Source organism: Furipterus horrens, unplaced genomic scaffold, assembly GCF_987537825.1.
Source record: "Furipterus horrens unplaced genomic scaffold, mFurHor1.1.pri manual_scaffold_4, whole genome shotgun sequence".
In the NCBI taxonomy this organism is placed as follows: domain Eukaryota; kingdom Metazoa; phylum Chordata; class Mammalia; order Chiroptera; family Furipteridae; genus Furipterus; species Furipterus horrens.
The window spans coordinates 56,969,726-57,041,814 of NW_028327174.1; the positions used below are offsets into that span (position 1 = coordinate 56,969,726).

Sequence of the window (72,089 nt, forward strand, 5' to 3'; positions counted from 1 at the left end):
GTTTAAGTAAGAGTACCTGGTTTCTCCGCACCCCTGCCAACACTGGGCATTATCGGTTTTAATTTTTGAATCTGATAGGTGAAAAATGGTGTCTCATTGTCTTAATTATGAGTAAGCCTGAATGAATTTTCACAGGGTTACTGGCCTTTTGCCTTTTTCCTCTGTTTTTATTCTTCATTTTTCTAGTGGGTAGTTTGCGCTTTCTTAATAGATTTTCCTAATTGATTTGTATGGTTTCTGAGTGTTAAGGAAATTTGCCTCTGTTCTGTCATTATGTGTGGCTCATGCTGTATGTAGACCCCTTAACCGCAGCCCATTGATGATGTGGTTCGGGAAACCTTGCCCTCTTTCTCCCCTGAACGCTTGGCCATATTGAGCAATAAAGTAAAGAGCTATCATTGGAAACTTTGTGGGGGCTATATGGGACCAGCGCAGTCCTGTGAAAGTAGGGGTGACTGAGGTGGGGAGCCCCTCTGACTGCATGTACACTGTGGGCATACATCTGTGGTTAAAGTATATATGAAAATGGAACTGGGGCGGAGTTTCGAGGTGAGGCGATGGGGATGTGGCCTGCATTCTTATTTCTGAAGTTGAATGTTACTAATAGTTGAATGTGTAAGTGTGAGGTGTCTTGGGTAGCTTGCCTGCTCTTTGCTGGTGGTGTGAGAAGGGGAATTGAATGGTTCCGAGTGTCCAGTATGTGCCAGGTACAGAGCCCCGAGGGGAGGCATTATTATGTGGGGAAATGGGAGCTCAAGAAAGCTGACTGGCCCCAGGTCACACAACGATAAGTGGCCAAGCTGGAACTCAGCTCATTCCCCCAGCCCAGCTCTTAGCAGTATACTAATTGTTCTACTATGATTAAGCTCAATTTGGGGAGGACGTGGCTTTTCTAAAGAGATTTATCAGGAGAACCATCTAAAGAGAGTAAAATTAGGACACATTTTAAATAGATTGCCTTATCAACAGTGAAATTTCACATTTCTATGTTTTAATGTTAGTATTTGGCTTAAGTATTCCTTCCAGGAGAACAAAGGTAAATGAACAGTAATTGTAATTGGACTCCATTGAAAAAGAGCAAGAGTGTTAATAAGTCCTATTCACTCCTAAAGGAATGTTCAACATAGAAACCAGCCAGGATTCCATTTTTCCCCTTCTTACATTTGGTAGAATTTGGATGACACTAAACTTCCTCTTCACTCATTTTTTAAATTCAACAACTGTTTCTGAAATTCACTCTTGGTGACATTTGCTAAGGGCTGAGGGTGGTGGACAGAACAGACCCAGGTCCTGTCCTCATGGAGCATACAGTCTAGTGGAATAGATAATCAATAAACAAGCAAACAAACAAATAAAATACTTAATGACTGTCATAAATGCTGTGAAGGTTATATATAGGTGCTGTGACAGAATAATATGGGGTCTGACTTTAGATGGAGGGAGTCGGGGAATGTCACATGCATTTTGTGGGTGATGGGGACTAACATTCATATTTTTGGTTAAAAATACCTCTTCTAATCAGCCTTCCTCTAAACAGTTTTTTTAAGCACGAAAGAAGCAGCACCAGTCTATGATGAAAAGCAGGGCATAAAATTATTTCTTCTGGGGGCTACGAAATTAAAATAATGAGGCCCCTTGGTCAGCCTCTCCTGCTCAGTTCTGAATGAGAGTACCACACACTCTTTTCATACTTTCTGGGTGTGAATCTGATTTTTAATGGAGATTTCTTTTTTTTTTCTTTTAAAATTATTGTTCTTTTACAGTTGTCCAAGATTTCTTATTTAAGGTAAATAACTACCACACATCTTTAATGGGAGGATCTGAATGCATTTAAGGAGAATGTAAATACAGAGGTCTGTCCAGAACTAATGTGAACAGTCCTCTCCTGAGTCTACTGCCTTTCGAGGTAAAGCAAGTTTGCAATATTTGCTTTCTGCCTCCTGCCCCACTCCCCTCCCTTCACGCCAGGCCACCAGCGTCCCAGGAGCAGGACACGACTTACGTATTTTCCTGCCCCCCCCCCCCAAATTCTCTGAAGGAGTTTCTTTAGTTCGCAAACATCTCATATTTTGATATGTTGGAGGCATGATGAGAGTGCCAGGCTTTCAGGAATATAATTTGATGATCATGGTTAGGAATCACCACCTATCTCTCAGGACTTTTGGGGAGACTTTTAGGTAGTTTGCTTTCAGTTATGTTATATTTGTTATTTTCTTAAACAAAACGCATTAACACACTTCACTTTTAAAAACTATTTATTTAGTTTTTAAAAAGATTTCATTTATGCATTCCTAGAAAGAGGGGAAGGGAAGGAGAAAGGGAGAAAAACATGGATAGAAACAATCAGTTGCCTCTCACACGCCCCCAACTGGAGATCTGGCCCACAACCCAGGCCTGTGCCCTGACTGGGAATCAAAACCGTGACCTTTAGGCTCACAGGCCAGCACTCAATCCACTGATCCACACCAGCCAGGGCCACCATTAACACACTTTAAAAATTGACGCGATAATTCTTTGAATTCATCTAAGCCCTCAGTCCACATTCAAATTTCTGGTTCTTCGGGCTTGAAGTTTTTAGTGTTGCTTCACTTTCTTCCACATTTCCTCTTCGTCAGAAAGTACCATATAGCTCCAGACAATTTCCAGGTATTTGTGTGGTCACCTGTGAGAGATTTCGCTTTCCAGGGAGAGGAAATAAAGGGAAGGAAACTGGGTCTGAACTTCATCTGATCTAAATTAAATCCTTGCCTCGTTAAACTGGTGTTTGGGAGCCATCTGGTGGCCAGACGGTTTTTTTAAAAAAAACCATACACTGGATCTCCGTATTGCCCTCTGGTGGCAAGAGGTGGTGTAACAGCCTAGGAATCCTTTCCCTGCCTTGTTTAGGATTACAGAAATAAAGATACAGATCAGGAAGGGAGTTAACAGTTAACATTTACTTAACACCCAAAAAGCAGATAGGGCTCAGAGATGAGCCAGGAGAGTACCAACACTGGTAGGGCATCTGCAGCTGCATGTTGCCTGCAGGATATTTAAGAAAACCCCAAGTATGAAAATTCAAATTAACAATTTTGTGTGGAGTGGGGTGTGAATATATGACATAGTCTCAATTATTATTTTTAACCTTTATCCTGTGCCTGAATCACAGAATGTCAGAGTTGGAAAAGATCTGAAAATTAGTGAACAAAATTGAATTTTTACTTTTAGCCTCCATACTAAATGATGTCAGGGACCTAAGATGACTTAGATATGTAAAGCCTTGTTCTCAAGGAGTTAAAAGTGTAGAGATAAAGACAGATAAACGAACAAATAAATGCCACGCATGTGCAATAACAGTGGAAGAGTGGACCTGCTGTGAGGACAGAGATGCGGAATGGCCACGTCTACCTGGAGGTCAGCGAAGGCTTGAAAGAGAGGAGGTAGCACCTGATCCATGTCTTGCAGAACAGGGACTTTTCCAGGTAGGCTGGGGAGCGTGGAGATAGAAGCGGGAGGCTCAGGCAGTTGGAAAGCACACACAGAGAGGCGGGACGTTGCCCTGGGTGTCCAGGTATTGCAAATATGGCTGTAGCACATGGTGTGAGGTGCATAGCAGATGATCTATAGATCCTTGCTGAATAAATGAATGAATAACTGATGATGGTGGGAGTTGTGAGAGAGGAGGGTAAAGAGGTTAAGCAGGAGGCAAATCATACCAATAAGCAATAAGAACATTATGCCTGAAGGTTTTAAGCAGTGGAGTTACAGAATCAGATTTATGTTTTAAGAATCATTTTGGTAGCAGTGAGAAGAAGGCAGAGAACTAATTAACAGGCTACTATAAAGATTCAGTGAACGATGACAAAGGCCTTAAACAGTGAAAATGGGAACATTGAGGAAGGAGTGGATTTGAGTACTATTTGTTATTTTTATTTTTAATTTTCCAATTTTATTGATATACAATTGACATACTACTTTGTATTAGTGTGAAATTTACAACATAATGACTTGACATATGTGTATATTGTGAAGGGATTACCACAGTAAGTTTTGATAGGATCCATCACATCTCATTGTTACAAATTTTTTTCTTGAGATAAGAACTTCTAAGATCTACTTTTTTAGCAATGTTTGAAAATACAACACAGTATTGTTAACTAGTTACCATGATGTACATTATATACACAGAACTTACTTATCTTATGGAAGTTTGGGTCTTGTGATCACTTTCACCCAACTCCCTCCACAACCTATCCTCTCACCTCTGTCGATTGTCAATCTGATCTCTGTTTCATGAGTTCAGTTTTTCTTAGATCTACATATAAGTGAGATCATATGGTATATTTCTTTCTCTGTCTATCTTATTTCACTTAGCATAATGCCCTTAAAGCCCAAAGGTCCATCTATGTTGTTACAAATTACAGGAGTGCCTTTTTATGGCCGCAAAACATATATATTAGTAATGAAATACATATATATCTTTTCTTTATCCATTCATTCATGCATTTGATTTTTTCCCATGTCTTGGTTATTGTGAATAATGTTGCAATGTACATTGGAGAGCAGATATCTATCTTTTTAAAGATCTTATTTATTTACTTTTAGAGAGAGGGGATGGGAGGGAGAAAAAGAGGGAGAGAAACATCAATGTGTGAGAGAAACATCAATTGGTTGCCTTGCACATGCCCTGAACTGGGGACCTGGCCCACAACCCAGGCATGTGCCCTGACTGGGAATCAAACCTGTGACCCTTTGCTTCACAGGTCAGCACTCAGTCCACTGAACCACACCAGCCAGGGTGCAGATATCTCTTTGAGATAGTGATTTTGTTTCCTTTGGATATATACTCAGGGGGGGAATTGCTGAATTGTATGTTAGTTCCATTTTTGGTATTTTTAGGAATCTTCATACTGTTTTCCATAGTGGCTGCACCACTCTACATTCCTATTGACAGTGCATAAGTGTTCTCTTTTTTTCAAATCCTCACCAACACTTACCTCTTGCCTTTTGGATGATGGCCATTCTAACAGGTGTGAGGTGGTATCTCATTGTGGTTTTGATTTACGTGTCTCTGATAATTAGTGATGTTGAGCACCTTTTCATGTACTTGTTGGCCATTTGTATGTCTTCCTTGAAAAAAATGTCTGTTTAGTTCCTCTGTCCAATTCTTAATTCATTTCTTTTGCTATTGAGTTGCATAAGTTCCTTATATATTTTGTATATTAACCTCTTAGATCTATGGTTTGCAAATATATTTTCTCATTATGTTGGTTGCCTTTTGTTCATGGTTTTCTTTGCAGAAGCTTTTTAGTTTGATGTTACTGCTTTTGTTACAAGAAAAATCATCGCCAAGACTGATGTCAAGGAGTTTACCCACTATGTTTTCTTCTTGGGGTTTTATGGCTTCAAGTTTTTAATTCATTTTGAATTGATATTAGTGTATGATACATGTGGCTGTCCACATAATTGTTTTCATAGTAATCTCTTATGGGCCTTTACTATTTAGGGTATAGAACTGGTAGAGGAAATGGGAGAGAGGGAAGGTTCTAGGGTGATTGTCACCCTGGGTTTTGGCTTGGAGTCTGGGTGTAGCAGATTTTCAGAGGACCGTAAAAACTGGTGTCTATGGAATTTCTAGGTGGATGTCAAAACAGGCATCTGGATATGTGGGCCTGGGTTTAGGATCACAAATCTGAATGAAAGAAACCCAGAGAGTGTGTGGAGGAGTGTGCAATTGGTGGAGGTTGCTGCAGATAATCTCTGGTGAGCAAAGAAGTGACAGGGAAGGGGCTGAAGAGAAGCTGGGGAAGAAGGCGAAGGGAAACTAGCAGAGGGAGATGCACAGAGGGTAAAGGAAGCGGCTGGCAAACTCTGGCTAGAGTCTGTTCTAGCAGTCAGAAAGCTGGGCTGGCTGTTTTGCGTGTGTGTGTGTTTTTTTAATAATGCTTGTGTTTTCTGGCCTGTGTGTTTATTTATTCAGTGCTCATCTTAGTCTTTAATAAAGTTTCTTCTTTCCAGAGCTAAGTCCCCAGAGTTTCTGTTCCATAATCAGAGGCTGGCTGCAGTTGTGCTGGAAGTGGGCTCCCCCGCTGCCAGGGCTCTCACTGAGTTGGCTAATGCACACTTCTGATGGCTTTTCCCCATCACCGTGGTTCATGCTCTCCTTCTTCATTCCCTTCTCCTGGGGCTCCCCAGTGCCTACCTCATAATTCTCTAGTCTGGCATCCAGGGCTCCTGAAATCTGATCTCAATTTCTCTTGCAGCTTTATCTCTCAGAAGTCCTGTACTCACTTCCACCAAGTCAGATGCTTAGACACATTGCAACACACTCCCTCCTCCTCTGGATTGCTATCAAAATTCTTTCCATCCTTTAGAGTCAGGACTGAACAATCCTTTATTCAACCTTCCCTGATTCTTCAAGTCCAAACTATTTTTTTCTTTTACTTTTCCAAACTTCTGTAGCACTGAACACATACTCTATTCTTTTGTAGTAATTCTGAATCCATTTTATTCCCTGCAAACCTGTTAAGGTAGAAAATTCTTATTTTCCTTGTTTTCTCCCAAGAATCTAACAAAATGTCCTGTACATATGCAGATGCTCAATGAACATGAGGAATAATTGACTATACAGAAATTCTTAGGGAGTAGCTTAAGTGGGGTGCTGAATGTTTGTGTACTCCCAAATTTATATCTTGATCTTAATACCTGATGTGATGGTATTAGTAGGTGGGACCTTTGGGAGGTTCTTATGCCATGATGGTGAAGCCCTCCTGAGTGGGATTAGTGCCCTTGTAAAAGTGGCTCCAGAGGAATCCCTAGCCCTGCCCACCATGTGAGGACACAGTGGGAAGGGGCTGGCTAGGAACCAGGAAAAAGGCTCTCATCAGATTCCAGAACTGTAAGCATTGAGTTGATGTTGTTAATATAAGCTACCTCGTCTGTGGTATTTTGTTATAGTAGTCCTAACAAACCAATACATGGAGGGAGCAGAAAAGTTATTTTTTCCAAGCTAGAAATAAAGGGTTGGAGCAGAAGCATCATATAAAGAGGTGTTGGGAGGAACAGTCCTCTGAGGGAGAGTTGGGGTGCTTGAAGGAAAGGACAAAAATCTGGGGACTACCAATGGATGAGACACCCAGGACTGGGCCCAAAGAGTGTTAACATATAGCTGTCTAAAGCTTGATGATGCCTGAGTTGTGACACACAAGTGTAAGAACTAATGCTATTCATGGAATCTTTCTGGCTTGAGCATAGTTTGTGTTCCACATCCCCATACACCACAGCATTTGAAAGTCTTGGGTGATATAAATTCAGTGCCTACTGCTGAGCAAGATGACAGGCACTTTTCATCCATTATTTCTGATCCTCAAAAATAACCTTTCAAGATAGATATTATTATGCACCTTTTACAGGGGAGGAATATGAAATTTAATATCCTGTTCAGGGGCACATAGCTAATAATTGATAGAAAATAGCATTTAAATTGACTTCTCTCCGTGGGAGTTGGGGTGGGGGTTGGAAGTGAAATCAGGGTGGGTTGAGACTGGGGGGTGAGATGAGGAACTGTGATGAGGTGAGCAGAGGCAGAGCTAGGTTTTGTGGGGCTGAAACTTTTACAATTTGAGGACCTTCTAAGGAAAGAAAAACATGCAAAATCAAGTACAAAATTGTCTATTTAGATATTTATTTAGAATGAGAAAATTGATGATTTGAAGATTCAGAAAACTTTCTTCTGATGTCTTTTTAGGTGATTTACTAGCATTGCTCATTCAGAAATGCTTTGATTTGCAACCTGGCTTCATCTCCCCTTCTGGACCCAATGCAACCCCCAGAGGTCTCTTAAATGAAGCGCCCTGAGGCTGAGGCTTCGCTGGCCTCACTGTGACTCACCCTGGGAGGTGACTAGGGTGTGGGGTGAGGGGTGGGGTAGAGATCAGAGATGAGACATAGGGACTGGGAGAAGGATGTAGATGGTACACATCACCTGATAATAAAACATAAATGAGGTGGGGAGACAGTGTGAGGAGAAACGATGTCTTGTTTTTCAGACCCTGTAAACAATAGCCGCCCATCAAAACAGCCATGTTAAAGTGTGATGTCCCCCTTACCACCATGGCAACTCCAGTAGATGAGCAGGTGTGGTGCTGAAGAGGCCTGCCATCCTGCCAAGGAGACAGTTTAAGGAAAGGGACACTGAAAGTTTGAGTTTTGAAAACAGTCTATCAGCAACAAAACAGTTCTAATGTTTTAGATTGCTTTATTGCAACCATGCATTGAAGAAACAGGCGTGTGTGTATGTATGTGTGTGTGTGTGTGTGTGTGTGTGAGAGAGAGAGAGAGAGAGAGAGAGAGAGAGAGAGAGAGAGAGAGAGAAATACTGTAAGCAATCCAGAGTTCAATCTCTGAATAACTTTTTTCTTCATATTTTTTTAGATTGGTTGCTAACTCTTGTTTTAAATAAATATAAAAATATCTTCTATTACTGATAAAGGCAATTATTCCCAATACCTTTAAAAATTTGATTATTTCTGGCCTTGGCTGGTGTGGTTCAGTGGATTGAGTGCCAGCCTGAGAACCAAAGGGTCACTGGTTCTATTCCCAGTCAGGGCGCATACCTGCGTTGCAGACCAAATCCCCAGTTGGGGGCGTGTGAGAGGCAACCAATTAATGTGTCTCTCACGCATTGATGTTTCTCTCCCTCTCTTTCTCCCTCCCGTCCCTGCTCTCTAAAACTAAATAAATAAAATCTTTAAAAAGAAAAGTCCTCAGGAGAGGATTAAAAAAAAAAATAAAAGAGAAACAAGAAGTCTACTTGAATGCTATCTCTTCCATAAAGTTCAGTAGTTCAGAAGGTAGTCTTCATGAAACAGACTTGGTTTGAAATCCTGGCTGTCCTTTACCTGCCATGTGATGTTAGACTATTTATCTAATCTCTGTAAGCCTCAGTTTCCATATCTGTAAAAGGAGAATAACATTCCCTTTTACAAATGGGTTGACCGTAGTCCCACTTGTTAAAAGTATTTCTATGTATTGTAGGAATCCTGTGTTGATTTATAGTTATTCATATTCATTATTCTAATATTCATTATGCTAATTATTCATGTTACTAGTTATTCATCACATATAAATACGCTATTATATATAATGGTTATTTTTTCACAATAGATGAGGCAGAGACTTAGTCTTACATGTGTTTATATTTTTCACCTTACTTAATAAGAATAAGAGTTTATAATTACTGAGTTAATGGATATGCATATAACCTTTCTGAGTTGTCCTGAAATTCTATAAAAACCAAAATACAATACTAACAGCTGAATCTCATATTATTTCCTTATGAGGACCTTGGGAGATATTTTTTTCTTAGGCTTCTATAGTAAAACTATACTTCTTTTAAGCAACTTAAAAAAAAACAACACCTTATACCATGTGAAACAGAACTATGTTTTCCCTTTGCTTTTGTTGCTAAGAACCTCAAGCCTAATTTGGGTGGTACACTTTAGCATACAAGACCTTCTGGAATTTTTTTTGGGGGGTATTAACATACTGCTGCATTCATTTTGTTTTCCAATTACCTTTTGTGTCTATATTCTCTTCCAATCATTTTCTTCTATTACAGTGTATATCTCTTCCTGAGCACACACAATCTTTTGTGGGATAGGTTGAGTATCAATAAATAATATACATCTGTAAAATACATTAAAAATAATTCTTAAAACTTGTTAAAGCACCTTATATATTTATTTATTTTTATCTCCTAATTCACAGAGAGCCATCATCTACTTCAAGGTCATCAAGAGAGCACTTCTCCAATTCCCCATCCCATTACAAACTCATTCACATCTTGTAAGAGAGCAATATTTTATATGTCCTTACAAAATATATTTATCATGTAGGATATAGATAAGCAAACAGCAGAATAGCTAAAAAAGCAAACAAAAATACTATCTGGTAAGAACCTACACTGATGCTTTTATAACCTACTTTTCTCTCTTAACTGCATTTTACATTATCTTTTCTTATCATTAAATAGTCTTCTACATCATCATTTTTAGTGGTTCAAAGCATCCCACTGATTGTGAATCAAGGTAGTCAATCACATTCCCTTCCTAGAAAACTTGAGAGTGCTCTTAAACTAATATGAGATTCTCTTATCTGAAACTGTTATCTATGTCTAAGAAGTATTCGTGTAATATATTTAACCTGTCTTTTGTTGGTGGAGAAGCTGAATTGAACTCCACCCAGTTTAATGCCTATGTGCAGTTTTGATTATTTCCTTTTGAGCATTTCCTAGAAGGATACTTGCTCAGGATTTTGATACATAGTTCTAACATGCCTGGGGGAGAAGGAAGATATACCAATTTCTAGTCCCACCTTCAATGCCTGTTTCACTGAACCCTTGTCCAGCACATATTTTCTTTCTAATCTTTGCCAAACTTAATAGGCACTGAATATGCCACTTATATTTATCACTAATGGGGCTGAACATACCTATTTATTGGCCATTTTAAAAATTGCTGTATTATTATAGTCCCAATTTCCCCCCATTGCTCTCCCCTGCCCAGCCTGTACCCCACCAGTCAATCCCCCCTGTTGTCCATGTTCATGGGTCATTTATACCTGTATCTTGACTAGACCCTTCCCCTTCTTTTCCCCTTTATCCCCTCTCACCCCTTCCCTCTGGTTGCTGTCAATCTGTTCCTTGTTTCCATGCCTCTGGTTCTATTTTGCTCACTTGTTTGTTTTGTTCATTAGGTTCCTCTTATAGATGAAATTGTATGGTGTTTGTCTTTTGCCACCTGGCTTATTTCACTAAGCATAATACTCTTCAGCACTATCCATGCTGTAGCGAAAGGTAGGAGTTCTTTCTTTCTTTCTGCTGCGTAGTATTCCATTGTGTAAATGTACCATAGTTTTTTTTATTCACTCATTTACTGATGGGCACTTAAGGCTGTTTCCAGCTCTTCACTATTGTAATAATGCTGCTATGAACATAGGGGTGCATAGGTTCTTTTGAATTGGTGTTTTAGGATTCTTTGGGTATAATTCCAGCAGTGGAATCGCTGGCTCAAAAGGTAGTTCCATGTTTAGTTTTTTGAGGAAATTCCATACTGTTTTCATAGTGGCCGCACCAGTCTGCATTCCCACCAACAGTGCACTAGGGTTCCCTTTTCTCCACATCCTCACATATTGGCTATTTTTATATGTACCTTTTGATATGTTTTTGTTAGTCTTTTGCCAATACGTAAGTTTTAAAATTACTAACACCCATACCCACCTTGGCATCCTCTTTCCTAGTTCTGACTCTTGTCAAAGTTTATTTATGTACTTGACCTATGCATCTCAACTCCTCCTATTTCTCTAGGAATTCATTCAGTTGTCTCCTTTCTTGCCAGTATCTGTAACCTCTGACTACCAGTTTTTTCTCTTGCACTAATAAACATCACTAAGTCTCTTCTCCTTAAAAGAAAAAGCCTCAAGTCTTTTCTTTCACTTGCCATTCCCCTCTGGCTACTGACCTTTCTCTTTTCTTTTACAGCTAAACTTCCTGAAAGAATTGCCTTCACATGGTGTGTCCACTTCATTTCTGTCTCTTCAACTTACTACAGATTTATATTAAGGTCTTCAATTCCTTCTTTGTTGCTAAGATTTCAATATCAGAATTATATTATATATACATATATATGTGAAAAAGCAGGCTACAAAATGATTTTCTCCAAATAAACTTAACTATGTAAAGAATATTTATGCAGAGAAAAAAACCCTGATAGATAACATATGAAAAATTTAAGTTACTTCTGGGTAGTTACATAATGAGTTTAAAAATCTTTTTCTTGCCCTGGCTGGTGTGGCTCAGTGGGTTGAACGCCAGCATGCGCACCAAAAGGTCGCTGACTGGATTCCTGGTTGGAGCACAATCCTGGGTTGTGGGCCAGGTCCTCGGTTGGGGGTGTGCAAGAGGCAACCGATTGATGTATTGCTTGCACATCCTTGTTTCTCTCCCTCCTTTTCTCTCTCTCTAAAAGTAAGTAAACAGAATTTAAAAAAAATGACATTAGAAAAATTTCCCCCACCATTTTAAAAGCAAGAATAATTTACTTTGATATTAGATCACATTACAATGTAAATTAGAAATTCTCAACTTAAACTTTCTGAAAGGAGGCAGAAAACTAGAGAAGTGAGAATAAGAAGCTAATGGGCCACACTTCATTTCGCTGCAAGGCTGAGTGGTACAAGACGGCGGGACCCAGATGCCCAGGGCAGGCGCTGCCGGGGACACGACTGGATAACCTCCGACTAGGGCAATCTCCTCTGAAAAGGGCCTTCATGTCTCTTCACTTATCCCAAATGACCTCTGAGCATTTCAGCCTATCCTGCTAACTACTCCAAAGCCCAGAGAACCGTCAATCGCCTCCAGTTGCCCCGGTAACAGTCAGTAGTTGTCCAACACCGTTTCCACACTCTTCCCAGAATGCTGCGCACCTCCTCTCATTCACTTCCGGGTTCGGAGGGCTGACTCCCCCGGGGATGGGTGCCTGTCATTCTTCTCGTTGGGGGTTTACTGGGCTGGGCGTGACACCTTCCTGCGGAGGACCGCGAGACTGTTTTTTCCTCAACATTCTAAGTGACAGGCAAGCCGAGTTATTGTTGGACTCGCTAAATGGATTAGATAGATATTAGCTATTAAAAAAATGAAAGGCGTAAAACACTTTCAAGTTATTTGCAATGTCATTTGTTGCTGTGATATATATTTAGAACTTTAAACAACTTTCTTCCTATAAAAAAGCATTTAGTTTTGCTTTAGAAAACGAAGGCAAGCACAAAAGACTGAAGCACGCAAATTTTACCCATCGGAAACAACCACTGTGAACACTGTGGAGCAGTCTTCCAGACCTTTCTATGCGTATAATACAACTTCAAAAAGGAATCACATTGTATGCACTGTTTGGTAACTTAAAAAACTTATGAACACATTTAATTGAGAAAAGACACTTCAACAACGTAGCTACATGTATTCCATTGTACCTCTTGTCGGACATTTAAACTTTTTATCTTTTTGGTTTTAATTAGCTCTGCAATCCAGAAATGAAAATCTTTGGAGCTAAATCTTTGCCCATGCTCTCATTTATTTGTGGTAATTATTTTTCTTTTTTAACGTAGTCATTTGGGTTTGCATTTCCCTATCTTTCTCCTAATGCCTTCCCATCCCACCCCTATGTGTTTATACTATTCAGCAGAGAAGTTACACACATGGCATCCGAAGCCTACTCTGTTTTTTTTGTGGTTATAAAGTTAATCCATGCTTATTGTAGAACACTGGGAAATTCAGAAGAATTTAATAAAAATATTTTAACACCTAGACAACTATTGATCATATTTTGGCATAAGTTTATTCTAGGTTTCTTTGTTGACTTCAGAATGAGTACTGAAAACATGTTTGCTAATTGGGTAGGGAAAAAAGTCATCTTTTAATTTGCATTTCTTTGCTTATTCATGTAACTGAATAATATTTCAAATAGTACTCCAAATGTTTATAGGCTGTGGTCCATTTCAGGCCTCCCTTGAATTTCCATACTAAACACTAACTTGTAATGGGTTTTTATATTTTCATAATATTTCAAATGAATGAATAATCCTACCATCCCATCCAATTTAGATATTAAGCATCTGTGACACATAAGGCACTGCTCATAATCTTCAGGGTCTCTTGAGCCTTTATTATTTAGATACATTTCTTACATAAACCATGTATATGATCCTCTTCAGCCTCAGCAATTCTCTTATTCTGTTTCTGTCACCATACCTGACTCATAGTAGGTGCTAAGTAAATGTGTGAACTGAACTGAATAATTTAATGTTAAAAGAGAAACTCAAATAAGTTAAAACCCGACAGGCTTTGATGAAAGTCATAACAGGTACAAAGTACTTTGTACATTGGGAGATCAGGAGAGATTAATTTTGATTATGGTATCTGGGAATGCCCTGTGGAGCTGGTAGATTTGATCAGGATCTGGATAAGGACTGAGGAAAGGGGCTTAAAGATGGAAGTATGAGTTAAGGCTTGGAGGTAGAGGTAAACAGGTTTGTGTTGTTATCACAGGGTTATTTGATGTGGCAAGAAAGTAGAGTTGGGTGAATGGGCCCAGATGAAGCGGAAAAATAGTTGGGTCTTAAAGTTTGAGGATTTTGATGTGATCAGTCGTTATAATTGTAGCGTTCCAATGTTTCTGAAAAATACTACTTTCAATATGGTTTGGGGCGTCAGGGGAGAGGTGGGACATACACTACAATAGCCTGCTGCTGGAAACGACAGGGAATGGGAAGACTACAGAAAGTTTCAGAGGGAGGAGACTTAGTAGCCACGAGGAGGCGGGGCTGCGACGCTTATGGGGACCCGGCAACACCACATCCAGGATACAGCCGGCAAGGGCAGACGCCCACGCTAGCTCCTCCCTTCTGAACGCCTGGCAGCGCCCCGGCCCTTGCTACCCCCACCCCACCCCGCCTCTCGCCCCGCCCCTCGCCCCTCGCCCCGCCCCTCGCCCTTCGCCCCGCCCCTCGCCGCTCGCTCCGCCCAGCGTCCCTCGCGGAGCTGAGGAGCCCCTCTGGCCCAACCTCTTCGGCCCCGCCCCGTGACAGTCGACCTGGCTCGCGTCAGGTCGGCCACGCGGAGGGAGGGCCTGGGCTGTGGGTTTGGCGAGAGGGTGGTTCCCTTTCCTCGTCTCACCCCCGGAGGCGCGAGGAAGCAGCGGCTAGGTCCTCGGATGGCATGGCAGGAGCTCCGGACGGGCGCGGGCCGGGCCCCGCGGCGGGAGAGCAGCTGCAGCAGCCACACGTCGCGTGCCAAGCCTTCCCCGAGCGGCTGGCTCAGGGGAAGCCGCAGCAGGGGTTCCTCTCCAGCTTCTTCACCAACAACCAGGCCTGCCAGCTCATGCTTCTGAAGACTCTGCAGACGAGTAGGAGCTGACCCCGAGGCTGAGGGTCGGCGGGTGATGGTCTGAGACCCGGCGGGCAGGGAAGGGCCTGGGCGCCACTTTTTTCGGGGGGCTCGGGGTTCAGTCCCAGGTGCGGCATGGGCCCGGTTTCTGCACCTCAGCGCAGAGACTAGGCAGATTCGGCATCACGGATGCAGGAGTCGGGGTCTGGGCCCCAGTTTCCTTATGAGAGGAGGCGCGGAGGCCCCTTTCAGCACTATTCCTGCCTGTGCAGTGAACAGGCAGTCAGATTAGTTTTCCCTTCTCTGTCACATTCACTGCTCTGACAGATAATCTAATTTCTTATGTAAGATATGCAGCAATATGGGGACTTTAGAGTCTGGGTGAAGCAGAGTTTTGAAGAGCTACCTTAATGAAGGCATACTTACTGCTGGCAGTGCAAAAACGACAGTTTTACCAACCTACCCTTCATTGGAAGTGGGTCTTAGCCTTCATACACGGATGGGCTTCAGAGTGTAGTAGCCCCTGAAATAGACTGCGGAATCGTGTGCCTAGGCACGAAGCGCAGTTTTCTGGGAAGAGAGTTTATAGCTTCATCATATCCTCAAGAGGTCCAAGACCTCAAAAGGGTTAGGAGCCGCTGCTGTGGGTTCAATAAGGCACATCTCCCTGCCGATCAATTTCTCTCTTCCCAGGGTCTTTGCACTAGAGATTTCTTGACTTTTTTTACATTGACACAGACTTCCTAAATTTACTTCAGATGTATTTTAAAACTCAAAGTCTTTAATGTACTTGTCCCAAAGCAAGGTTACTGCTTCATAGTTGGCCAGTCACAGTTCAAAAATGCCCTGGCTGGGTTACTGAGTTGGTTAGAGTGTCCTCCCGGTGTGCCAAGATTGCAGGTTAGATCTCAGGTCAGGGCACTTAGAAGAATCAACCAATGAATGCAGAAAGAAATGAAGCAACAAATTGATGTCTGTCTGTCTTTCTCCCTCTTCCTCTCTCTAAAATCAATGAAAAAACAAATTCAACCACCCAAAGATTTTTCAACCTTCCTGAGATTACCCGCCCATAGGGAATCAAGGGAAGCGGGAGGAAGAAGGGCAGTAGAGGGAATGATGACATGTTTTTACAATATGCATTGAATACCTCCTAGGTTCTGGTGTGGGAAAGTACCAAGAAGAGCAAAGACCTTCCTTGTCTTTAAGATGTTTCAGTGGAACACAGTGGAAAGGACCTGGGTTTCAGAGTTAGACATTTGTTCAGATTCTGGTCCCTCTCTGTTAGGTGTGGAAGAGTGATGTAACTCTCAGATCCCCTCTATTCCTATCTGCAAGAAAGAAAGGTGGCAGGGGCGGGGAGGGGGGGTGCGGAGGGTTAAAAATACCTCTTTTAGAGTTGTGAGGAATAGATTTTATGAATGTGAAGTGCCAGCATATCAGGAGCTGAATAAAGGGTAGCTTCTTGCAGTGGAAGAGCCAAACAATGGAGGGAAAAGTTGAGAAAGGATGTGAAGTGCTGAACGTGAGCCCCCATAGGAATTAACAGGCCTCAACCCTCCAGGGAGGGCTACTGGGAGAACCTGTTGGCGGTATTAAAGCATCACCCTGCAGCTTTGAAATTCTATACCCGAGGCAGCAGTGCTGGGAGAAACCAAGACTCATGGGAGACCTTTGTTTTCTTTTTCTTTAAAACACATTGATTCAAAATACTACAGGTCCTTTTTTAAGTATAAAACTACTGTGTTCCCTATAATTTTTTTTTTTCCAGTGAGAGGATTATAGATTTTTGAACCCCTTTCAGCTCTGTAAAAGTCTCCTAGTTGCTTCAGTAATAATGTACTTGATATGGTACCAGACATTTGATATACACTAAATGACACTTATCATTAATAATAATTATTTTACTGTTAACACTTATGAGGAGGCCGGTTAGTAAAACAGTGACCTAACCTAGCTTTATCATCCCAATTACTACTTTTTTTTTTTTTACTCTCCTGCTTTTGCTTTCAACACTAAAAAAGTAACCTTGATTTCTTCTTTTTTTTTTTTTTTTGCTTATGTCTTATAGTTAGTTGTGTATTTATAGTCTCAGACAAGATGCCTATGTGAAAAGTTATTACAGGCATTTGGGTTCATTGTACTTTCTTGTAATTGTCACAGGCGCATAGACTTTTAGAAGTGGAAGGGCCCTCAAGAGTCATAGGCCTTTCCACCCCCGTACAGCAAAACCTTTGTGCCATCACTGACCAGAGCATTTATAGACCTCTGCTGGAACAGGCTATCTGTTCTTTGAGGCTACACTGTTCTGTTGTTTCAAAAGCTTTGATTGTTGGAAAAATCCTTTCTCATACTGAGTTGAAATCTGCACCATGTAACTTCTACCCTTTGGTCTTTCTTCTTCCCTCTTAAGAAATATTAACTGAATCTATTCCCACATGGTCATTCCTTCAAGTACTTGAAGCTACTGTGGTCCTAGTTAAGTCTTCTTTCTCCTTTCCAAATTCACAAATCCTTTCTTGTTTCTTACTGAACATAGTCCTATACTATTCTCATTGCTTGCCCTCATGGAAGAGCTTCAGTTGGCAGGTCCCCTGTACAGCATGGAACTCAGAATGGGACACTGTGTTACCAGTGTGGTCTGACCAGGATAGACAACAGTGGGGCTACTTACTGCCTTGCTCTAAATCTGGATACTCTGCTGCTGTTTGTTTCTATGGATATGGTCCCAAATTCCCTCAGTCTTTGATTATTTAACTAAAAATGGCCTTTAAAAAACATACTTGATAATATCTAAGATGTTTGGTAGTATCCATCTAGGTATTTGTATCAGTGTTTCATTTCATTAAACACTGTTTTTATGTCAATTTAAGTTTGTCTTTCCTTTTTAATCAATTTTAATACAGTATTACTTCATTACGATTTGTGAATTGCTTTTTGATAATATCTTATACTGCTATTTGGATAATTTAATTGGCTATTTTTTTTCACTTAGTATACGTAATTGAATCACTATCGTTTTAGATCCATATGTCAAACTTCTGCTTGATGCCATGAAGCACTCAGGTTGGTAAGTAAATCTTTTTGAAGTGCTGTTCTATATTCTGGCTGCTAAAAATACAAACCTCCAAAACTGGAAGTACTTATATTTCACTTTAGGCTGCAAGGCCTTTTCCATGTGGTAGGTGGTAGTCATTGGCTGCATTCTCTGCCGACGAGCCTTATTCTTTTCAGACATCTGCTCTAACTCCAAATCTCTGGCTCTACCACTTCCACTTACCTTGGTTATTTAGTAAAGACAATACTTAAAATCCTTCTTGTAACTAATTGCCAAATCTGGCTTTTCCACTATGCTGGTGTCGACATTGTCCTTAATGGAGAAGAAATCTCAGCTTGTTATGTAGGAACTGTTCAGGTGTTGTTTAACTTTGAGGGGATTAGAGGAATTGACTTCTAAGGTCCATGTACCATTCTGGTCCAAGGGCAGGAATTCCATCATATTTCCAATGTGGTTTTAATTACTTGACCAAATGCTTTATGGAGTCATAAAGTTCATAGGATTTGAACTAGGGTAGATTTTAGAGACAATTTCCTTACTTTACAGTTGAAAAAACTGAGTCCTGAGGGTGTTAAGTTGCCTTCCCAGTGTTTCATATGTGTTAATGGTGGAGGGGATTTGAAATGGGTCTCCTGACCCAGGGCTGTTTCCCCAAGCCACATGCACACTGCTTCTGTACATTGTCTCTAATTCATTCTTGCCTTTTAGTGCTGTTAACAGAGAAAGACACTTTTCTTGTGAAGATTGTCATGGAAATGTCAGTGGAGGTTTTGATGCTTCAGTGTCTCAGGTAGGCATTTTTGCTAAGTTGTTTTCTTTCCTCCAATTCTCCTAATATTTGCTGAGGACTGTCTACATGCTGAGGATTCTATTTGGTAAGCTGTGTGGGACCGAAGAAATGAATTGCTTTTAAGGAACTTTCACCTTCATGGGGGAGGTAAGAGATGAACACAGGTGGGCATAGTTACCACAATGGAACAGTGAAATGATTGACTGAAAGACGCCAACAGGTTCAGCTAGAGGAATAAAGCCTCTTCAAGGCAAAGAAGACAAAGACTTGCCCAAACAGGGAAGCATGAGCAAAGGTGGCATGTTGGGAAAGAGCAAGGTATATTTGGAGAATGGCATGTTGTCTGATTTACTGGCAGACAGGAATGCATGGGAAATAGGGGAAATAGGATTGGAAAGAAGGGTAAGCCGTATGGTGGGAGGCTCTGAGTGCTAAGCTAGTTTCACCTTTACATCGTGAGAAATGATATATACCTTTGAAAGTTTTTGATTAGACAAGTGAGATTTCTCATCTGTGAAATATGGGTAATGGTTGTATCTATCTTATAGAATGGTTGTGAGGATTAAATGAGACATTTCTTGTAAAGTGCTTATCATAGAAATCATAGTAGCATTCGGTACATGTTATTACTAGCTTTACGTTGTTGGAGGGTTTTGTGATGATCTTGAAGGTGGTAGATAGATTACGTCATGTGATGAGGGTTGACAAAGTAACTTTCTGTCTTGAATATAACCCACATCTAACTGCACTTAATTGTTTCCTGATGGGGAATTTTATATGTATTTTGGTTATTTGTAGCTGTTTCACAGTAACCGTGGGAAAAGCAGTGTAGCGCAGGGGTGAGGGGGTCTGGGTTTTGGAGTCAGATAGACTTGAGTTCAAGTCCTAGTTCCCCTGCTCATTAGCTGTGGGGCTTTGACAAGTTATTTGCCTTATTCTCAGTTTCCTCATTTGTAAATTAGCAATCATAGTAGCTACAGCTCTCAAAATGGGTCTTGGTGAGTTCACCACCCCCTTGGAGTTAAACTGGACATTTTGAACCTTCATCTTCCTTCTCAGCAGTTTTGAACGCAGTGGACACTCTCTTTTTGATTTTTTAAATTAAAATTTGTATTGTGAAGTATCTCATTCATACAGAAAGTAAAAAATCTGTTTGTACACTTTTGGTCATAATAAAGAATGAATACCTGTGCAGCTGCCACCCAGATGTAAGAAATAGAGCATTGCCAGGACTTTGGAGGCTTGTGTCCCTCTTGGACCATATTGCCTCTCCTTCCTTATTCTGACTTTTGTGATAATCATTCTCTGCTTTCTGAATCACTTTACCCTCTATATATACAACCCAACAATGTGTTATTTAGTTGCCTGCTCTTAAAGTTTATTCATAGACTACTTTGAGTTATAGGTAATACTTTGTAGTTTTATGAAATCGTATGGTATATAATATTCTGTAACATTTCTTTTGTTCAGCATCGTGAAATTCCTCCATGTTGTTAAATTTAGTTTCACTGTTGGATAGTATTCCATCATGTGTCTATACTATAGTTTGCCCTATCTAATATTGATTCTTTCCAACTTTGTTATTTTGGACAGTGCTGCTGTGAATGTTTTTAAACTTTTCTCCTGGTCTGCACATGCAAAAGTTACTCCAAGAAATATGCCTAGGAGTGGATTTGCTGGGTCATATGTTATCCATACATTTGACTTGAGCAGGTAACACCAAACACTTTTCTTCCCATTGTATCTGGTGTATACACTTTTCTGGTTGCTCTTTTGCTAGCTCGCCTGTCAGCCCTTACATGTCGAAGTCCCTTAATCCTTGGTGTTAGATCCTCCTTTTTTTACTCTATACTCTACCAAGGGGATCTCATTTATTTTCCTAGGTCAGAGCTCTTTTGAGCTCCACATCCATACATCCAAGTGCCCACTTAATGCCCATACTTGAGTGTCTTTTAAAAAAAAAAATTTATTTATTGTTTTTTTCTATTACTGCTGTCCCACTTTCCCCTCATTGCTCACTCCTCCTACCCTGCCCACCCCTTCTCTCACAGTCCATCCCAACCCCGTTACCCTGTTGTCCATGTCTATGGGTCATTTATACTAGTTCCTTAACTAGACCCTTCTCCTTTTGTACCCCCTTCTTCCCTTCCCCGTCCCTTCTGGTCATTGTCAGTCTGCTCCTTGTTTACTTGTCTCTGGTTCTATTTTGCTCATTTGTTTGTGTTGTTCATTAGTGTCCTGTGTTAGGTGATATCATATGGTATTTGTCTTTTGCTGCCTGGCTTATTTCACTAAGCATAGTTCTCTCTAGTTCCATCCATGTTGTTGCAAATGGTAGGAGTTCCTTCTCTCTTTCTGCTGCTTAGTATTCCATTGTGTAAATGTACCACAGTTTTTTTACCCACTCATCTACTGATGGGCACTTAGGCTGTTTCCAGCTCTTGGCTATTGTGAATACTGCTATCAACATAGAGGTCCATAGGTTCTTTTGAATTGGTGTTTCAGGATTCTTTGTGTATAATCTTAGCAGTGGAATTGCTGGATCAAAATGCAGTTCCATTTTTAGTTTTTTGAAGAAATTCCATACTGTTTTCCATAGTGGCTGCACTAATCTGCATTCCCACCAACAGTGCACTAGGGTTCCCTTTTCTCCACATCCTCTCCAGTACTTGTTGTCTGTTGATTTATTGATGATGGCTATTCTGACTGGTGTGAGGTGGTATCTCATTGTGACTTTAATTTGCATCTCTCTGATGGCTATTGATTTGAGCATTCTTTCATATGCCTATGGACTCTCTGTATGTCCTCTTTGGTGAGGTGTTTTTTCAGGTTCTTTGCTCACTTTTAAATTGGATTGTCTGTCTTCTTGGTGTTGAGTCTTATAAGTTCTTTATATATTTTGGACATCAAACCCTTGTCTGAGGTATCATTGGCAAATATGTTTTCCCATATGGTGGTTTCCTTTTTCATGTTGCTGTTTTCTTTTGCTGAGCAGAAACTCTTTAGTTTGATGTAGTCCTATTTGTTTATTCTTTCCTTTATTTCCTTTGGTCTAGGAGATATATCAGTGAAAATATTGCTACATGGGATATCGGAGATTTTCCTGCTATGTTTTCCTCTAGGAGTTTTATGGTGTCATGGCTTACATTTAAGTTTTTGATCCATCTTGAGTTTATTCTGGTGTGTGGTGTAAGTTGGTGGTCTAGCTTCATTTTTTTCATATATCCCTGTCCAGTTCTCACAGCACCATTTGTTGAAGAGGCTATTTTCACTCCGTTTTATGTTCCTTCCCCCTATTGTCAAATATTAGTTGTCCATATAGACTTGGGCTTATTTCTTGGCTCTCTATTCTGTTCCATTGATCTCCATGTCTGTTCTTATGCCAGTACCAGACTGTTTTGATTACAGTAGCCTTGTATTATAGTTTGATATCAGGTGTTGTGATTCCTCCTGTTGTGTTCTTCTTCCTCAAGAATGCTGCAGCTATTAGGGGTCTTTTTTGGTTCCATATACATTTTTGAAGTATTTGCTCTAGGTCTGGGAAATATATACCCTTGGTATTTTAATAAGGATTGTGTTAAATCTATAAATTGCTTTGGGTAGTATGGACATTTTAATGATGTTGATCCTTCCCATCCATGAATGTGGTATATGCTTCCATTTATTTGTATCTTCCTTAATTTCTTTCTTCAGTGTTATGTAGTTTTGTGGGTAAAGGTCTTGTACCTCCTTGGTTAAATTTATTCCTAGGTACTTTATTTTTCTTGTTGCTATGGTAAATGGGATTTTTCTTTTAGTTTCTATCTCTGATGTTTTATTGTTGGTGTACAGAAATGCCTTCAATTTCTGAATATTGACTTTATACCCTGCTATTTTGCCGAATTCACTTATTAGGTTGAGTAGTTTTTTCGTGGAGTCTGTAGGGTTTTCTATGTACTCTATCATGTCGTCTGCAAATAATGACAGTTTTACTTCCTCTTTTCCAATTTGGATGCCTTTTATTTCTCTTTCTTGTCTGATTGCTGTGGCTAGAACTTTTAAGACTATGTTGAATAGGAGTGGAGGGAGTGGACATCCTTGTCTTGTTCCTGATCTCAGGGGGAATGCTTTCAGTTTTTGCCCATTGAGTATGATGTTGGCTTCAGGTTTCTGATATATGGCCTTTATTATGTTGAGGTATGCGCCCTCTATTCCCATTTTGCTGAGTGTTTTCTTCATAAATGGGTGTTGTACTTTATCAAATGATTTTCAGCATCTATGGATACAATCATGTGATTTTTGTCTTTCATTTTGTTTATATGGTGTGTTACATTTATTGATTTGTGAATATTAAACCATCCTTGCATCCCTGGGATGAATCCCACTTGATTGTGGTGTATGATCTTTTTAATGTGTTGCTGGATCTGGTTTGCCAATATTTTGTTGAGGATTTTAACATCTATGTTCATCAGCGATATTGGCCTGTAGTTTTCTTTTTTTGTTGTGTCTTGACCTGGTTTTGATATTAGTGTAATAATGGCTTCATAGAAAGAGTTTGGGAGTCTTCCCTCTTCTTGGATTTTCTGGAATAGTTTGAGAAGGATAGGAGTTAGTTCTTCCCTAAATGTTTTATAAAATTCACCTGTGAAGCCATCTGGTCCAGGGCTTTTGTGTGCCAGGAGTATTTTGAATCCTGCTTCAATTTCACTAGTTGTTATTGGTCTATTCAGGCTTTCTGATTCTTCTTGACTCAGTTTTGGAAGATTATATGTTTCCAGAAATTTGTCTATTTCATCCAGGTTGTCATATCTCTTGTCATATAGTTGTTTGCAGTAATTTCTTACAATCCTTTGTATTTCTGTGGTATCGGTTGTGATTTCTCCTCTTTCATTTCTGATTTTTTAAAAATTTGAGTTCTCTCTCTTTTTTTCTTGATGAGCCTGATTAAAGGCTTGTTGATTTTGTTTATTTTTTCAAAGACCCAACTCCTGGTTTTATTGATCTTTTGAATTGTTTGTTTAGTCTCTATGTCACTTAACTCTGATCTTGATTTCTTTCCTTCTTCTCGCTCAGGGCTTTGTTTGCTATTGTTCCTCTAGTTCTTGTAGCTGTTGGGTTAGATGTTTTATTTGAGATTCTTCTATCCTTTTTAGGTAAGCCTGTATTGCTATGAACTTCCCTCTCAGGACTGCCTTTGTTGTGTCCCATAGGTTTTAGGTTGTTGTGTGTTCATTATCATTTGTTTCCAGAAACTTTTTTTATTTTTTTTATTTTTATTTTTTATTTTTATTTTTTTAATGTGTTTTATTGATTATAATATTAATTTGTCCCAATTTCCCTTCCCTCTGCTCCCCTCCACCTGGTGGTCCCCCTCCCTCCAGTTGTCCCCCCCTTTTAGATCATGTCCATTAGTTGTGCATATAGTTCTTCCCAACCTCTGTCTATTCCATTCCCTCCTACCATGATCCTTAACTCCTATATCATCTCCCTCCCTCTCCCCATTCCGCCCTCTGTTGACCTTTCCCCAATATGTTCCCCGTACCTATAGTTCTTTTTCCACTCTCATTGCCTGTTTAGTTTGCCTTTGTTTCAATTCCCTAGCTTCTGTTGTTTCTTGTGATGCAGTTTTCATTTTAGATTTCATAGTCTTGATCCTCCTTTTTCTAAACCAGTCCCTTTAACATCTCATATAACAGTGGTTTGGATCTAATGAACTCTTTCAGTTTTATTTTGTCCTGGAAACACTTTCTCTGTCCTTCTATTCTGAATGACAGTTTCGCTGGATAGAGTATTCATGGTTGTAGGTTTTGGATTTTCATTACTTTGAATATTTCTTGCCAGTCCCTTCTTGCCTGCAGGGTCTCCCTTGAGAAGTCAGCTGATAGTCTAATTGGGACCCCTTTGTACATGATTCTTTTCTTCTTTCTTGCTGCTTTTAAGATTCTCTCTTTATCTTTAATTTTTGACATTTTGATTATAATGTGTCTTGGAGTGGTTCTCCCTGGGTCCAGTTTTTTTGGAATTCTCTGTGCTTCCTGGACCTGTAAGTCTATTTCTTTCCCCAAGTCTGGGAAGCTCTCCTTTATTATATTTTCACTCAATTTTTCAAGTTCTAGTTCATCTTCCTCGCTCTCTGGCAAACCAATGATTCTTATGTTGGGCCTTTTATAGCTGTCCCAGAGGTTTCTGATCCTCTCATCGTTGCTTCCCATTTCCTCTCGCTGCATTGGTTGACTGCTTGTTCCTTCTCCATATTCCGGTTTGTTGATATGAACTCTGGATTTTTTTTCCTCATCATCTGTCTCGTATGTGGTTTTGTTCCTTTCGTTATGAGTGTTTTTCGCTTCTTTCTCATCTTTTTCTAGATCTTTTGTTAATTCTGTAAGCCACCTGATAACAATGGCCCTGAACTGAGCCTCTGACAGGTTTCTTATTTGTTCATCTGTCAGATTCCTCATCTGTTGCCTGGTGAGCTGCGCCACCGGGATTTCTATAGTTGTCTGCCTCATTTTGACAGATGCGTTTTGTTTTCTTGGGCCGCCTATAGGGGGCAGTGCCTGTGTACTCGTCACGACCCAGCGACCGGCGCCTGTCCGCGACCTATTTCGCAGCGCTGTGGCTCTTTCTTTGGGGGCGGGGGTCCAAGATGGATTCACACAGTTATTCCGCTAGGAGACCGGGATCTGTCCTCCCACCCTCTTGGGCCTCACTGTTCAAGGCGATGTGGTGGCTGCTTTCCCGAGCGTTGGGGTCGCGAGCTGCCGGGGGTTTGACTGCAGCCGGGATAGTCCTCCCTGCCGCTGTCCCTGGTGTGACCGCAAACAGCACCGCCCCCTTTCGCTCCCCCTACCTGCCCAAAGGGCGCCGCTGGTTTATAACTTCATACGTTGGGCTTCCGTGTAGTTTTATTTTCTGGAATTTCTAGTTATCTTTTGTTTTGAAGTAGTTGTATTCCTCTCTAGTTGTAGAGGGAGACCGAGCGCGTCCGTCTAAGCCTCCATCTTGGCCGGAAGTCTCCAGAAACTTTTTTAAAATTTCTTCCTTGATGTCATTGTTGACCCATTCATTATTGAGTAGCATGTTATTCATTCTCCATGAATTTGAATGTTTTTGAGTTTTTTCGTTGAGGTTGGTTTCCAGTTTCAGGCCATTGTGATCTGAGAAGATGCTTGATATAATTTCAATTTTCTTGAATTTGTTGAGGCTTGTTTTGTGTCCTACCATGTGGTCTAACTTTGAAAATTTTCCACGTGCACTTGAAAAGAATGTATATTTTGCTTCTTTGGGGTGGAAGGTTCTATATATATCAATTAAGTCCATTTGATCTAGAGTATTGTTCAATGCCTCAATATCCTTGGTGTTTCTTTGCTTTGAAGATCTGTCCATTGTTGATAATGGGGTGTTAAGATCCCCTACTATGAGTGTGTTGCTATTGATATCTTTCTTGTAGTCTTCCAGGATTTTCCTGATATAGTTAGGTATTCCTATGTTGGGTGCATATATGTTTACCAGGGTTATATCTTCTTGATGGATTGTTCCCTTAAGTATTATGAAATGCCCTTCTTTGTCTCTTTTTATGGCCTTTGTTGTGAAATCTATTTTGTCTGATATAAGTATTGCTACCTCTGTTTTTTCTTCATGTCTGCTTGCTTGAAATACTTTTTCTGTCCCTTCACTTTCAGTCCGTTTAGATCTTTTGTTCTGAGGTGAGTCTCATGTAGACAGCATATATGTGGGTCATGTTTTCTTATCCATTCATCTACCATCTGCCTTTTTATTGGAGCACTTAATTCATTTCCATTTAAGGTTATTTTTGATAGGTACTTATTCATTGTGATTCTCCCCCCCCCCCCTTTGTACCTGTGTTGTTCTCTCTCTCTTTTTCCTCCTCTTCTTAAAGCAGTCCCTTTAGCATCTCTTGCAATGCTGGTTTGGTGGAAATGTATTCTTTTAGTTTTCTTTTGTGTGGGAAACTCCTTATTTCACCTTCCATTTTGAATGAGAGCCTTGCTGGGTAGAATAGTAGGCCTTTGTTTTTCATTGCTTGAAATATTTTTTGCCATTCCCTTCTGGCTTGTAGTGTTTCTGTTGAGAAATCTGCTGATAGTCTTATTGGAACTCCCTTGTATGTTATTTGCTGTCTTTAGGATTTTCTCTTTGTCTTTGAATGTTGCCATTTTAATTATGGTGTGTCTTGGAGTGGGTCTCTTTGGGTTTATCTTTATTGGGACCCTCTGTGCTTCTTGGACTTGTGTGACTTTCTCTCTTCAAGTCAGGGAAGCTTTCTGTCATTACCTTTTCAAACAGGTTTTCTATCCCTTGATCCCCTTCTTCTTCCTCTGGTATTCCTTTGATATGGATATTGTTACATTTCATGTTGTCCTGCAGCTGTCTTAAACCCTCTTCATTCTTTTTCGGTCTTTTCTCGTTTTGTGCATTGTCTGGAAATTTTTTCCTATGTTGTCCTCCAGCTTGCTGATCCGATCCTCTGCTTCCTCTAGTCTGCTTTTGATTGATTCTACTGTGTTCTTCAGTTCAGAAATTGTATTCTTCATTTCTTCCTGGCTCTTATTGATAGTTTCTATGCCCTTTTTAATGCTGGTGTAGTTCTCAGTAAGTTCCTTGTAGCTTCCCTGGAGTTCTTTATAGTTTCCCTGGAGTTTTCTGTAATTCCCCTGGAGTTCTTTGTAGTTTCCTCTGAGTTTGTTGAGTTCATTGAGCTTCAAAACCATTCTTTTGAACTCCATGTCTGATAGTTTGCTTGCCTCTGTTTCATCTAGCATTCTTTCTTGGCATTCCTCTTTTCCTTTTGTAGGGGGGGTTGTTTCTTTGTCTTCCCATTTTAGGTGCCTCTTCTTTTTTGTTTTTGTTTCTTAGATTTGTCTGCTTTGAGTTCCTGCCTTTGTGGTGTGGCCTTCTGTAATAGGAGACCTAGGGGATTCAGTGGTGCAATCTCTTTGATCTCCTGAGCTTGATGCTCTTGGGATGCCCTTTATGCCATTTGTTTAGGCTGTCTGATTGTATTTCAGTTTTGGTTGTTGTTGTGTTGTTCTTTGGTGGAATCTTCCCTCTGGCTAGTTGATTAAGAGTCACTCTGCCCACCATATCTTGAATTCTTTTGTGGAGATGCTGTTAAAACAAACTCACAACCCAGGCAGGAAACCCACACCCTCAAAAATACCCCCCATCTACAATCACACTATCAGCAGCAAATGAGCCAGTATTAGTATAGATATAAAGAGATTAAGACTATTATACTAAAGGAAAAACAGGTAAGAGTTGGCTAACTGAAAGATGATTTTTGAGAAGGAAGGTGGAAGAGTAATAATAGTAGCGAGTAGGAACAAGACAATGTGAGACAGTAAGTGATATTTACATTGTATGTTGTAAAAGGGAAGGAAGAAAGCAGAATGAAGTAGAGAGTGGAAGCAAATAGTATAAGGTTTATACAGAAGTTATATGTTATATTTTTAGTGTGAGGGGGACCTTAAACAAAACAAAACAAAACAAAACAAACAAACAAACAAAAAAGAAGGACCGAGGGAGAGGAGGTAAGAAAGAGATTAAAGAAAGAGCTTTACCCCAGTACAACCTTTGGGCTGATTGATATAGGTGGGATGGGAATTAGAGGGGAAAAAAGAAAGAAAGAAAAGTTTAAGAGTTATCCAAAGGAAAGGGAAGTGAATTTGATATAATAGAGGGGGTAGTTATACTAGGAATGAGGAGTGAAAACCAGGCTAAGAGAGGGAAAAATTTCTTCAGATTTAAGCTGAGGAATGGATACTAGTCATAGCAGGAGAGAAGATAGAATTTAAGAACGAAGTAAGAAGAGGAGATCGGATGTTAAGGTGGGGTAATACAAGGGAGGAGCAACATATGATATTTGTAATAAACTATAATATAGCAACTAGTGACTTAAAATGCAGAAACTGGGAGGGCAATAAAATAGTTCATGAAAAATGCCACGGCAGAATTTGTCCCAGTAATGTCTGTTTTTTACCGTTTTTCTTCTCTATGGATCTGCCCCTGGTCAAAGTTCCTTGGGTTTCACATCTTCCTTTCTGGCTGTCTGTCTGTGAGGAGATCTAGCTGGATTCTGGGGCTGCTATTCTCTGCTCATGGGTCGGCTGCAGCTCTCCGCTATGAGCCGCACTGAGCTGGGTCCCCCCCGCTGGTCCTGCGGCACCCTCCAGCGCTCCTCGCCCTTGTCTAGCAATGCTACTCTGCTGGTGAGCCAGTGTGCATGCCCATAGTCCCTGTCCAGCCTTGGGTCCTGTCTCCACTCCTCCTCCAAAAAAGTCTCTGTGTGGCCTACAAACTGCAGTATTGGCCCGTGTCCCTGCCTGGCAGAGGTTTGGTGTGCAGTTGCCTGCTCGGGGTCCCCACCAAGTCTAGGGTTCCGCCTCAGCTTTCCACTGTGTGGGCCCCTCTCTGTGGCTCAGTTCTGCGTTTTTGTTTGGCAGAGCCTTGGTGTGTGCGCCCTCAGGCCCAGGGTTGCCAGCCCAGGGGTCCCCAGCAAGTCTCAATTCACAGTTTCTTGTAGTCCAGGCTGTTCTCTGTCTTCCCATGCCTCCAGCTGTTTCACCAAACCTTCTTGCTGGCTCCCTCCTGGTTGTTGATGGTCAGGGCGCCTATGGTGGGAGTGCAGTTTCCAAGCAGATCCCAGCTGATGAGCTGGTCAGCAGCTGCCCCTTTCGATGCAGCAGAGGTGTTGGGCTAGGGAGCCTGTCGACTCCGCTTGGACATTGCGGGCTGTGGTTTCTGTCTTCTCCCACACTGTTCCCACCCTCCCATCCCTATTCGCTCTATCTGAAAGCTGCTCTCACTCACTCTCCGCTCCGTTTTTGTACTCCAAGTCCTTCTGTGACAGGAGCAAGCAGACAAGACTGTTACTTACTCTGCCGCCATCTCTCCCCTCTCCTCATACTTGAGTGTCTTAAAGACACTTCAGACCTGACCTGTCCAAGTCCAGATTGATGATTTTTACTATCCCTTACTCCACCCAACTTGGTGTTTTTGTTTTGCATATTTCAGTGAATGGTATCACCATCCATCCTATTACGCAAACTAGAAATTAGGGATCATTCTCTATACCTCTGATTCCCTTCTCATAGTCTTATCTATCACTAAATTTTATATAACTTACCTCATAGAAACCATTTTTGGCTCGCATTATCCTAGCTCAGGTACCATGACCCCTTGCCTAGAATACTTCATTAGCCTTCATCTAGTCTCTCTGTATCCAGTTTTGGTTATCTTCTGCTTGTTTTTCCAACTATAGTAAAAAGATAAAAACAAAATAAAACAAAAGCATCACCCATTTCATGACACCCTTTCAATGGCTTCCCATGGCCCTCAGGATAAGGACAAGGCGTTCAGTTATTTGGTCACTGCTGCCCTCACTAGCCTTATCTCATGCCTGCCACCTCAGACTGTGCTTCAGCAGTAGAAACCTGCTTTCAGCTTCTCAAACACTCTTATTCCTTCAACTCTCCCCATGCCCTTTGCATAGGTTGTTCTCTCTGTCTGGTTTGTTCCCTTCCTCACTCCTCAAATTTAACTCCCATTCATCTGTTAGATCCCAGTTTAAACATTCCTTCTGCACAGAAGCCTTTCCCAAACCTCCAAAGCAGGTCAGGCCTTCTCATGACAACCTGGGTTTTTCTTCATGACACCTGTCATTGCATGTATTAAGCAGTTTGGTAAATATTGATTAGTTTCTATTTCTGTTATTAGATTATAAATCTACTGAATAGGTCTCAATAAATATTAGTTGAGTAAATAGATGATGAATGAATGTATATGAAATATCTGGTATACAAGTATATCCCAGTGCCTGGCACATAGGAAGTACACACTAAATGGTAACTGTTACAATTAGGATCCCTCACGTCTTTATTATTCTTAGTAGGGTCCTGTTCAGTGTGCTGTTGGTTTTTTGCACTTCTTTCTGAAGGTCTTTCTGAGGATTTTTCCAAGCAATTCTAGTAGAGTAGAGCAGTGGTGGTCATTTATTGTTGATTCATTGCTCATTCAGAAACTTGATAAGAAGCATTTTACATATATTCTCATTTAATTCTCACAATTCTGAGGAAGGTACTCTAATTATCTCCTTTTTATAGTTGAGGAAACTGAGGCACAGCAAGATTAAGAAATTGTCCTAGGTCACCAAGTTAGTAAGGAATGGGGCTAGAATTTGAATTTGTCTGCTTCATTCCAAAGTCCGTGCTCTAAATGCAGTGCCTTAGAGTTCAAGACACACTGATATAGTCAGTCCAATGAGGATAGTATGTGAATGTGTCCTTAATCTAAGTGCTGTTAGAGTCCAGAGAGAAGAGAAGGGAGAGGTTAGTCATTGGGAAGTCTTAATGGAGCATGTAGTTAAGACTGGACCTTGATGTAGATAGAGGTAGGAGTGGGGTCAGTAGAAAAAAGTGGGTAGAGGTAATACAAACAGGTGGGTCCCCCTCATGTAAGAGAAAGGATAGAATCCATGAAATGAGAATGGATTTTAGATGTAACTGAACTTCTCTTATTTTGGTGCCTCCTAGATTGTTTTGTGCCAGAATAATATCCGTAATCAGTCCCATATGAACAGAGTGGTTACCCACGAACTCATTCATGCATTTGATCATTGTCGTGCTCATGTCGACTGGTTCACCAATGTCAGACATTTGGCCTGCTCAGAGGTGAGTTTTATTGTAGAAGATACTTTATTTAAGGATATTTTTTATCCTACTGTCATAGTTCCATGTTAGTCTTGAATTTCTATTTCTAACTATTGAATACATTTTTGAGATACAAGAGACCTTTTATATATATTTATTAATTATTGTTTTTAAATTAATCCTCACCCAAGGATATGGTTATTGATTTTAGAGAGTAAGGAAGGGAGAGAGAGTGGTGGGGGAGAGAAACATTGATGTGAGAGAGAAATGTTGATTGGTTGCTTCCCATATGTGCCCTTACTGGGGATTTAACCCACAACCTAGGTTATGTATCCTGACCAGGGATTGAACCCGCAACCGTTTGGTGTATGGGACAATGCTCCAACCAACTGAATCACCTGGCTAGGGCAATAAGAGAAATTTTAAGTATTTTTTTAGAATTACATTAAATATAACCTTTAAATCCTAATAATAGTGATGATTAATTATAATAATAAACTAAATTCTTACAGAATAAACTATATAATATAAAAAATAAGGAAAGTTAACGTTTACTGAGGGCTGTGTACCACTGTTTTGTTTGTGGATTTTTTTTTTAAAGTGAACATATCCTCAAAATTTGTTTTCATAATAAACAAAACATGAAGCTTAGAACTGGATCATTAGGCCCTTTCTCTTCTTATGTCCTCCCAGTTCAAAGGCTTGCATCTCTTAATAGCCAGCATTCTCTTAGATCTGCAGTTGGGCTTAATGCATTCAAGCCTCAGCACGATCTTCTTTGCAGTTTTAGCCTTTTTGTGGAAAATCGGCTTAGTCTGCCCACCACAGCCACTTTGCTTCCTCTTACAAGGTTGCTGTCTCTGCACATACAGAGAATCCTTGCCCTTCTGTACTGTTACTTTGCAGGGCAGATGCTTGCCAACACTTCTTACAGGAAGTCTAGTGGATTTTAGGAACGTTCACCATGTTTGAGAGAGCACTGTTGGCACAGGAAGTGTTTGTGGATTCTTATGTAATCATCACAAGAACCCATGGAAATGGATACTATTATCCTTATTTTATATCTGTGGAAAGTGAGGCATTTGTTTAGATGCAATGGGTTATTAAGTGGGAGAAGCAGGATTACAGCCAGGATTCTTAACTGGTTTTCTGTACTGCCCTCTATAGGTAAAGCTCTTTTCTTGCTCTAGAGTAAAACATTTAGTCTCAAAAATACAACTATAAGAAGATCTTTATTATTGAGCACTTTGGATTGCTCTGAGAAATATAAATATAAATATGCTCCTAGAGAGACATAAGTATTTCACACTTGCATTTCATTAATCAAAGAGTGCAATGTGCTGAGAAGTTAAAAAACCTAATATAAATTTCAAGCTTATCCTTTACAACTTAGATTATTTTCTCTTTCCCTTGAAATTATAGGTGAACTCACGACATCTAATTATAACTCATATTATTTGGAGAGTAGACTGAGTCCTGAGTTTTTAAATAGGTTTCTCTCTTAGGTGTTATTACGATTAATGCCTATTAGCTAACATATGTAAGTGCCTCAATTTCTTCAGAGAAATAAGGCCATGTTTTTGTGAAGAAATAAGAAGTGGGTCATTCTGTTGGCAACGAATTAACAAAAATGTGGCCAGGTTAGCTGTAGAATCCAGGTGGGTTGTTCCCAAGATTTTTTAATCTATTAAAGCTGCTTTTCTTTTTAAAAATGTAGTAAATGAAAAAATATGTCCTAATCTCAGGTTGTCATGCACACCCCAACCTGGTGCATTTGGATTGTCTAACATAGCTTGTGGATATTTGTTGTCCTTGGAGTCAGTAGAGTTTAAAAAATTCTTTTAAAAAAGACTTATAGTTACTCTGATCTTGGAAAGACATGCTAATTTTATAATCTTTTACATTAAAAATAATTGGTTGATATTAAGGTATAGAGCATGAGCACTTATTTTCCTTTCATTTGCCTTTTGTTTTTACGATAGGTTCGAGCTGCTAACCTTAGTGGAGACTGCTCACTTGTAAATGAAATATTCAGGTTACATTTTGGATTAAAACAACACCATCAGGTAAAAACTAACATGAAATCACTTACCTTGAAGAGTGCTAAGAGTGGAAATAATGAATAAAGAAATGAAAAGTACATTTAGTATTTGAAATTTGAAAGAACTACTTATATGAAAAGAATACAAATTTTTATTTTTTTAATGTTTAAAATTATATTTTATTGATTATACTATTACAGTTGTCCCAATTTATCCCTCTTGGCCTCCTTCCACTCAGCACCCTCCACTCACTTAGTTAATCCCCTCACTGTTCATGTTCGTGGGTCATGGGTCTAAATCAGTGGTTCTCAACCTTCCTAATGCCGCCCTTTAATACAGTTCCTCATGTTGTGGTGACCCCCAACCATAAAATTATTTTCGTTGCTACTTCATAACTATAGTTTTGCTGCTGTTATGAATCGTAATGTAAATATCTGATATGCAGGATGTATTTTCATTGTTACAAATTGAATATAATTAAAGCATAGTGATTAATCACAAAAACGATATGTAATTATATATGTGTTTTCCGATGGTCTTAGGCGAACCCTGTGAAAGGGTCATTCAACTCCCAAAGGGGTCACGACCCACAGGTTGAGAACCGCTGGTCTAAATTATTTGGCTGCTCCATTGCCTATACTGTAATTTATATCCCCATGGCTATTCTGTAACTACGGATTTGTACTTCTTAATTCCCTCATCTCTTCACGCATTCCCCCACACTCCCCTCCCATCTGGCGACCATCAAAATGCTCTTTGTATCCATGATTCTCTCTGTTCTTCTTGTTTGCTTTAGTTTGTTTGAATCTAAATTCAGTTGTTGATAGATATGTATTTATTGTTCATAGTTTTGATCTTTTTCTTTTTCTTAGGTAAGTTCCTTTAACATTTCACATAATAATGGTTTGGTGATGATGAACTCCTTTAGATTTTTCCTGTCTGGGAAGCTGTTTATCTGCCCTTTGATTCTAAATGATAGCTTTGCTGGGTAGAGCAATCTTGGCCATTGTTCTCTGCTTTTCATCACTTTGAATATTTTTGGCCAACCCCTTCTAGCCTGCAAAGTTTCTTTAGAGAGATCAGCTGACAGCCTTATGGGAACTCCCCTGTAGGTAACTAACTTCTTTTTTCTTGCTGCTTTTAAGATTCTCTCTTTATTTTTAACCTTTGGCATTTTAATTATGATGTGTCTTGGAGTGGGCCTTTTTGCATTCATCTTGTTTAGGACCCCCTGTTCTTCCTGGACTTGCATGTCTATTTCCTTCACCAAATTAGGGAGGTTTTCTTTCATGATTTTTTTCAAATTGATTTCCAATTTCTTGTTCTTTCTCTTCTCCTTCTGGCACCCCTATGATGCAAATGTTGGAACGCTTGAAGTTGTCCCAGAGGCTGCTTACACTATTCTCATTTTTTTGGATTTTTTTTCTTCTTCTTGTTCTGATTGGTTGATTTTTGCTTCCTTATGTCCCAAATCTTTGATTTGATTCTTGGCTTTATCCACTCTACTGTTGTTTCCCTGTAAATTGTTCTTCATTTCAATTAGTGTATCCATTTCATTTAGCTCTTTTTCTGGAGTTTTGATCTGTTCTTTCATTTGGACCCGGTTTCTTTGTCTCCTTGTTTTGGCAGCCTCCCTGTGTTTGTTTCTATGTATTAGGTGGAGCTTCTATGGCTCCCTGTCTTGGTAGTGTGGCCTAATGTAGTAGGTGTTCTGTAGGGCCCAGTAGTTCAATCTCTTCTATCACCCAACCTTGGTACTCAAGGTGTGCCCTTCATGTGGGCTGAGTACACACCTTCCTTTTGTAGTTGAGCCTTCGTTGCTGTTGGCAGATCAATGGGAGGGATTTACCCAAGGTCAGTTAGCTGCAAGGACTGGCTATGAGCACTGACCACCAACCTCTGTCCTCCGTGAAGGATCAGCGGTGCAGGGGCAGGGTGGTGGTGCTCTGATGTGGTCTGTAATTGTTCACTGGGTCTGTAGACCCTGGGGTTTCTTGGGTCAGCCCCCACCTGTGTTTTGCCTGGGGATACCCTGCCTGAGCTATAAAGCAATCTGAGATGGCTGCTATTTGTGCTGGGATTGGAGATTCCAAGGCTAAGACAAGCTGTGAATTTAGGCTAGCTACTGCTAATACTGTGCCTGGGGCCACTTAGCAAGAGGTATAGGGGTTAGGGGCTCACTGAGGCTGGCTGTTGCTTATTTGAAAGGATTTAGGAAGTTGTGAAGCGTGAGCCAAGACCAGATTTTCATAAGGAAAAGCCACTGTTAACAGCTATAAGTTGGGTGGGACGGAACCTCAGGGCATCTCCAGGGTGGGGCAAACTGTGTTATCCAGGTTGCTAGAGTCTCAGATATGGCACTGGACTGCTGGCTCTGTGGCTCTTTGGGGGGAGGGTTGAGGAAAGGGACAATGGCCTAGACCTGCCTTTTTGTCTCAGAGAAAGCTGTCCCCCAGCTCTTACCTTGATGCCAGACACTTCAGTCCCTCCCTGTATGCCATTGGTGCCTTTCAAGCTGCTATCCCGGTGCTGGAGCACAGAGGGAGTGACTGAGTTAATCCCTGCTGGATTTTGCAGCCAGAAGTTATGGGGACTTACCTTCCTGGCACTGGAACCCTGGGCTAGGGGCCTGGTGTGGTGCTGGGACTTCTTGCTCCTGAGATATCCCTCCCAAATTTTTATCTATCACATGTAGATGTGAGACCAGCCTGTTTTGTGTCTGTGCCCCACCTACCAGTCTCTGGATGGATGTGGTTTCTTTAATTCCATAGTTGTTGGACTTCCATTCAGCTTGATTTTTGGTGGTTCTGAGTAATGGCTGTTCTGTAATTTATTTGTAACTTTGATGTGGTTGTGCGTGTAGGCAAGCTGTGTTTACCTATGCTGTCATCTTGACTGGAAGTCAAGAATACAAATATTAAGACAAGTATATGGAATTTAGTTCTGTTTTATAATTATGAGCAAGCTGTGTGACTGACTGAAAGATTTTCATAGTGAAAAGAACTGTTATGATCTTGCTCTTGGGATACTTTTGGATAGGGGTAGATAAGAATGGAAATGAAATCACAGCCTGTCTTACTTTATCCTGGCATTCTGGGACTTACATTTTAAAACTATCACAGTATTCTCAAGGCTGATGGACTGCTAATGAATGTGAGCAGTTCTGCCCACAGCAACTAAGGGGCTCTGTGTCCACACTTAGGAGGAAGGCCGACCAGAGATTTTCTATGGGAAGTTTGCTGGGCCAATTAGTGAGGGTATGAGCGTTAGGATAGCAGTTTCAACCAGATGCAAAAAGATAGGCTTGAACCAACAACAGAAAGGCTGTTGGTTCTCTGGAGAGGAGAGTAACTGAACTCTGGGGTGGAGGGTAGAAAGTTACAGAGAACTGCTAAGAGAAATTGTGAACTTAGTGAATGGGAGCTAGAGAAGCCTGCTGCCTGGAGAGGGTAGTGACTTAGGTAAGGCTTTCAGCCTGTGCTAAGTCTGCTTAGTGATACGGCACTGAGTTGCTGTGTGCCACGTGTCTTCCCTGCCCTTGAGTCCCTGTTCCTCTGGTGAATTAAGCGTCGGCTGCATTTGAATGGGCTGTATGCTCTGGCTCTCAGTGGGAAGGGTAGCAGTAGGATGCACTTGGGCATACCCAGAGAAGTGGATGATATGGTTAAAACATGTGAGCCTGGGTTTAGAGTCTTTGAAAAAGTTTCTCTCTCTTTTTTTTTTTTACCTTGGGTAGCAGTAGTAAATAACAAATAGAATGAGTGATAGGACAGTAAATATGTAGAGATAATGGGAGCCTGATTGAGGGAGAAGAGCCAAGTCAGCGTTTGGTGTAATTTAGGCTTAGAAACACTGTTCTATATTCCAATATCAGGGAACACCTCCAGGCTGGGTATGCTGACCAGGCTGAAGTAAAACTGGGAACACGTAGAGAAAATCAATGATTGACAGGATGCACAGCCATCAGAGCCAGTGTTTGGTTATTTTTTAAGACAAAGTTAAATGCTGTTTTTTTGAGTTTTAGTTTGGGCCTGTGGAGAAATAAATTGAGTAAAAGCTATACAAGAATTGGAATGGCAGGACCTTATGTTTCTTAAAATATTTAGAATATTGAGAAGTTCTAGTCAATCACTATGTTACATTAAGTAAATTATTTTCTTAGGAAGAGAACTTTAATACCCATGCAAAGGACACTCAGAAACAAAAAGATTTGATTTTTTTCCTCTGAAAAATGGAGACACTTTCAAACTGTGTGTATATATGTGTGGTTTCCTCTTGCCTGCAGGGGATAGTGCTTTTCTTGAAGGAAAAATTACCTAGCATTGGTCAATTGCTAAGGAAAAGTGTTGCAAAAGTAAAGCATTTTAAATTTACTTAAATTTTATTAAAAATTCAACTAGAACTGTATTTATCCACTTTTCTATTATTTTGCTAATTGGGAGATATTGTTTGGCAACCACTGCATAGAACTTCAGAGAATGACATGTTTATTATTGGAAAGGATGAAAAAAACTGGAGGAGGTCTTACTTATATCTAAATAATTTTAGATTGAGCTAAATATGCTTCATAATATAAGAGTTATGTTTTTTCTTTGGAATGACAGAATAAAATAATAGGAAAATGCATTTTGATTATGGTTCAGACGTTATATAAAATGTTATTACTTCATGATTAAATTTTCATATAAAATTAAAGGCACATATGTTTTTTCCCCTTAGACTTGTGTGAGAGACAGAGCAATTCTTTCTATCCTGGCTGTTAGGAATATCAGCAAAGAAGTAGCTGAAAAGGCTGTTGATGAAGTTTTTGAATCTTGTTTCAATGATCATGAACCTTTTGGAAGAATCCCACATAACAAGACTTACGCGAAATATGCTCATAGAGACTTTCAAAACCGTGATCGGTATTACTCAAATATATAAAGACTATGACATTTTATATTATAGAGCTTCAGTGATCAGGGAGAAAATATGGTTCTCAAATGCACAAATGTATAAAACATAAATGATTAATTAAATACAGATAAAACAGAAGATGCTGATTCTAGCATACGATCAGAAAAAGTAACTGGTAAAAAATGAAATGGCCTTAAACTGCAAGGCAAAAATTGTATAGCTTACTATTTGGCAAATAAGGCAAATAAATTACATTTTTGTATTTTCTACATCGTACTTGTGTTTTTTATTATTGTGATTATTATTACATATGATTTTTTTAGACTTAATTAAGAAACCTGTGAAATGGTGCCCATGTATGATGTTAATAGGTGACCACTGTTGGTATTTACATTAAGTGTAAAGAAAAATGTACTGATGTCATTGTAGGACATTTATTGTGATATTAGTATGATCAAAACATACAAGGAATGAAGTTGGAAATAATTCAGTCAATGATCAATGCCTTCCCACTCCTTACTCTCCTTTCAAATATATGTGGAGACTATGTGGCTTAATTTTCCAGGGACAGTCTTGATTAGATTTTTCATTTCTTTTTTAAAAAATAAAGGTGATATATTTATAAGATTTTTCACATTATTGTTCTTAAATCTTTTGTCAAGCCCTGATCTGAGTTTTGAATTCAGAAAACATGGTGATTTTATCTATCTCCCTTAACCATTAATTTGTCCCCCAGCTGCCCCAGCAAACATCTCTTGGCCTATGTCCAGACTAAAAGACAGTAATGCCTGTGTGTAGTGGTGGCTAATTAAAAGTTTAAAGATAATGAAGTTAGCAGGATTCTTTGAGTTAAAATTTGATTAAATATAAATTATAAAGTGATAACTCAAGCTTAGGAACTTACTAAACATTAATACATGGTTTGAGGATTCTGGCAAGATGGTGGAAAAGGAAACAACAGAAACCTGTCTCCCCACCTAGACAAAATTGCACTGGCAGAATCTGTCTGATGTGAATATTTTGGACTTCTAGAGTCTTGTTGAAGGCTTGCAACTTCTAGGGGGAGTTTTAGGTGGTAAATTGAAGCTAATTTTGATCAATTTCAGCTCTTAGCACAGTAATAGCTACCTATCTCCTACTGCTCTGCCGGTGGCAAGCAGCTATGCCTGTTTTCCCTGAGCAGCTTGTACACAGATTGTGGAACCCAGGATGGGCAAAAAAGCACCCTGTCCTCTATATGTTTGGGATCCACTCTGATTGCTGGTTGCTACTGCTTTTCACAGAGATCCAGACAAAGAGATGGTGTCATTGTTGCACCTCCCATTTCCAAGCTGCTTTTCATCTGGCTGAAGTGACCTACAGGGTATTTAAAGGTTAGGTGCCTTTTTTCTGTTAATATTTATCTTTTCTTCTTTTGGGAGCCAGACATTGAAGACTAGGACATTAAAAAACAATGGCAAGACTTCCAGCCAAGATGGAGGCTTAGATGGACATGTCCGGTCTTCCTCTACAACTAGAAAGGAATACAACTACCTCAAACAAAAGATAACCAGAAATTCCAGAAAATAAAACTACATGGAAGCCCAACATATGAAGTTATAAACCAGCAGCGCTCGCCTGGATGGGTAGGAGGGGCGAAATCAGAACCAGAACAGAAAGGTTTGCGTTAGCAGCGGGGAGAGTGGCAGGGGGAGCAATCCTGGCTGCAGTCGAGTTCCCAGCAGCTCACGACCCCAATGCGGAGAAAGGCAGCCCCCCTATTGTATCGGACGGTGAGGGCCAGAGGGCGGGGGCATGGAACCCGGTCTCCCAGTGGAGAATAACGGCAGGAATCTGTCTTAGACCCCCGCCCCCACACAAAGCGCTGCAGTGCGGCGAAAAAGGTTGGGATCACTGCCGGTTGCCGGGTAGTGATGAGTACACAGGGTTCTGCCCCCCACAGCCTGCCCAGGAAGCAAAGCAAAACACAAATCTGTCAAAATGAAGGAGACAGTGATTGAAATCCCGGTGACGCAGCTCACCAGGCAGCCGATGAAGAACGTGACAGACGAACAAATAAGAAACCTTTCAGAGGCTCAGTTTAGAGCTATAGTTATCAGAATTAACAAAAGATTTGGAACAAGACAGGGAAGGAATGAAAGCCACTCATACTGAAATGAATGAAAACACATACGAGACAAGTGGTGAGGAAATAAAATCCAGAGATCAAATCAACAAACTGGAACATAGAGAAGTAACAAACAGTCAACCAGTGCAGAAAGAGGGAACAAAAAGTAAGGAAAGTGAGGAGAGGATCAGAAACCTCTGGAATAGCTATAAGAGATCAAACATTTGGATTATAGGATTGCCAGAGAAGAAGAAGAACTAGAAATTGAAAAATTATTTGAAAAAATAATGAAGCAGAACTTCCAGAACTTGGGGAAGGAAATAGACTTATAGGTCCAGGAAGCACAGAGAGTTCCAGAAAAACTGGACCCAGGGAGAACCACTCCAAGATACATTATAATCAAATTGTCAAAAATTAAAGATAAAGAGAGAATCTTAAAAGCAGCAAGAAAGAAGAAAAGAATCATGTACAAAGGGGTCCCAATTAGACTATCAGCTGACTTCTCAAGGGAGACCCTGCAGGCAAGAAGGGACTGGCAAAAAATATTCAAAGTAATGAAAAGCAAAAACCTACAACCACGAATACTCTATCCAGCGAAGCTATCATTCAGAATAGAAGGGCAGAGAAAGTATTTCCAGGACAAAATAAAACTGAAGGAGTTCATTAGATCCAAACCACTATAATATGAGATGTTAAAGGGACTGGTTTAGAAGAAGGAGGATCAAAACTATGAACATTAAAATGAAAACTGTATCACAGCAACCAACAGCAGAAGCTAGGGAATCGAAACAAAGGCAAACTAAATAGGCAATGAGAGTGGAAAAAGAACTATAGGTATGGGGAACATACTGGGGGGAGGTCAGCGGGGAGGGGGAAGGGGGAGAGGGAGGGAGATGGTACAGGAATTAAGCATAGTAGGAGGGAATGGAATAGACAGGAAGAGGTTGAGAAGAACTATATGCACAACCAATGGACATTGACTAAAAGGGGGGGACAACTGGAGGGATTGGGGCCACTGGGTGGAGGGGAGCAGAGGGAAGGGAAATTGGGACAATTGTAACAGCATAACCAATAAAACATATTAAAAAAAAAAACAACCTGAATTAGGACAGCTGTAACTAACCATGCTACCCCCCTGTATCTGATTTAACTGGGTTAGAGTGCAGATCTGCATCCTTGGAACTAAGTCTGATTGTGAGAACCTTTGTACAATATTATTATGTGCAAGAAATAAAGAAAGTTTCAGGTTGCTAATTCAAAAAGAAAAATAAATAAACAATGGCATATACAGGGGAAATTAGAAAGTTGATAACGCATGCCCAGGAAAAGGTGCAAGCTCAGAAGAAACCCAGGAAGACCTTAAGTTTATACTTCAGGTAGATCTTTGACACAGAGATAGCCTTAACAACAACACACCCTCAAAAAAATAAACACCCCATAACAACAAAAAAATCCCCCAAACCCAAAATAACAGCAAACCTGGGGGAAGGGGGAGAATCTGATATTCAGAGTTACCTCATTATTAGATTCAAATGTCCACTTTTCATTAAAAAACAAAACACAAGGCATACAAAGGATACACAAGGCATAGATAGGAATGTATGGCTGAAAGGAAAAAAATTCTGACAAACTCTTTGGAAAAGAACTGATGGTGGATCTACTAGACAAATAATTTAAAACGATTGTCTTAAAGATGCAGAAAGAACTAAAGTAAGGTGTGGAGAAAGTCAAGAAATGATGTATAAACAAAATGGAAATACCAACAGAGATAGATGAAAAATCTACTTAGGGATTCAAAGGCAGATTTGAATAAGGTAGAAGAAATAATCAGCGAACTTGATGATAAGACCATGAAAGTATATAAGTCTGAGTATCAGAAGAAAAAAAGAAATCAAAGAAAATGGATCAGCCCTAGCTGGGTACCTCAGTTGGTTAAAGCATTGTCTTGATAAGCCAAGGTTGCGGGCTCGATCCTTGGTCAGGGCACATACAAGAATCAGCCAATGAATGCATAAATATGTGGAACAACAAACTGATGTTTTTCTCTCTCTCCTTTCCCTTTCTCAAAAAAAAAAAAAAAAAAAAAAAAGGAATACTGTAGTCTAAAGGACCTGTGGGACACTATTGTGAGAACCCCAGGTGGAGAAGAGAAAGGGGCAGAGAGAATATTTAAATAAATAATAGTTTGTAAGACTACATTTTGTTTTCTACATATTTTAAGGGACTAATAAATTTAAAGGAATTATTAGTTTATGTGTTGAGAAACTGTATAAATACATAGTTTTATGAAATAAAAAACTGAAAGGGGTGGTGATAGAATTTTAAAGAAGCACATTTTTTGTGGGTTATTGAAGTTATACTGATATAAATTCAAAATAGAGTATTACAATTTTAGGTGGTTAAATATAATCTCCACAAATAAATTAGCTATTGAATATACAAAAAGGAAATGAGAAAGCAATTTAAATGTTTCACTACAAACAATCAGCTAAATACAAAGGAGAATAATGCAGGGAATGGGAGAGAAAAATACGCAAGGTATATAAAAAAAAAGCAAAATGCCAAAAGTTAATCTCTCCTTATCAGTAATTACTTTAAATAAGTTAAACTCTTCAATTAGACAATAGGTTGGCATAATGGAAAAAATGTGATCCAACTATAGGACATCTACAAAACACTCAGGTAAGATGCAGACACAAATAGATTAAAGACGAAAAGATGGAAAAGGATATTCCATGCAAGTAGTAACCAAAAGAGAAGGAGGGTAGCTATACTAACATTAGACAAAATAGATTTTAAGTCAAAAAAGGTTACAAGAGACAAGAGCACTACATATTAAAAATTCAATAGAACAAGAAGTTATAACAATTATAAACATTTATACACTGACAGATCATCAAAATATGTGAAGCAAAGTGACAGAATTGAAGAGAGAAATAGAAGTTCTATTGCATACACTAATAGTCGAAGACTTTGCTACCCCACTCTCAATAATGGACAGAACAACCAGACAGAAGATAACTAAGGATATAGAGGACTTGAATAACATAAGAAACCAATGAGACCTAACAGATATATGCAGAACACTGGACAACAACAAAAGCATACTCATTCTTCTCAATGTATTTAAAAAGATATCATACATCTCTCATCACAAAGGAATGAAGTTAGAAATCAATAACAAGGAAAATTGAAAAATTCACAAAATTGTGGAAATTAATGAACATATACTTTGTTGTTTTCTAAAGATTTTATTTATTTTTAGAGAGTGGGGAAGGAAGGGAGAGAGGGAAAGAAACATCAATGTGAGAGAGAAATGTTGATCAGTTGCCTCTTGTATGCACCCAGATTGGGGACTGAACCTGCAACCCATGCATGTGCCCTAACGGAATCAGACTACCTTTATAGGAAGCTTTACAGGATGATGCCCAACCAACTGACCCATATAGTTAGGGCTAAAGAACACACTTTAAACAAGCAGTCGTCAAAGAAGACATCACAGGGAAAATTAGAAAATACTTAGAGATGAATAAAAACAAAAATAATATACCAAAACTTATGGGACACAGAAAAAGCAGTGCTAAGGGGAGTATTTATAGCTCTAAATGCTTATGTTAAAAAACAAGAAAGATCTGAAATCGGCAACATAACTCTACAATTTAAGGAACTAGAAAAAGGAGAGCAAACTAAATCCAAAGCTAGCAGAAATAAAGATTAGAGCAGAGACTAATGAAACAGAATTAAAAAAAAAAATAGAGAAAATGAAGCAAAAAATTGCTTCTTTGAACAAATCAACAAACTTGACAAACCTTTAGCAAGATGGATTAAAAAATAAAAGACCTCAAATTACTAAAATTAGAAATGAAAGTGGGGACATTACTACTGATTCTACAGAAATACAAAGGATTGTAAGAGAGTACTGTGAACAACTGTATACTCACAAATTGGAACACAAAACCTAACAACACCAAACCATGAAGAATTAGAAAATATAATTAGGCGTATAACTAGTAAGGAGTTTGAATCAGTAATCAAAAATCTGACTAAGAAAACCCCTAGCTTTATTAGTGAATTATATTAAACATTTAAAGAACACCAATCCTTCTTAAGCTTTTTGAAAAACTGAAGAGGAGGCTATACTTCCCAACTTATTCTATGAGGTCAGAGTTACTCTGATATGAAACCCTGACAAAGATACTACAAGAAAAGAAAACTACAGACCAATATCCCTTATGAACGTTGTTTAAAAAATCCTCAAAAAATGCTAGCAAACCAAAATCAGCAGCATATTAAAGGGGTTACACACACCATGATCAAGTGGGATTTTTCCCTGGAGTGCAAAGATGGTTCAGCATCTGAAAATTGACCAATGTAATACACCACATTAACAATGAATAAAAAAGACCTCATAGTCATCTCATCGATGCAGAAAAAGTATTTGGCAAAATTCGACACCCTTTCTTGATAAAAACAAACTAGGAACAGAAGGAAACTACCTCAATGTAATAAAAGCCATATGTAGAAAACACACACTGAACATCATACTCAATGTGAAAGACTGAACAATTTTCCTCTATGATTAGGAACAAGGAAAGAATACCTGCTTTTGTCACTTCTGTTCAACATGTGACTGGAAGTCGTAGCTGGAACAATAGGCAAATAAAAGGAAAAAGAAAAAAAAAAAAGGGCACCCAAATTGGAAAAGAAGAAATAAAAGTTTTTCTGTTTGCAGAAGATATAACCTTACATGTAGAAAACCCTGAAGATTACACACACACACACAGCTGTTAGAAGTAAAAAATTCCAGCAAAGTAACAGGATACAAAGTCAACACAGAAAAATCAGTGGCATTTTTATACACTAAAAATAAGTAATCTGAAAAAGGAATTTAAAAAATGATTCCATTTACGATAACATCAAAAAGAATAAAATACTTAAGAATTAACTTCCCAGAGAAGGTAAAGGACTTTTGCAATGAAAACTACAAATCATCACTGAAAACTGTTAAAAGAAAGCATAAATAAATGGAAACGTATTTCATGTTAATTGATAAAAGACCTAATATTGTTAAGATGTCAGTACTACTCAAAGTGATCTATGACAGTTCAATCACTATCAAAATACCAATGATTTTTTTCTTCTTGCAGAAAAATCCTCACTGGCTGGTGTGGCTCAGTGGATTGAGTGCCAGCCTGCAAACTGAAAAGTTTGTCTGTTTGGTTCCTGGTTGGGACACATGCCCCAGTTGTGGGCCAGGTTCCCAGTTGGGGGCTTACGAAAGGCAACCGATCAATGTATCTCTCGTTCTGGCTGCAGTCAGCAGATTTCAGTGAAGGGTTTGTGTGTTTAGATCTCATTTCTTTGTCTTTTTCCTACTCTGTTCCTGGCATTTGCTAATTTCTAGTGTATACTCTGTAGCCTCAGTCCGTGTTTGATTCCATTCCATGGAAATAAGAAGTATGTTGTACATACTGCCGAAGAACACTGATGTTTCTTTTCCTCTCTTTCTCCCTCTTTTCCCCTCTTTCTAAAAGTAAGTAAATAAAATCTTAAAAAGTAATTAAAAAAAGAGAAATAGAAAAATTTATTTCAAAATTCATAAAACCATTGCATATATGGTCATATGATTTTTGACAAGGGTACCAAGACCATTCAATGAAGAAAAGACAGTCTAAGATGATGCTGAGAACACTGGATATCACATGCAAACTAATGCAGTTGGAATCTTTATCTAAACCATACACAAAAATTAACTCAGAGTGAATCAAACTGCATCAAAGACACAGGAAGTGAAAAGAATCATAAGAAAAAAAAAAGAAAGAAAAGAATCATAAGATGTTTTTAACTGGTAAATTAGACTTCATTTAAAATTAAAGACTTAGGCAAACTATCGATTGGAAGAATATATGTGTTTATCTAAGAAAGACTTCTTATGTGAAAATAGAAAGACTTTATAACTCAAAAAGACAAACAACCCAATAAAAAACAGCAAAAACACTTGAACAGACAATTTACAAAGGGTGATACATAACTGAACACATGATCAATGAACACATGAAAAATGTTTAATATCATTAGTCATCAAAGAAATGGAAATTAAAATCACAATGAGAAACCACTGTACACCCATTAGAAAAGCAAAAAAATTAATAGACTGCTGGAAAAAGTTATTAGGATGTGAAGCAAACAAAACTCTCATACATTACTGGTAAGAATGTAAAAATAGTAGAATCATTTTGGAAAAAGTTCTGGTAATTTGTTGTGAAGTTAAACATACATCTATCCTTCAACTCTGCTATTCCAAGTGGTGTATTTTGCTTAAGGGAAATGAAAACAAATCCACAAAAAGACTTGTACAAGAATGTTTATAAAACCCCCAAATTGAAAACAACAAAATGTCTACCAACAGAAAAGTGAATAAACAAACTGGGTTAGAGTCAAACCATGGAACACTTCTCAGCAATGAAAAAGAATGAATTACTGGTGCACACAATAGGATGGATGAAGCTCACTGACATTATGCTAATTAAAAGAAGCTTAAGATACAAAAGATCACTTACTTGATGATTCCATGCACATGAAATTATAGAACAGACAAAACTAATCTATGTTAAAAAAAATCAGAACAGTGGTTGCCTGGAGGGTGGGGGAGAGGACAGAAAATTGGGATGAAAGAGAAGGAACTTCTGGGGGTGATGGGAGTGTTTTATATCTTCATTGTGACAAAGGTTACACAGATGTATCCATTGTCAAAGTTCCACAGTTAATATTTGTACATCTTAATATATGTTAAATTTACCTTAAAAAAGAATCGAATGGCCTGTGAAGAGTAGGTGGAGGTATAGATTAAACAAGGAGGCAGAATGTCGATAATTGTCAAACCTGAGAGGTGGGTACAAGGGTGTTGATTATACTATTCTCTGTACTTTGTACATGTTTGAAAATTTTCACAATTAAATGTTTCTTTTTTAAATCAAGAGAAAGGAGTTAAGATTTATATGCACTGAATTCTAAATGCAATAATAATTTTTAACCCCAGTGTGTGGCTCAGTGAATTGAGACCTGTTTGCAAACCAAAGGGTCACTAGTTAGATTCCCAGTCAGGGCACATCCCTGGGTTACAGGCCAGGTCCCCAGCTGGGGGCGCGTGAGACACAACCACACACTGATGTTTCTCTTCCTCTCTCTCCCTCCCTTCATGTCTCTAAAAATAAATAACTAAAATATTTAAAAAAATTAAAAATAGAAACTAAGCCCTGGCTGGTGTGGCTCAGTGGACTGAGTGCCGGCCTGCAAACCAAAGAATTGCCAGTTCAATTCCCAGTCAGGGCACATGCCTAGGTGCGGGCCAGGTCCCTCGTTGGGGGTGTGTGAGAGGCAACCATACATTGATGTTTCTCTCTCTCTCTTTCTCCCTCCTTTCCCCTCTCTCTAAAAATTAAAAAAAAAAAAAATCATACAAGAAATGGCATTACTACACAGTCTTTGCTAGGCAGGAAATGGAGTGCTAAACAATTAGAAACCCATTGTTTTGTTCATTTCTGCCCCTGGGGAGAGAGAAGGAAGGGCAGACAGAAGAATGAAACAGGATAATCTTAGTCTGCAGCAATCAGACAATATTATTTCAACTATTCAACTTCCCCTTCTCAGGGGATAGAGATATTCAGCCCAGATATTACCAAACCTACTTATTTGTTAATTAAACTCACTTCAGAACAATACCCTGAGTGTATGCTTAATTAAATGTTAATTTATGTTGATAATAATATTGCACTTGAATTCTTAAACTTTTTTTCCTGAATTTAAAATATTTGAGAAGCAACAGCCAAGCATTCTATTAATAACCTGCATTTTTTTGCATTATTTTCTTTCTTCTTTCTCTTTCCTACTGATTTCTACTTCTGATTTTTACAATGCAAGTGTTAGAGTTCCAAAGAGCAGAATTTGGTTCTATAGAAATTACCAAGTAGAATATCTGGGATTTAATAAGGACAATATTGTTCATTCAACAGGTACAAATGCTAAGTTAAAAGGAAAAAATTAATCACATGACATCCTAAGTGGCAAGAGACAGCTACTCTTTAGTGCTAACTGCATTCACATTGTCTCACATCCAAGGTGGTAAAATAAGAGGAGCAAAAATCAGATTGGGTTAAGGAAACTCTCCTAATATAATCCTCCTTTTTTTGAAACCTAGTAAGTTCCAGAGTCCCAGGGCAAAAACCAAAGCCATATACACCCTCCAAATCTAGCTCTATAGAATCAAAGCCAGACATGCCTGGAAGGGGCCAAGCAGGCCACTGGAATGGCAACTTATTAGAAGGAGGCCCTGAGGAACTTTTAAGTGTCACACGGCCAACTGCGGGCTCACTGAGGGAACTAAAGCTCCCCCTCATTCTCCCAACCATGGCATGAGGAGGAGAATTAATCTGAGGGAAAAGCAGACATTGCATTCCTCCAACAAATAACTTTGTCAAGCGCTCACTGTCCTTTACGTACTGATGTAGGCACTAGGGATACTGAAGTGACCAAGATTGATTGGATCTTTGTCATGGTGGGAACAGCTGCACCAAAGAAGAAGTACAGGGTGATCTGGTGATATATAACATGGCACCCAACCTAGAGAAAGTAACATTTAAACTGAGACCTGAAGTATGAAGAGGAAGTAGCAAGTTAAGGGGGTGGGGAAGAAGACTTCCGGACAAGAGGAGACCCCTTGTGTGAAGGACTTAGGGTGGGGTAGGGAAGGTGGGAGAAGGCCTATGGAAAGGGATAATGTTGAACACACTACCTGGTTCCCAAGGAAGCTTGTACCCAATTCCCAGGGAGAGGAGAAGCTTTGTGACCTGAGTCTCAAATCAAAAAGGTAAGCATAAAACAAAACAAAATACGGTAAACATAGTGAGAAAGAATGAAATATTCTATAAATGTTTGGGGAAAACTAGGACATCTGAAAAAATTAAGTTATATCCCTAAGTCATTACTATACCTAAATAAATCCCAAAGGTATCAAAGATATAAAGAGAAAAGAAAGCCATAAACATGCCAGAACATGGGAGGATTTTTTTTTTTTCAGATTTAATGTGTTTTATTGATTAAAATATTACATTTGTGCCAATTTCCCTTCCCTCTGCTCCCCTCCACCCGGTGGCCCCCCTCCCTCCAGTTGTCCCCCCCTTTTAGATTATGTCCATTAGTTGTGCATACAGTTCCTCCCAACCTCTCTCCGTCTATTCCATTCCTTCCTACCTTGATCCCCAATTCCTATATCATCTCCCTCCCTTTCCCCATTCCCCCTCCCTGTTGACCTCCCCCCAATATGCTTCCCGTACCCACAGTTCCTTTTCCACTCTCGTTGCCTGTTTAGTTTGCCTTTGTTTCATCTCCTTAGCTTCTGTTTTTTAAACCAGTCCCTTTAACATCTCATATAACAGTGGTTTGGATCTAATGAACTCTTTCAGTTTTATTTTGTCCTGGAAACACTTTCTCTGTCCTTCTATTCTGAATGACAATTTCGCTGGATAGAGTATTCGTGGTTGTAGGTTTTGGATTTTCATTACTTTGAATATTTCTTGCCAGTCCCTTCTTGCCTGTAGGGTTTCCCTTGAGAAGTCTGCTGATAGTCTAATTGGGACCCCTTTGTACATAATTCTTTTCTTCTCTCTTGCTGCTTTTAAGATTCTCTCTTTATCTTTAATTTTTGACATTTTGATTATAATGTGTCTTGGAGTGGTTCTCCCTGGGTCCAGTCTCTTGGGAACTCTCCTTGCCTCCTGGACCTGCAAGTCTATTCCCTTCCCCAAGTCTGGGAAGTTCTCCTTTATTATATTTTCACTCAATTTTTCAAGTTCTAGTTCATCTTCCTCATTCTCTGGCAAACCAATGATTCTTATGTTGGGCCTTTTATAGCTGTCCCAGAGGTTTCTGATCCTCTCATTGTTGCTTCCCATTTCCTCTCGCTGCATTGGTTGACTGCTTGTTCCTTCTCCATATTCCAGTTTGTTGAAATGAACTCTGGATTTTTTTTCCTCACCATCTGTCTCGTATGCGGTTTTGTTCCTTTCGTTATGAATGTTTTTCGCTTCTTTCTTATCTTTTTCCTGCTCTTTTGTGAATTCTGTAAGCCACCTGATAACAATGGCCCAGAACTGAGCCTCTGACAGGTTTCTTATCTGTTCATCTGTCAGGTTCTCTATCTGCTGCCTGGTGAGCTGTGTCACCGGGATTTCTATAGTTGTCTGCCTCATTTTGACAGATGCGTTTTGTTTTCTTGGGCCGGCTGTCGGGGGCAGTGCCTGTGTACTCGTAATGACCCAGCGACCGGCGGCGTTTGGCGTCGCAAGTCAGCGACCGGCGCCTGTCTGCGACCTATTTCGCAGCCCTGTGGTGCTTTCTTTCTTTGGGGGCGGGGGTCCAAAATGGATTCACACAGTTATTCAGCTAGGAGACCGGGATCCGTCCTCCCGCCCCCCTGGGCCTCACTGTTCAAGGCGATGCGGTGGCCGCTCTCCCCAGCACTGGGGTCACGCACCGCCAGGGGCTTGACTGCCGCCGGGATTTTTCGCCGCCCCGCCGCTCCGCAAACAGCTTTGCCCTCTTTAACTCTTACCTGCCCGAATGGCACCGCTGGTTTATAACTTCATATGTTGGGCTTCCGTGTAGTTTTATTTTCTGGAATTTCTAGTTATCCTTTGTTTTGAAGTAGTTGTATTCCTCTCTAGTTGTAGAGGGAGACTTAGCGTGTCCGTCTAAGCCTCCATCTTGGCCGGAAGTCCCGGGAGGATTTTTTTTTTTAATGCTCTTTGAATTGAAAAGCCTAAAGTAACACAAAAATTGCAAAACTATAAAAGATTATATTGATATACTTAATGGCATATTTTAAAATCTTCAAAAAATAGTTAAATGAAAAACAGTATTTTCAACAATGAATCATAAAATATCTCATGTTGTTTTATAATAAAATGGTGACTATAGAATTTTTACATCTGTTATAATAAACAACAGAAAAATAAGCAAATGACATGGTAGAAAATAGAAATGATGCCTCTTAAGCTTAATACTTATGTGATCTTAGTCATAATAAGAGATAAGTAAACTATGACATACTGTTTTTACCTGTGCGATTCATGTGCCAAAAATATTATATATTGTATATATGAAACTAAAAACCTTCTGCACAGCAAAGGAGACCATCAACAAGATGAGAATGAAAATGAGGGAAAATATTTACAAATCATATAACTGATAAGGGCTTAATAGCTAAAAAATATACAGAACTCATACAACTCAATAATAAAAACCAATCAATAGATATTTTTCTCAATAGACATTTTTTCCAAAAAAGACATACAGATGGCCAACAGGTACATAAAAAGATGCTCAACCTCACTAATCATCAGGGAAATAGTTATCAAAACCACAATGAGACACCACCTCACATCTGTTAGAATGGCTATTATCCAAAAGACAAGAGATAACAAGTATTGGCAAGGGTGTGGAGAAAAGGAAACCCTTGTGCTCTGTAGGTAGAAATGTAAATTAGAACAGCCACTATGGAAATTAAAAGTAGAACTACCATATAATCTAGCAATTCCATTTCTAGATACTTATCCAAAGAAAATGAAAACACTAACCTGAAAAGATATATGCACCTCCATGTTCATTGTAGCATTATTTATATTTACACTAGCCAAGATAAGGAAACAACCTAAGTGTCTATAGGTAGATGAATGAAGAAAATGATATATATATATGAAATATATATAATGCTAAGTGAAATAAGCTAGACAGAGAAAGACAAATACAGTATGATCTCACTTATATGTGCAATCTTAAAAAAAAAACACCACACAACAACAAATCAAAATCAAAATAAAAAAACCCCACAAAACAAAGCTCATAGACACAGAGAAGAGATTGGTGATTGCCAGAGGTGGAGAGGTGGGGGCTGGGAGGTGAAGGTGGTCAAAAGGTAAAAACTTCCAGTTATAAGCTGAACTGTGGTGCTGTAATGTATAGCTTGGTCATTATAGTTTAAGATACTGTATTGCATATTTGAGAATTGCTAAGAGTTAATCTTATAATTTCTCATAATTAGAGAAAAAGATTATTTTTGGTAACTATGTCACATGAAGGATGTTAACTGGGCTTATTGTGGTAATCATTTCACAATGTACACAAATAGCCAATCATGTTGTACACCTGAAACTAATTTAATAAAAATAAAAAGATATGATACACTATCATACATTGTTAGTGAGGGCATAGACTATAACCTCTAAGGAGAGTAATTTGACAGGTGTTATTTGAATAAACACTCTTGATATGGAATGATTTCCATGATATATTGCTAAGTAAAAACAGGACATTGAGAGCGAAATGGAGGAAGTGTTATTATTAACTTTTGAAAGTGCTATTTTTAAACCTCTTAAATTTTGTACATGTGCATTATTATCTAAAAATTAATGTACATTCACTAGTTGTTATTTTTATAATATTTCCCAAACTATTATGTCATATAACCAATGAGTCTTTGTTCTAAGTATGAGCAAATAGTTGCAATCTTGATCTAGATGTTAAGTAGATGATAAATTTACTTTCATTTTTCAAGCTATAGTCCCAAGCACACTTTTTTTTTTTCACTATCTACCATCAAGTTCCAATTTAAATGGATTCTCTTTCAGTATTCGTATTGCTGGCACCAGTTATCTGTGATAACGAGGAGTCCCAGCTACTCATTTCCAAAGCTGCAGTGCATACTAACTTCACCACAATCTTAAAAGTACTTAGTACCAACCTTGTTTGTTTGTTTTTATTGTGCTACCATACACATAAAATTGACCATCTTAAACATTTTAAGTGTATGCTTAACTGGTATTAAGAACATTTCTATTGTTGTGCAACCTTCACCACCCTCCATCTCCAGAACTATTTTCATCTTGCAAAACCGAAACTCTGTACCCATTAAACAGTAACTCCCCAGTTGCCATGCCCTGACTCTCCAGTAACCAACATTCTATGTTGTGTGTCTGTGATTTTGACTACAGTAAGTACCTCAAAAGTTTGTTGTGAGGGTTAAATTAATATACGAGATAAGAGACTTAGAAGAGTGCCTGGCACATGTACAAGGTGGGGCAATAGTAGGGTTACAGTTGTGAGTGTGTGAAACAATTTTTATTCTTGTATTATTATTTGTTAACTATTGTATTATTTTCTATACAAACAACTGTAAACCTACTTTTGCCCCACCCTGTTTTATTAGCTATTGTTACATAGGTATCACTGTCCGATAGAACTTCCTGTGCCATTGGAGACCTTCATTATCTGAACTCTCCACTACATACACTAAACATACATGGTTATTGAGCACTGAAATGTGGCTAGTATGAGGAGTGGTATTTTAAATTTTATTTATTCTTAATTAATTTAAATTTATTAGCCATGTGACATGAATCTCGAGCTTGGAGGAGGGGCCAGGCCTGGAGTTACAGATGGAGTTATCACATGTATGATAGTTGAAGCTATAAGAACAAAGGGGGATAAATAAACGGGAAAGGAAAAGGGCTGAGGATTAGAGACTGGGGCATACCAGCATTTAAGGTTCTGTCAGAGAAGAGATGGAGAGAGTGTGGTCAAAGAGACTAAAAGGAGGAGAAGTACCTTACAAGAAAAGTGGAGAAGTGAGTTCCAAGAGTCACCAGTGCTACATACCAATGACTGAGTCATTAAAATGAGAACTGAAAGTATTCTTGACTGTACTCTCGTGCTTCAAGCAGGTCTTGTCACTTTGAAGGTGGTGGGGTGGGGAGATTGGCTACCGAGTGGAACTTGAGGCATCAAATGGAACTCCTCCTGCCTTTTCTGGTGAATACACGCAAAACACCTTACAAAGGCATTAATTTTGAGGTAAAATATAAGTAAGTGATTGAGGGAAAAAAATTCAATACCAACTCTCGTGACTAATTCTGGAGAGATTTTAAAGACAACATTATATGCACCACTTTCTACAACATGTCACCACGGAACATAGTTAGGAGGCTTTGAAAGATAATGGTGGCAGTTTCCATATTAAAATGTTAATGTATGAGTCCAATTGATGGTTTTTGAACCTGAAGGATCAAATAATTTCATTTAATTGTATTAACCAAATTGATTTTAAACCAGCAGAATTATTTGCAGTGCTTAAGAAGTCATTACTATCCATCCAAGCGAGACAAATGCGTCACCTTGGGATTTGCAGCTGGAGTTTTCCTTTATGGCAAATACATTGGGAATCAAGTCATTTGTCCTAAAGGGACTCACTCAGCAAAGGTTCACCAAACCTGTCTTGATTAATTTGTCAAAAGCACACAAGGAGATTTACCAATTACACTTTCAAGGGTTGATTCGATCCGCTTCACATGGCTGCACAATCTGCATATTGCTACTTTAAACTCCAGCAGACTAAAAGTTAAAAAAAGGTCGATGGAAATGGACTATAAACTAAATTCTAATATAATCTAAACTTGTGTGCTTTAAATTACTGCATATTTGAGGTGCTGCCCGTAAAATGATCTAACGCAAATTCTCATACCATTGCCGAAAAAGTAGTCAGGGAGCCAGTATTACAGTAACTTCTTTTGGCCAGCGTGAGATGCTGTGACAGAACACAGTAAGGTAACCGAAGATGATACAGTAACCTACTCCGCGACTATTTTAAGGTAAGTTTTTCTTTCTCCCTCCCTCCTTTGTCTATGGCACTTATGACAGGAATGTGGTTATAAGTGCTCTGCATTTTCAATTCACACAGACATTATGTCGTTCCATATTGAAGTAAATTGCTTTTTCTTTTCTGGCCTCTTTTAAAATCTTGCTCTAAGTTTGGTCATTGGCCCGGCAGTAGAGACATGAACTGGAAGCTAGTTAGCAACGCCCATTGATTGGCATGCACCTCACAGGCAAGAAACACACCCTGAAGGAACTTGCTGGCCTCAGGACAGTGGTTTGCCCCCTTGGCTGCATATTAAAATCTCCTGGGCCACTTTTAAGCCCTAAGGTGCCTTGGAATCCCGCTTCAGGGATTTGGATTTAATGCGTCTGCAATGGGGTCTGCGTATCCTTGAGTTTTAAAACTTCCACGTGTGATGAATTCTACTCTGCTGGCTTGAAATTCACTGACTTATGTTGCATCCTAGGTGCCCCTATTTTCAAATTTACCATTCTGGAAACAAAACAAAATGAAACAAAATATTTTATATAGTATCCTCCACAAAAGATATCTAGAAATTCAGAATTTTTTTCATTCAATCCATTCATTAAGTAACTTTTCTTTTAAGAACAAACATTTTTAATCTCATGCCTAGCTGACCCTGCTAATTCAATTTTTTGCTTAGGCTTTGATATGTCAAAACCTATATAGTGTCTCACAAAATGTGAGGGCAGAAATAGGGAACAGAAAGAGATGTGTTGCTTTTATTCATTATCATGGTAGGATAAAAATTGAATATTATAAGAGAAAAGAATTTCTCATAAAACTAGGTAAGTACTCCAGGAAAAATACAGGAAACTCAGTTAAATTTGAATTTCAGATAAACAATGGATACTTTTATTACTCAATAAGTTTATATTTTTAGTAGAGGTATTTAATATAAGTATGTCCCATCAAGCACATGGGGTATTTAATTTGCTAAACCTGGCAGCCCTAAGCAATAGATCATGTAAAATGAATAGTAAATTATATCTATAATTAATAAAAATTGAAACCTATATGCTTTGCTGCCAGGATGCCTATACAAATTGCCTCTTATGGAATATTTTACAGTTTAAAGAACAATAACTTATATTCCATGATTACAGCCCAATAGGAAATCTGTAAGTGGCTTTTGACAAAGATATCTCTTTGAACTGAGGATTGAAACGTGAAATAATAATTTTAAAGACTTCTGTGCATGCTGATCACCATTCCACTAATAATTTTTACTGTTATGTATAAAAAATTGCATAAAAAAGAAACACATATTAAAAACAAAAAACAAAATACAAGGAAAAGAAAGAGCAGTATTAAACAATCCAAGCTGTTGGAAAATTTAGCCAGCAGAGGGTGCTACTGTACCACTGATGAATTTTGAGTAACAATGCTTTGTGCAACTTAGATATTATTTTTCTAGTTCTGTTTTTAAACTTTATTTATCTATTTTAATTATATTTTATTGATTATTCTATTACAGTTGTCCTGAATTTTTCCTCTTAGCCCCCCTCCACCTAGCAACCCCTACTCCCTCAACAATCCCCCCACCATTGTTCTCTGCTATGGGTCACGACTGTGAGTTCTTTGGCTACTCCATTTCCTGTACTGTACTTTACATCCCCATGGCTATTCTGTAACTACCTATTTGTACTTCTTAGTCCTCTTGCCTCTTCACTCATTCCCTGACAACCCCCTTCCATTTGGCAACCATCAAAATACTCTCTGTACCCATAATTCGGTCTCTGTTCTTCTTGTTTGCTTAGTTTGTTTTTTTAGATTCAATTGTAGATAGATATGTGTTTTTTACCATTTCATCGTTCATAGTTTTGATCTTTTTCTTTTTTTTACTTAAAAGATTTTATTTATTTATTTTTAGAGAGAGGGGAAGGGAAGGAGAAAGAGGAGGGAAAGATTGATGTGTGAGAAAAAATTGGTTGCCTCTCACATGTCCCCAGCTGGGGACCTGGCCTGCAACCCAGGCATGTGCCCTGACAGGGAATCGAACAGGTGGCCTTTTGGAACGCAGGCTGGTCCTCAGTCCAGTGAGCCATACCAGCCAGGGCTTCTTTTTTTTCTTTAACATTTCACATAGTAATGATTTGGTGATAATGAACTCCTTTAGTTTTTTCTCATTTGGGAAACTCTTTATCTGCCCTTCAATTCTAAATGATAGCTTTGTTGGGTAGAGCAATCTTGGCTGTAGGTCCCTGCTTTTCATCACTTTGAATATTTTTGGCCAACCCCTTCTAGCCTGCAAAATTTCTTTTGTGAAATCTGCTGACAGTCTTATGGGAACTCTCCTATAAGTAACTAACTTCTTTTCTCTTGCTGCTTTTAAGGTTCTCTCTTTATTTTTAACCTTTGGCATTTTAATTATGATGTGTATTGGGGTGAGCCTGTTTGCATCCATCTTGTTTGGGACTTTCTGTGCTTCCTGGACTTGCATGATTTCCTTCACCAAATTAGGGAAGTTTTCTTTCATAATTTTTTTCAAATTGATTTCCAGTTTCTTGCTCTTTCTCTTCTCCTGGCATCCCTGAGATGCGAATGTTGAATTGTTCAAAGTTGTCTCAGAGACTGCTTATACTGTCCTCATCTTTTTGGATTCTTTTGTCTTCTTCTTGTTCTGGTTGGTTGTTTTTTTTGCTTCCTTATGTTCCAAGTCATTGATATGATTCTCGCTTCATCCACTCTTCTGTTGTTTACATGCAAATTGTTCTTTATTTCAATTTGTGCATTCTTTGTTTCTGACTGGATCTTTTTTATGCCGTTGAGGTCCTCACTAAGTTCCTTGAGCATCCTTATAACCAGTGTTTTGAACTCTGCATCTAATAGATTGCTTATTTCCATTTTGTTTAACTCTTTTTCTGTAGTTCTCATCTCCAGAAGGCTATGTTTCTTTGTCTCCTCATTTTGGCAAACTCTCTGTGTTTGTTTCTATGTATTAGGAAGAACTACTTTGATTCCGTTTCTTGATAGTGTAGCCTAATGTAGTAGTTGTCCTGTTGGGTCCAGTGGCGCAGCCTCTTTTATCACCTAAGCTGGGTACTCAAAGTGAGGTATTCTTGTGGGCTGAATACAATCTCCTCTTGTAGTTGAGCCTTGGTTGCTGTTGCCAGGTCAATGGATTGAATTTACCTAGGCTATTCAGCTGCAAGGATTGGCTGTGACCACTTACCACCAACTTCTGCCCTCCAAGGAGGATCAGCTGTGCAGGGGCAGGGTGGTGGTGCTCCAGTGTGGTCTGTAGCTGTCCACTGGGTGCGCTGGCCCTGGGGGTTACCTGGGCAATGAAGGCCAAGTTCAGCCCCTACCTGTGTGTTGTCTGGGGCCACCCTGCCTGAGCTATAAAGCAATCTGAGATAGCTGCTTCTTGTGCTGGGCTTGGAGATTCTCAGTTGAAACCTAGCTGCAAATCTAGGCTGGCTGCTGCTCATGCCAAGCCTGGGGCTCCCTGAAGCTAGCTGTTACTTGTTTGATAGGATTTAGGAAGCTATGAAGCGTGAGCAAGACCAGCCATTCCTATGGAAAAGCAGCTTGGGTGGGCTCGTAAGTTGGGTGGGGTGGAGTCTCTGAGGATCCCCAAGGTGGGGTAAAAGGTATTAGTCAGGTTGATGGAGTCTCAGATATGGTACAAGCTTGCTGGCATTGTGACTCTGTGGACCAGAGTTCAGAATAGGGACAATGGCCTCTGCTCACCTTGATGCCTGACACTTCAGGTTTCCCTGTATGATACTGGTGACTTTTAAGCCACTACCCCTGTGCTAGAGCTCAGGGAGAGTGAGTCTGTTTAAGTGAGTTCATGCATGGGTTCTTTAAGAGGCACTGCTTGGGGCTCCAGAGGTTTCTTCCACTGACTCAATCCCCCCTGGTTTTTGTAGCCAGAAGTTGTGGGGATTTATCTTCCTAGCACTAGAACCTTGGGCTGGGGAGCCTGTTATGGGGCTGACACTTCTTGTTCCTGAGATATGCCTCTCGAATTTTTATCCAGCACACATGGGTGTTGGACCAGTTTGTTCCGCATCTGCTTCCCTCCTACCAGTCTGGATGGATGTGGTTTCTTTAATTCCGTAGTTGTCAGACTTCCATTCAACTTGATTTGTCAGTTCTGAGTGATGGTTGTTCTGTATTTTAGTTGTAATTTTGATGTGGTTGTGTGAAGATGTGAGCCATGTTTTCCTATGCTGCCATTTTGACCAGGAGAGCAACTTAGATTTTATTTAAATGTGTATTCTATTTAATTTGGCCACACAGTATTGCTAAAACAGATAGAAACAAAAAGCAGCTCTAGTGTACTCTTCAGCACTTGCATTGACTTAAATGATATATTTCTTTTCCCCAAGATTCTTGGCTAAGAAATACATATTAGCCCATATTGACAAATGGAAGCACTGTGTTTCGAATTTAGGCTTGAGTGTTGGGGTCTCTGCAAGTGTGTGTGGTTGTGTGAGTGATCGTAGATGTAATTGAGGAAGGCAGTGGCGGGTGAATATTTATCAAGTAGAGGAAGTAAAATCCAGTTGGGGTGGGTGGTGGCCACAGCTGGCCTGACTTGACTCCTCCACCAGAGAATGAGTGTCATATGCCACAATTCTGTCCTCAAATGTACACACCTCAAAGGTATTCGTAGGCCTAGTGAAATTCAGATAATTTTATTTTCCTGACAATACTGCCTATATGGAGAGAAAAGGAGCATTTCTTATGGGCCTTTGTGCTAGGCTTGACCTTTTATGTTTTTGATTTCCTTTCTATTTCATGACACACTTGTGAGACAGGCGTTATTATCATCTGCTTACAGATGAAAATAAGCTGAGGCTGAGAGAAAAGACGTTTCCATGGACATTATTCTTGTCTACAGTGGGTACTCCTTTAACATTTGCTTAATGTAGCATTTCCCAAACTTTGTTCTGAAAGACATCGGTGCCCTTCAAAGTTTCATAAGTTTTTCTTGTTAAACAATTTTGAGAAATGTTACAAACTTTGATCCTCAGAGTTTCACAATGCACAAATTTTAAAGTTAAAAAAAATTTCTGTGGCAGTGAAACATGTAATTTTGTACAAGTCAAGTTTCTCAATACTAATTGACTAAGAAATCCTTTCTTTCCCCTCCTTTTTTAGTAAATGATCATCAATATTATAAGAGATGTACCTTTTGTGGAACATGGTTTGAGAAACATGGCACTAATTGAGTAAATATATGGAATTTATGTCATGGTAGGAATAAAAGGGAGTTAGTTCATTATCATCACTATCAGAAACATGCATGAAGCCCCTTTGGTTTGTTGAGCATTGGGTTAGGACCCAGGGAAGCAACATAGACCCAGGAGTTTAGATGAGGGGGCAAAATGCCTTTCGTTTGAATGGGAAGATAGCTTCGATTTCTGTGACCTCATTTCTCCAACTTTTCTAGTAGCATGGTGATAATGGATAGCAGGGTTTCCAATGATTTCTTAATGTGGCCTTCTGTTTTTTCCCCCTAGTGAACAATTACCACTTTCTTCCATTAATTTAGTATGGCTCAGGTGTTTTGAGGATGAGAAATTTAAACATTTGATTATGAGTAAATCCTAGAGAGAGGTCATTAAGAACCATACATCTTTGACACACCCTGGGAAAACAGATGTTCTCCTTTTCACACACAAGTGCACACATGCACACACTCAATTTCATCTTATCAGTGCATCACCTCTTCATGTCATTTGTCAGATGAACAAAATCAAACAAAGGATGTGGATATCTAGATCAGGGAATTGGTCAAAGGATCTGAAGTTTAAAGGATAAAAAATTTCAGGTAATTTTCAATAATTTGGTGGCTAGCAAGTTATCAGTAAGCCAGAGATCTCTAGCCCTTTCTTCTCTAGAGGTGTGATAGTCACACAATTCTGGTATCTTTTCTCGAAGAGCCTTTTAAAACCTTATTAAGCAATGTACCAATTGGGCAAGTGAAATTAATTCATACCTGCACCATTAATAAAGGTTGGAAATGAAATATTCAGTTGTGATTCAGTATGCAAAGGAAAATGTGAAAATGAAAAACACTCCAGATGATTCAATCTTGAAATATATTTTTCTGAGATATTCACATGCCTTTAACAAAAACAATTTTTTTTTCCTATTGAGTCACCTCATTCAAGCCAGCTCCATTACTTCTTTCTGTGCATCCCTTTGAAGTCGAGCTCTGCGTGAAAAGGCTCTGGGCACACAGCCATGCTTTGGGAAGTATCATGACTTGTATCTCCATCTAATCAAGTTCATCTTCTTGGGGAGAATATACAAAAGGTTTTATCTTTGCTTCTACATATCTCAGCAGCCTTCTCATCCTGTTAAACCACCAGGCCTTATTTGTTCAGCTCACAAATAACTGAGCAGTATGGAGATAATAGGGTATTGATGGGAAAAATTTTTTTCACATCATAACTATAGATAAGTTATCTGAAACAACTTTTCAGAAGTCCATTTCATATAATGGTTTAAACCAAAATCCAATGAAAGAAAGTCATTTTTTTCACATAATGCAGTCATGATTAAGACTGATTATTTTCTCTTCACATTGATAACCTAATCCTTAATCCTCCTTGTGAGATTTGCTTTAATATCTAAAAATAATGGAAATTTCTGAAAATGTGCTTGTAATGGAAGTACCAACTCACTAGGTTTGCAACAGTAGGGATGAACCTGGAGAGTATTCTGCTAAGTAAAATAAGCCAGTCAGAGAAAGACAACTATCCTATGATTACACTTACATGTGGAATCTAATGAACAAAATAAACTAACAAACCAAATGGAAACAGACTTACAGATACAGAACAGACTGACAGCTGTGAAAGGGGAAGGGGTAGGGGGGCTGGGTGAAAAAGAGGAAGAAATTAAGGACAAACACAAAACAAAGCTTATATACAGACAACAGTATGGTCATTACCAGAGGGAAAAGAGGTGGGGGGAGGTATGAGAAGGTGAAGGGGGAGTAAATGGTGATGGAAAGAGACATGACTTGGGGTGGTGAGTAGACAGTACAATATATAGATGATATATTGTAAAATTGTACCTTGTTAAGCCTATATGGCTTCATTAACCAATATAACCCCAATAAATTCAATTAGACAAAATAAATAAATAGATGCATGCCAAACTCACTAGGAATAGCAGAGAATATATTTATGTAGGAATTTGCATATGAAATTGGAAATGGTTCATGACATTACTTTGGATAGTTCCCTAGGAGAACACAGCACATATCTGACAATACAATGGGATAATACATGTCTAGGTCCAAATTAGCACTATTAGCAGGCTTTCTGATTTGGTGTTTCAGTGTCATATAAGTATGCCGTGGGGTCCTGGGAGAAGCAGGCTAATTCATCATTTAAAATCTGTTTCTTACTTTAAGAAATTGACACTGCAGAACAAAAGAAGTTGAATCCAGGAGTTATTGGTCGCAGTCTCTTCTAGCACCACTAACAAGTCACAGATCCAATGTCAATTTGTTAGGGCAACTTGGGCAACTCAGTACTCACTTGTTTGTAAAAGAGGTCAGTGTTTTTCTTAGCACCTTAAATCCAGTTGTGGCATAAAATCACCAGTTAACAAAATCCTTGCAGTTAACAGAAAACCTTTCTTCAATACTTATAGTCACTTCTTGAACAAGTGTTTATCGAGCACCTATTATACGCCAGGTATCATTCTGGACACTGAATAATGGTGAACATGATGGATGAAGTCCTAGATTTCTTAAAACTTATTTTTCAGTGCTAATAAAGACAATACATGAGTTAACTTGGAGTCTATAAAAAATTAAATGGGGTAATGTAGTTGAGAGTGATGAGTGTGGGATGAGACAAGGCATCTCTGATGGAACATTTGAGGAGATGGAATCAGCTAGGGAGGGAGAAGAGCATCCCAAGCACTGGAAACAGGGAGTGCCAATGCCCTGAAGCACAGCAAGCTTGGCATGTTCATGGCTCTCAAAGGAGCTTTTGTAGTTGGAGCCTGGTGGGCAAGAGTGAGAATGGATATGAGGAAGGAGAGGCGGACATGCACTGAGCCATATGCGATCTTGTAAGGCCCTGGTAAAGAGTTTAGATTTTATTCTCTGTGCAGTCAAAAGCTGCTGGAGAATTAAGAAAACCTTTCTAGCTGCTGTGAGAAGGACTGTGGGGGCCAAAGTGGGAGCAGGAAGAAGGTCGGCTACTTCAGGTAAGTCCAGGGCTTTGAATTAAAGTGGAAATGGTGAGAAGTGATGGATTCCAAAATATACTTTGAAGAGAGAAAGAATAGTAAATTGATAAGTTAATTGTTGGGACTGAGGGACAGAGGCATTTGTCCTGAGCAATCCACTGAGATTGGTAAGAAGAGTTTTAGGGAGGGGATGTAAGCTAAGAGTTCGATTTGAGCACAGTTAGTTTCAGATGCTTATTGGACATCAAAACACTGATAACAGTTAAGTCAGAATTGAAGATATACATTTGGTCATCATTCGTATATTTGTATATTGAAGACCAGGGACTGGACCAGCTGATCTTGGGAGAGAGTATAGATTCAAGAGAAGACAGTCCAGAACTATATCCTAGGAAACACTGATGCAGATGGGGAGGGGGAGGGGAAGGAGGAGTCAGCAAAAGAGAAGGAGATGAAATAGCACAGCAGGCAGAAAACTGAAGAAGGGTGGTGTGAGGAAACTGAAAGAAAAAGTGTTTTAGGGAGGCAGTGTCTACCACTCCTGAGAGACACAGTAAGATGAGAATAGAGAAATGGCAATTAGATTTGTTTCTTTAAAGGTTGTAAGTGACCTTGAGGAGAATGAGGCCCCTGACTAGGATGACAAAGAGGATGAGACTCAGTCTTTGTTGTCAGAGAATTGATGATGTAGCCACAGAAACAAAACCAGTCCCAAGCGACACTTCATTGTGTGGTCACACCTAACTTCTCAAAGTACCTGCCGTGTTACCACGGAAACCCAGAGTTATTCTATGGAATAATGTTATCTCTGGATTTAACGGCCCCTAGGAATTGGGTAGTCTAAACTCTTACCCTAGACCTTTCATGAAAGGACAGACAGATGTCAACATTTGCACAAACATTTTTGGGGACGGAAGTTCATCTTATAACATTCTATGAGAGCATGGAGGATTACCATGCCAGGATGTTTTTAAATGTATGTCTACATATTATCTATACCTGCCATTTTTCCCTTTTTCTTCTACTCTGTGTGTGTGTGTGCGTGTGTGCATGCGTGTGTAGCAAGTGGGCACTGGAAAGAGCACAGGCTTCTGAGTATCATGGCTCTGTCACCTGGTAACTGTTCAATTTCAGGCAAGTTATTGTACTTGTTAGTAAAATGGGGACAACGCCACATTTCTCATAAGGCTGTATGTAATGGGGGAAGAATGAGGTAATGTGTGTATGACACTCATCGAGTGCCTGACAAGGAGCCGGTGTGCAGACGTTCGTGAATCCCCCCCCCCCCCCCCAACGCCCCCACCGGTAGCTCTGTGGTGAGGTCAGCTCTTGGCCTGGATGGGGCTTCTTCTGGAAAACCTTTCTTGACACTTCCTACTACATTCAATTAAGTTTTCTTTCCCTTTTTTCTTTGTATGTAAATATTGTACCATTTAGAACATGGCATTGTGATTGGTTACTTCATTTCTTGACTATATTGTAAATCTCAGAAACTGGGAAGTGTTTCACTTTTACGGAGGTAAAATAACATAGTAATTCAGGGTAGGGCTTGAAGCCAATTGTCTTGGGTTTGAATTCCAGCTCCACTGTGTCAACTAGCTAAATGGTCCTGGGCGGCAATTTACTTAACCTCTCTGTGTCTTGTTGTCCCATTTGAGGAATTGGTGCAATCCAGTACTGCCATACCTGAGTGAGGAGTAAATGGAATAGTTCTGATAAAGTTGTGGAGACAGTACCTGGCACAGAGCCCGCCCGCCACAAATGTTAGTTATTATGAGGATGGTTTAGGAGCCCCTGCAGAGCCTGTCTGGGGATGAGCGTCCTAAAGGAGATGGTGTGTGGAATGACTGAACAAAGTGACCAAAAAGAGAACATGGACCACTACCTAGACAGGTGAGTATATCACAGAGAATGATCATTTTAGGTGATCTTTATACAAAAATAAAATTTCAGAAGTTATGCATAAAAACATTCTTATTATAAAATTCAAACAATATAGAATTCTTTTAAATAATAACAAGTCCCCATTCATACTCTCTCACCTCCCCAGTTCCTCACTGCTCTATATGTACCAATATCAACTTTGATGCATAGCTTTCCAACCTTTATTATTTCTTGCATTTATAATTTACTTGTTGTGTTTCAGGCATGTGACTTCATGTCCATAGATTGAAAAACAAAATCTGCTACCCATTCACCCAAAATGTCAGAGATTAATTGAGCAATTAGAATTAATTCTAAGTTAGAAACTTACTACTAACTGCTCATTTTAAAAATAATTGCTTCATGCCTGAATTAAATCTTTCATTTTTCTCTTCAAACTGATTTGTGTGCAGAGTAAGGAGACTGCCCTCGTTTGGAGATAATGGGAAGAGGTACCTTGTTCAAAAATTCTCTTGCACTACTCTGTTTTATGCAATGTTCTTATTAGAGCTGAATTTCTTGGAGTTAAGGTGTTTATTATCGCCAGAAAGCCCTTGTAAAATTTCAGGTGAGCAGAGTTCCTGGACGAGGCAGCTTATGGGAAAGAAGGGCCCTGAGCATCCCGGGAAGCTCTGCTCATGTCAGACTCTGGCCTTTGGCCTGTCCTGCTCAAGGCATCAGAGACCCAGCTCTGATTCAGAAGCCTGAGCTCTCTTGGTTCCTGCTCCCTGATTTCGTCATGCTCTAGTACTTCAGTGAATGTTTCTGTTGTTAGGCTACTTTCATATTTAGAAAAACCATTAGGAGGAGCTCTTTGAATGAGCTGAGGCTATAGCCATTTTTTGATAATAAATTTTTTTTTATTTCTAAAGCATTGTGCGCAGACCTAGAGACATTTTAATGTGGTAGGTTTTTATATTTCTTTTAAAAATAAACAGAAAGGAACACGTAAGTTTTTACCAAATCATTAATCTAAATAAAAACAAAGTCTAGAATGTTGCCTCATATTTTCTAATAATGCTTTATTACTAACATTTTCTTATTATCCTAAAAACTAGTTACTTCTCTGCTGATTTTATAAGATAGAATTAGTGGTTGAAATGTTATTATAGCTATTTTAGATTTGAAGACTTTTTTTGAGCTTAGAGTAACATCTTTTGGGAAAACATGACTATAGTCACAGATGTCACTGATTTCATAATTCGTCGTCGTCGGCAGCCGTCCGTCTCGAGAGAGGATGGTGTAGCTTCTTAAGAGTCTATCTGCACCGCCGAGAATGGCTGTGCAGTCTGACTCGGGAGTGACAGGGTATCTGTCTCCTCCCGTGTTGAATCGACATCTTGCGATGACGCTGGAGTGTCCTCTCCAGTGAAGCTGAAGCTACAGAGCCTGGGCAGGGTGATATGGAGGGTCTGCTGTTGCCCATGCAGCAGACCCCCCCTCTCTTCGCAGCTGAAGGATCCAAGGGAAAGACGGAGTCAATACAGCTTGGCTTCAGGTGCGCCGCAGGAGTTGCCGGTGTTGACTACAATGTCAAACCGCCTTAGGGACTCCGGCTCCGGATTTTCTGTCGGGGTTTACTCCCTTAGCCTTTCCCCTGAAGAGGTATGCCGCAAGGCAGCGGAGGTTTTTTGGAATCAGAGTTTTCCTTCTCTGATGTGCCCTGACTGGAAGATCGAACCAGCGACACTTAGCTCGCAGGCCGACGCTCAATCCACTGAGCCAAACCAGCCAAGGGGTGATCTTCACCATAGTACATGAATATTTCATGTCAGTTGCCCAGCTAGAAAAGGCAGACCAAAGGGACACGGACCATCTCTCAAGGGGGTGACCAATGTCTCAGCCCTTGGGTGGCTGAACTCTCTAAGACCTGCCTGCAGTGTGGGGCTCTGTCCCATAACTAGGCCTTCAGAGACTTGGCGGCCAGCTCCACTCCCATCGGCTAGCTTCCAAACGAAGTTTTCCCTTGAGTTCTTGCTCTGATTTGAAATTACTAGAGCTCTTTACTAATTGGGAAACAGAGCACCTTTCCATGGGAAATGACGCCTGGCTGCCTTGTTGTTGATTTCATAATTACATATATTAATTTTTATAATATTTTAATACTCTTATTTATTTCTTGTTTTTTAAATTTAATCTTTATTTTTTTTTACTTTACCATTTAGTCTCCTTATACCCCCCTTCCCACAGCAATCACCACTCTGTTCTCCATGTCCATGAGTCCTTTTTCCTTTTATTTTGCTAAATCATCATTAAGCTAAGGCTAGTGCTTAAGTGTTACTGTACTTAAGACAATGCATTTGTATTGATAATTCATAGACCTCCCCCCCAATTGATTATAATAAATTATGAAACCTCACTGGTTGAAATCTAAGTAGATGCTCTTGTTGGGATTCTCTCTCCTCTGTAGCCAGTGCTTTATGAGGAAGTTAGCAGCTGTTAAACTGCACCTCTGTGAGCACCCCTATCTTTTCAAATGTATGATTGTAAAAGAAGTTCATTCAGTTATGCATCAATTTTTGTTAAGAACATGGTACCACATTAAGAACTGGTGAGATATGAAGTCATGTCTCTCTTAGCTTGGGTTCATCCCTAAACCAGAGCCTGACAAGATCTTGCTGGTAGGGAATTTTATCTTGGGAAACAAACAGGAGTGGAAACTGGAAATAGTGAAATAGGGAAGGAAGCAAAATGTTACTGAGTTGGCTGACCACCGTGGGAAACAAGGGAACCTCCTGAGAAGCTATAAGGTTGCCCCTCAGAATTGCCCACTTGAGATATGGAGGTGGGGAGTACCCGACCACTCGAATAAGGATTGTCCTTGGAGGTTTTAACTCTCTCCACTTCCAAATTTGTGTAAGAATCACATTGGCTGAGTGACTCTTGGCATTCTGTAGCAGAGGCAGAGAACATACAATAGAAAGCACGAGATACCAGTACAACTGAGAGAATCACTGTCAGTTTTCATTTGCTGGCTGCCATGCCTAAGGCTGGACTAAAAAGTGGGCCAGGAAGATGTGAGGTAAGGCAGAAGAGGAGTCTGATAAAACAGCCATGTGCTCATGGACCTTATTATGTAGTGGTAAACTTAGACAATAGGCAACTACAAACATGCATAAGACAAAAGGGAGAGTTGATCAGCTAGAGCTGTGTTGGACTACATATAACAGAAGCTCAACAGTTTTAACAGGAAGTCTAGAGGGAGGCAGTTCAGGGCTGGTGCATATGCTCAAGGAAGTCATGCAGTACCAGGCTCCACCCAACTTCCTACTTTTTCATCCTTACTGTCTGGCTTTTATCTTCATAGACTTAAGATGGTTGTTCTAATTCTGGGTGCTTTGACTGTGTTCCAGGAAGGAAGACAGGGAAAGAGTAAATGGCAAGGGCATATACCAGTAAGTCCAGCTTTTTTATTAGGAAAATCATAGTTTTCTGTAACCTTGACCCAATAGAATTCTACTTACGTATCAATGACCAAAGTAGATCATATAATCATTCTTGACTCAAGGGAGTCTGGGAAGATGAGAATTTTTAACTGGACACATTGTAGTCTGAACAGAAGTGGAGTCCTATTAGTAAGAAAGAGGGAAGAAAGGATATCGAGTAGGCAATTTACAGTTTCTGCCTCAGAAGTCCAGAGTGCTATGGGAGCATGAAGAAAGGAACCCAAATCTGGACTAGGGTGGAGGAAAGTAGGTTAAAGAAAGCTCTTAAAGATGACTCGAGCTAGGTCTTGAAAAATAAGTTAACCAAGTAGAGAATATATGAGCTTGTGTTTGCGTGTAATGTCAGGGGGCAGGGAAGGGGATGAGTGGAAGGACAATCTAAACATTATGTAGAAAAACATGAAAATATAAAAAATTATAGCATTTAAGAAGGATTTCAGAGAGATACAAGCTGGCTTGTATCAACACGGGAGGAGACAGATACCGTGTCACTCCCGAGTCGGACTGCACAGCCATTCTCGGCGGTGCAGATAGACACTTAAGAAGCTACACCATCGTCTCTCGAGATGGACGGCTGCCGACGACGACGACAAGCTGGCTAGAGAACTGAGTGAAAATGGGTAGTGATGAGGTCGAATTCTGACAAGTGTTCTAGGACCAGACTGAACCAAAAAGGGCCTTATAGACCATAATGAGAAATTTGGATTTTATTTGGATGATTATGGAAAGCTGTTGAAATATTTTAAGCAGGCAGGTGATGTGCTATAGTCTATATTTAAAAAAAAATCAATGTGAAATTTCTTTTTGGAAAATACTTGCTATAATTCAAGGAAAAAGTGATGTGGAATTAAGCTCATAAGAATAAAGAGATGGGAACAGGTTCAAAAAATATTTTGCAGACAGAATTGGTGGAACTTGGTGGACAACTCTCTGATGCAATTTCTCTAATCCAGCAACACAGGAGGAGGAGTAGATTTTGAGGGTAAGATGATGAATGGATATGCTGAGGTGGAGGCTCCTATGAGACATTCAAGAGGTGACATCCATTAAGTAGTGAGAATGTTGAGACTGGAACCTTTGCAAGAGATGATTGGAGGTCACTGGCATAGAGGTGACAATCGAAGCCTTGAGCATGGGTGAGGGTCTTCAAATGGAGAAGGTATAAGAAAGAAGAGCATGGAGGATGGCACCGTGAACTACACTAACACTTAGAAGATGGACAGAAGATAAGCCATAAAAGAGACAGAGAAGGAGGGTGAAAGAGATACAAGTACCTCTAGGATAAAATGATGTAGTGAAAGCCAGGGAGGCAGGAGATTCAGTGTATGGTGTACTGATTAACAGCATGAGCTTCAGAGTCACAAAGGCCTCATTTGCAGTCTGTCTTCTACTAATTACTAACTGTGTGATCCACGTCAAATTTACTTAGCCTCTCTATACCTCAGTCTATTTCCTCATTTTGAAAATGAGGCTCATAATAGATCTACCTCAGCATTGTTTTGAAGTTTAAGTGAGATAATGTATAAAAAGTGCTCAGGACTCTGCCTGAGACAGAGAAAGTTCTTAAAGAATTAGTAGCTATCACCTTGGCCAGGTAGGTCAGTTGGTTAGAGCATTGTCTTGATATACTAAGGTTGCAGGTTCGGTTCCTAATTAGGGCACATACAACAATCAACCAATGAATACATAAATAAGTGGAATAACAAATTGATGTCTCTCTCTCTCTCCCTTCCTCTCTCTCTTTCTAAAATCTATACATAAAAAATTAAAAAAGAATGGTAACTCTCATATTAATATGATATTAGAAGTATCATCTTCAGAGTGTAAGGAGATTCAGGTAGATCAGAACAATGTTGTAAAAAGGTTGGGAAATATCCATTGTACCATGATTCATTGGAAACCTTGATGCCTTCAATGGCACAGTGGAGGAAGAAAGCAGAATGGAGGGTAGAGAGGACTTGAGGGGGTAGATGGATTGTGAACAGGTAGATGATGATGGGTATATGGGGGTTTATTATATGGGGGTGGGCAAAAGTAGATTTATAGTTGTGAATAGGTGAAACAGAGTTTATTCTTGTATTATTATTTAGTAATTATTGTATTATTTATTTGTATTATAATGATAAACCTACTTTTGCCCACCTTTGTACTATTCCTCTATTTTTCTGGATGTTTGAAAATTTCATAATAAAAATTAAAGAAAAATTATTGTATTTTTTTCTGTTACCATTTAGTCCCTTTCATAATAAAAAAATTTAAATGGGCTTGAATAATGACCATTAATTGTAAAAAATATTATACTTTTTCTCCAAAATATTTAACACATGATAAAAATAGAAGAAGCCCGTGGTGAGTAGGAGGACTCTGGCTTTGCCTGATGGGGAGAAGCTGGCCATAGCCTAAGTAAGATGACTTCCAGAGTTATGATATTGCCAAGGGAAAACTCAATCTATTGTATTTATCATTCAAACCAAGAACATATATGTACTAATCTCCCCATCAGTGTAGGCTTTGGAGTCAGATTGCTCTATTCAAATCCTGACTCCACCACTTGCAGACTGGAGATCTTGGATGATTATTTAACTACTCTGTGTCTCAGTTTTATAAATTTGTAAAATAAGAATAATAGCTCCTACCTCATATGGTTGTTATAAAGAATACATGAGCAAATACATATAAGGTGCTTAGAACAGTGTGGAAAACTAAGTGCTCAAAAAATTTCTAATATAATTCTGTCTAATCTAACATTTTTCCACTTAAGTAATCTTATATTGAGTAATTTTTTTCCTGAGGAAATTCAGAAGTGGTGTTATCTTTCTTGCCATTACTCCTCTCAGGACTGTGGCAAGTATAACTGTGATGTTTCTCACGATTAAATGATATACAACACTTAATTGAGACACCTGAAACCATGTTAGTCAGGATAGGCTGTATTATGATGCAGTAACATATTAGCCCCCAAATCTCAGTGGTCTAATTCATAAAGCTTGTGTTTCTTGCTCAAGTTGCACATTCAGTTTGAATGGGCAGCTAGTGGGGCACGGGGTGTAGGGTAGCGAAGTGGTGGAGCTCTGCCTCACAGAGTCATCAGGGACCAGCCTGACAGCAGTTACATTTCTGGAATTTCTCTGTCCTAACAGGGCAAGAGAGAGACTGGAGAGAGGCTGAAGATTTGTATACTGCTTCAGTGTACAAGTGATACAAGTCACTTCTCACATTTTATTGGCCAGAACCAGTCACATGGTCCCTTTTAACTGCAAGAAGCCTGGGAGGGTCATCCTTTGAATGTCCACCAAGAAAAGTAAATCTTTATATGGATGAAGATGGGCAATGTCTATCAAAGCACATGAATATTTAGGCTGCTGG

The 72,089-nt window shown here is 39.4% G+C and overlaps 1 protein-coding gene and 1 pseudogene across 4 annotated transcripts; one reads left to right on the forward strand and one right to left on the reverse strand.

Moving 5' to 3' along the window:
- The first annotated feature begins 14,542 nt into the window (after positions 1–14,542).
- ATP23 (ATP23 metallopeptidase and ATP synthase assembly factor homolog) lies at positions 14,543–38,616 on the forward strand. 4 transcript variants are annotated; one of them, XM_090273535.1, is made up of 6 exons: positions 14,543–14,936; positions 17,939–17,984; positions 18,681–18,762; positions 31,293–31,430; positions 33,392–33,475; positions 38,171–38,616. In XM_090273535.1, exons 1-6 carry the CDS (start codon positions 14,750–14,752, stop codon positions 38,372–38,374), a joined length of 741 nt encoding a protein of 246 aa, XP_090129661.1. In that variant the 5' UTR covers positions 14,543–14,749; the 3' UTR covers positions 38,375–38,616. The 4 variants fall into 4 exon arrangements, with proteins under 4 accessions (XP_090129661.1, XP_090129659.1, XP_090129657.1 ...); XM_090273533.1 differs by lacking the exons at positions 17,939–17,984; positions 18,681–18,762 and having other exon boundaries at positions 14,872–14,936; XM_090273531.1 differs by lacking the exons at positions 14,543–14,936; positions 17,939–17,984; positions 18,681–18,762 and adding an exon at positions 18,830–18,909.
- On the reverse strand, positions 32,072–32,375 carry LOC150012036 (large ribosomal subunit protein eL42-like; annotated as a pseudogene).
- Positions 38,617–72,089: the final 33,473 nt, after the last annotated feature.

Coding starts and splice junctions, on each gene's coding strand:
- ATP23 (XM_090273535.1), top strand. CDS start 14,750: ATGGCAGGAGCTCCGGACGGGCGCGGGCCGGGCCCCGCGGCGGGAGAG. Junction 18,763..31,292: donor TTGATGCTTCAGTGTCTCAG/GTAGGCATTTTT, acceptor GGTGCCTCCTAG/ATTGTTTTGTGCCAGAATAA. Junction 33,476..38,170: donor GATTAAAACAACACCATCAG/GTAAAAACTAAC, acceptor TTTTCCCCTTAG/ACTTGTGTGAGAGACAGAGC.